The 55860-nt window shown below is 41.1% G+C and overlaps 1 protein-coding gene across 2 annotated transcripts; it reads left to right on the top strand.

The window, feature by feature from the left end:
* Window positions 1–20492: 20492 nt before the first annotated feature.
* Window positions 20493–39950, top strand: SPTY2D1 (SPT2 chromatin protein domain containing 1). 2 transcript variants are annotated; one of them, XM_061201523.1, is made up of 6 exons: window positions 20493–20547; window positions 31714–31828; window positions 33077–34714; window positions 36586–36757; window positions 38217–38294; window positions 39250–39950. In XM_061201523.1, the coding sequence occupies exons 3-6, from the start codon at window positions 33154–33156 to the stop codon at window positions 39341–39343; spliced, it is 1905 nt and encodes a 634-aa protein (XP_061057506.1). In that variant the 5' UTR covers window positions 20493–20547; window positions 31714–31828; window positions 33077–33153; the 3' UTR covers window positions 39344–39950. The 2 variants fall into 2 exon arrangements, with proteins under 2 accessions (XP_061057506.1, XP_061057505.1); XM_061201522.1 differs by lacking the exon at window positions 20493–20547 and adding an exon at window positions 20904–21060.
* The last annotated feature ends 15910 nt before the right edge of the window (window positions 39951–55860 follow it).

Genomic DNA, 55860 nt, shown 5'->3' with positions numbered 1-55860 from the left:
CAAGTAAGGGTGTTCCCGGTGAATCTGAGGTTCTTGATGTCTCCTCGCAGAAAGAATTCAGTGAGAGACAAAGTGATAGGTGAGAAGTGGATTTATTTAGAGAGAAACACACGCCACAGACAGAGTGTGGGCCATCTCAGAAGGTGAGAGCCATAAAATATGGTGTGGTTAGTTTTTATGGGCTGGGTAATTTCAAAGGCTAATGAGTAGGAAGATTATTCCAATTATTTCCAGGAAGGGGTGGGGATTTCCTGGAATTGGGCCACTGCCCACTTTTTGGCCTTTTGTGGTTAGCCTCAGAACTGTCATGGTCTATGGGTGTGTCATTTAGCATGCTGATGTATTACAGTGAGTGTATAATGAGGCTCAAGGTCTACTAGAAGTCTAATCTTCTGCCATCTTGGACCCAGTTGGTTCTAACCAGTTTTTGTCATGTCCCATGGCTATGTCATTCTTTTTTTTTTTTTTAAGATTTATTATTTATTTATTTATTTATTTATTTAATTTATTTTTGGCTGCATCGGGTCTTAGTTGTGGCACACAGGATCTTCGTTGAGGCATGTGGGATTTTTCGTTGCGGCACGCGGGCTCTTCGTTGTGGCGCGCAGGCTGCTCTCTAGTTGTGGTGTGTGGGTTTTCTCTTCTCTAGTTGTGGCGCGCAGGCTCCAGGGTGCGTGGGCTGTGTAGTTGTGGCACGCAGGTTCCAGGGTGCATGGGCCCTGTAGTTTGCAGCACGCAGGCTCCCTAGTTGAGGCGTGCAAACTCAGTAGTTGCGGCTCTCGGGCTTAGTTGCCCTGCGGCGTGTGGGATCTTATTTCCCTGACCAGGGATCGAACCCGCGTCCCCTGAATTGTAAGGTGGATTCTTTACCACTGGACCACCAGGGAAGTCCTGCTGTGTCATTCTTTTAAAAGTTGTGCGCTGTCCCCTTCCCTCCTGTTTCAAGGGTACTTGGCTTTGCATAGGAAAGAATTAAGCCATAGTAAAATGATAACATAGATACACATTCCATAGGCAGAACGTGGTCCATTTCAGAAGGTGAGAGCCGCCCCGAAACATGGGGTGGTAAGTTTTTATGGGCTGGGTAATTTCATAGGCTAACAAGTGGGAGGATTATTCCGACTATTTGGGGGAAGGGGCAGGGATTTCCAGGAACTGGGCCACTGCCCACTTTTTGGCCTTTTATGGTCAGTCTCGGAACTGTCACAGGCACCTGTGGGTGAGTTATTTAGCATGCTAATACATTACAATGAGCATATAATGAGGTTCAAGGTCTACTGGAAGTCAAATCTTCTGCCATCTTGGGCCTACTTGGTTCTAACCAGTTTATGTTGTATCCTCAACGGCTGTGTCACTCTTTTAATGGGTGTGCCCTGCCTGCTTCCCTCCTGAATCAACTGGATCTTTCTGAACTTCAATTTCCTTTGAAGTGAGGAAACCAGTAGTCTTCGTAGAGAGTTTTTGTGGGGATTCAACTTACATATAAGGCAGCTGATACTTATAAAGTACTCGGTAAATAGTGCTTTCCTTTGAGGAAACTTAAATTCAGAGTGGGCATTTATCTACCTGGTATGACTTAGGCACAGTCTTTTCTGAAGATAAGTGGGATTTTTGGAGCACATCAAAATCATTTGGGAAGCTTGCTAAACATACAGGTGTTAGCCCAGGTCATTCTGTCTCAGTAGCTTTAGAGTGTGGCCCTGGCATTTATTTTAACAAGCTCACCAAGTGATTCATATGCATATTGAAGTTTGAGAACTTCTGTACTAGATAACCCTTCATTCAGTAAGTATGAGCTAGATGCCAGGCAGAAACAAAGAAGAAAACAATGTATTTTTTGAAAGGCTACTGCCTAGCACAGACCTAGCACTGATGAGCACTTATTAAATAGTTATCAAATGAAAGCCTTCAAGGAGGTGCATCCTATTGGGGATATGAGCAAATAAATCAGTTAGTAGCCACAAGAACTTGTAAGGAAAGTGGGCACCAAAGAAAGGGTAGCCAAAGGGTAACTAATGCTGTCTGCAGAGGGAGGTGTCTGAAAAGGCTTCCTAGGGGAAGGGCATCTGACAGCTTGAAGAATAGGCTGGGATTACCAGCCAAATTAGGGGCTGTGTGCAAAGAGCGTGACTAGGTATGTCTGGAGCATAGGTACCAGGGGGAGTGCTGGGAAATGAAGCAGGAAGAGATGTGTGGAGACTAGACTGTGATGGATCTGCTCTACTAGGGAGTTTCAACTTTAGGACATTGGGGAGTCATGCAGGTGATGGGGGTGAACAAACAGATTTTCACTGTAGGAAGCTCATTTTAGCAGTCATCAGTATGGAGTACAGAATGGCACAGTCAATACTGGAGGCAAGAAGAGTGGTTAGGAAGCTGTTGCAGTAGTCTGTGAGAAATCTGGAAAAGATCCAAACTGCAGAAGTGACATTAGAGTGTAGACAGAGGCTTTTCATGTAGTCCTTTCCCATATTGGAATTCTGTCATCCCAGTGTGGTCTTTTACAAAGGTTAGGGAGAAAATCTGTCTATGAGGCTATTAAAAAGAACCTTCTTTGATTGTGAAAGTAACACATATTCATTACGAAAAATTTGGAAAATATAGAAAAGCATAAATAATAGGAGTCACCTATAATGCCACAGTCCAGAGATAATCACAGCTGAGTGTTTTGGTATATTTCCTTCCAATTGTTTTACATGCATATTTCAAGTTTTAAAATATAAATTCACCATAATTTATTTAATTTTCCCGTATTGTTGAATATGCACATTTTTTCCCTTCTATATATAATGCTATAATGAACATGCTCCACATAAATCTTTGCCTACATCTTTGATTATTTTCTTAGGAAAGATTTTTAGAAGTAGGATGATTAAACCAAAGGAAATTATTATATTTACGATTCACAAACATCATTCCAGATTAATTGCCAAATTACTCTCCAAAACAGCTTCTGCTTTTGTGACAGTTATGAACCACATTAGTTCATCTGGGAAATAAACTTGTAAATTCTTTACTTAAGCATGATATAAAGATCTGTTTCTATTAACTTCCTAGAAGCTCTACTTCCTGTATTAATAATAACAAATGTTTTCTAGTGTTTGCTATATACTAGACACTGTACTGGGTGCTGTGTGTATATATAAATATATATATATTTTTTAATAATTCAGTTTATTTATTTATTTGTTGTTTTGTTTTTTTTTTCCGGCTGCCCCGCATGGCTTGCGGGGTCTTAGTTCCCCAACGAGAGATGGAACCCATGCCCGTTGCAGTAGAAGTGTGGAGTCCTAACCACTGGACCACCAGGGAATTTCCTCCCTATATATTTTTTAATTCTTACAATATCTTTATGATACAGGCACTATTATTGTCTCCATGAGGAACTTGAGGCTCAGAGAGGCTAAGGGACTTGACCTAGGTCACATATGAGGAAACAGAAATGATAAACCCCCCAAAATTCTTTAATCAGCATTGGCCAGAAATTATATCTGAAGCCAGAAGCCACAAGCCTTAGTTCCCCATTTAATGAGGAATCTTGAAAAGAATAAGTTGACTGTTGACACAGTTGCTTGGAGACAAAGTTTTTAGCTGGCCTTACATCTTGGATAGATAATGAAAAGAATAGAGAATATTTACATATCAGTTATCATAAAATTTATGTTAAATCTATATTTACTTATAGCCTGTCATTATAAAGTTGAGCTTCTAAGTTTGTTTACTAAGAGGCAAAGAACTTCCTTGTGATATGACACATTGGTTTTCACGGTTTCCAGGGATTGCCGGCTAACAACCTTGAGACCATAAATATTTTTTATAGGAAATTACTTCTGTTTAAATGTTTTTTGCATGAAATTGGATTGTTTACTCAAGATTGTATACGGGGCTTATCATAAGACACTGTCCTCATTTGTCAACTTGTGATAATTAACTCCCTATGACTTCCTTGACTTAAGTAAATTTACTAGCAAAGGTAACTGAACTTGTTTGTTGGACAACACCGTGACGACTGCCTTTGATATTTGTTCTTTTAGAGATGTCACCTCGATTTACAATTATGAGCACAATTAATGAGACTATTTGATTATTTTTTCCCCTACCAGATAAGAAGTTGCATAAGAGATGAGACCATGCCTGTTTCTGGCCATTATTGTATCACCAGTGTTTAACACAGAGCCTGACACATAGTAGGCGCTCAATACATATTTGGCAAATAAATGAATGAATGTCTGATTAAACATGCCATATAGCCTGTAGGGATCTCACTGAGGGAGGAGAGCTAGAAATGATGAAGAGGGAGAACTAGAAGGACTGGATATTGTGGCCACAGGCAAAAAAAGTCCACTGGTAATGAGGCAGTTAAAGGGCTAACAAGAATGGAGATGATTGTACAGTAAAGCAATGGCTCTCAAACCGTATTCCTGCAGAACTTCAGTGGTTCCTTAATGTTCTGTGAGCTGGCCTGAACATGGCTTTGTACCACTTAAAAAAAAATAATCCTAGGGTTGTTCTCAATTTTAATTTTCTCAACCTTAAGTTTTAATTTCATGTATTTTTCTTAATTTTTTGATACCTGCTGTCCCTTATCTATATGAAGACCTAGTGTATTGTGGCATGTTATATAACATACAGTCAGCAAAAATTTAATATAAAATGCTTCATAAAGTCCACAAATAACAAGATGACAGCCTATTTGAAAATACCTGGGGAAAAGGGTTGCAGATGGCAGGATTTGTTTTGAGGTAGCAGGGGCTGGGAGACCCCACACTAAAGCTTCAAGGCACCTTAGAACTGTGTTGGGGAGGTTGCCCAGATATAATGTTGTCCCAGTAATGTCTGCATCTGACCAGAGGAGAAGAGCCAGCTCTTTTGGTGACCATCTTGTCCCACCAGCCTGGGCTAAGCTTCTAGTTAATTAAATCCAAAACATTTTCTTCCATCCTTTGACTTTGTAATTTTTTGCATCTAAATTTAGGACTTGGTATTTTTCCTATTATGTTTTATCTCTGTTGATTCTTGTCCATGGCAGCTTTGTGGATCCAGATTCTGGCAGTAAGTTCCATAGGTCCTGTCCATCCTCTCTGCTGTGGACTGAATTGTGCCCCTCCTCAAATATAAAAGCCCTAACACCCAATATGATGGTATTTGGAGATAGGGCTTTGGGGAGGTAATTAGGGTTAGAGGAGGTCACTGTGGGTGAGGCTCTCTTGATGGGATTAGTGCCCCTATAAGAAGAGACACCAGAGAGTGTGCCCTCGCCCTCGCCTTCTCCCTGTCTCTCTCTTTCTCCCCACCATTGATATCACAGCTAGAAGACAGCAGTCTGCAAGCCAGGAAGAGACTCCTCACCAGAACCTGACCATGCTGGCACCCTGATCTCAGACTTTCAGCCTCTAGAGCTATGAGAAAATAAATGTCTACTGTTTAAGCCCCACAGTCTATGGCATTTTGTTACAGTAGCCTAAGCTGATTAAGACACCCTGTTTACCCCATTATCTCATGACTCCATTATCCTCAACTCTCCCCTTCTTTGCCATCTAGTTGCATCACCAGGTTACATGATTACTCACCTTCCAGATGCCCTTGCATTTGCTCCACAAGCTACCCTAGGTCCCACCTGGCCTCTATCCCTGCCAACTCCAACAAAATTGAATATGCCCTCCTCTGGGTTCTCCCTCCTCTATTGATCAAAATATGGAAGGCAGAGAGAGCCACTAACATTTAGCAAATCAATTAAAAACATAGGCTCTGAGGCCAGAATGTTAGGGTTCAAGTCCGAATTCTGCCATGTTAACTTCCTGACCTTAGGCAAGTAATTCAACCTACCTGTGCCTCAGTTAGCTCATCTATAAAATGAGGTGATTACATGAATTAATAAATCTATAGTACTTGGAATGTTATCTAGCACATAGGAAATTGGTAATCGTTACCATTATTACTACTCTGTCCCAGGCACAGTGCTAAGTGCTTCACATGTTGTATCTTATGTAATCTTTATATCAATCCTGTGAAGTAGGGATTACCATCTCCTTCTTCATGTAAGCAGCACCCCTGCCCACTCTATCCCTCTACCCTATTTTATTGTCTTTATAGCATCTATTACCATTCCCATATGACATTATCTATTAGTTTTCTTGCCTGTTGTCTGTCTCCCCAACACCCCTTCACACCTGCTAAAATGAAAGCTCTTGGAGATAAGGGACTTTATCTTGTTCACCACGAAATTCTAGTACCTAGCAAGTTCTCAATAAATATTTTTGAATAAATGTCTGATTGTATGAATGAATGAATGAAAATAAGGAGCTCAGGCACAGAGACGCAAAGTTGCTAGGCCACGGTCACATAACAAGTAAGTGGCAGAGCCAGGATTTGACATCAGGTCTAGATGGTTCTAAAAATCCATACTGTCTCTGTTGCTCCCCAGAGCAGCAGAGATGAGCGCAGCTGGAGGAAGAAGTCAGGGGGAGAGAGTTAGATAACATTCAGCTCCCTAAGTCAGAGCTTCCCCTGTCTCCTCCCACTGGTCAAGTCACACTTCACAGCTGGTAAAGTCCATGTTGACATCCAGGGTGCCTTCAGGACTTGTGACCCAGCTCCACCTTGCATCTATGAGAGGAATGTCTGGGATTTCACAGAGAGAAAGCCTCAAGTATCGGAATGGCCCCAGTTCAGGAGTCCAGAGGCCAAGGCTACAATCCCAGGTTAGCAAGTCAACTACCCATTGAAGTAACACGCCAATTTTTTTTTGGCCTGCGCCGTGAGGCTTGCGGGATCTTTACTACACATGCCTCTCTCGGCTAAGATGAGTGACTGTTACTTGTCTTGTTTATCAATGACAGATTTATTATCCCTGTAGTCAGCTATCCCTGAAAATGAGATTTATTGAGATATTCTACCATAGAATTTCTATCACTTTCTCTTTTTATTTAATTAATTAATAATTATTACTATTATTTTTTTTGGCCACACCACGCAGCTTGAGGGGTCTTAGTTCCCCGACCAGGAATCAAACCCAAGCCCTCTGCAGTGAAAGCGCAGAGCCCTAACCACTGGACCACCAGGGAATTCCGAAGAACACTCCGCTTAAACTCTCTTAACCTTTCTTCTTCCTTTTTTTCATTTGTGCTGATGACATGATTTTATTGACACAAATTAATAAACAAACTCACCAGAAAGGGAACGTACTTTAGTACCAATTAATTGTCAGAAAGGCTGCCTTAGCATTAATTATGCCTAAATTTTAAAATGCTGTATTTGGCAGGAATTCTCCAAAATGTAAGTGAAAAATATATGCTGAATGGCCAACTAATTCGCTACTCTGGGTGCATTTGAGAGTACATTTTTGGGAAGAGATATAAAATGATTTTTTCTGATAATTACACCAAGGCTCAGTTTTAGTAAAAATTTTTATTCTTTGTTAAAGTAACTGGCTTGTAATATTTTCACTTAACATTTTAGATATTCTCTTATAACCTTTATATGCAAAATGGTGGTATTTCAGCACTTTCCTTGAATTTTAGTTTCTTCCCTTGTAAAAAGGGGACAATAATCCCTACCTCACATATATGTTAAGAAATTCACATGGATTAATGTGTGCTGAACACTTGGAAGAGAGTGTGATACATAGTAAGCTTTCAACAAATGGTACTTCTATTAGTTTTCTTTTTCTGCATAACACATTAACCCTAAACTTCATACAACAGGCATTTCTTATCTCATGGTTTCCAACGGCCAGGAATGCAGAAGTAGCTTAGCAGAGATGGTCTGACTCAGTCTCTCAAGAGGTTGCAGTCAAGTTGTCAGCTGCTGGCCTAGGGCTGCAATTATCTCGGGGCTCAAATGGGGCTGAAGAATCCTTTTCCAACCTCACTCACAATGTTGTTGACAAGCTTCAGTTCTCAGCTGCACAGAGGCTTCTACTCCTTGCCTCACAGGTCTCTCCAAAGAGCTGTTCACAATGTAGAAGCTTGCTTCTCCAGAGTGACAGATTGAAGAAAGACAGGGAAAGCGGGCACCCAAGGTGGAAGCCGAAAACATTTGTAACCTAATCTCGGAAGTGAAATCGCTTCATTTCTGCCAGATGCTAACCCAGGTACCATGCAGGAAGAAACTACACACGGGTGTGACTATCACAAGGCAGGAACCAATGGGGCCATCTTGGAGGCTGGCTACTATAGTATTTATTATTATTTCTTCTTCTGGTTAAAATTCAATTTCCTGACCCCACCTCTAGACCTTCCCATGTAGTAGTACTGAAGTAGCCATCAAAAAGCCAGGCAGTTTTGATCCTGGTAGTCTGCAGACAGTGGTGAATTATCCAGTACAGAGATAATTGGAGTTATCTAAACTCCAGCTATCTAAATCACAAGTTCCATGTATTAGCAAATAAAGGAAGCAGAAAGATGAGGAAAGGATTTTATGTTTGGTATTTAAAAGATCAAAACAGTCACAGTGGGAAAATTCAGAACTTATAGACATCCATACCTTTTTATTTTTTAATTACATATGTGTTAGGAGGTGGAGTCAGTGTTTTTCAATGTTTAGGGCCTTGTCTGGAGTACACACTTTGAGAGCCACTGTTCTCATTCTAAATGCTCTCTCCTGGACTAAACTTCTTCTTGTTTTTCCCGTTTAGCATCTGCCCCTGCTTCTGGCCTCTTTGCCTTTCTCTTCTTGCTACTGTTAATATTCTAGTCCTCTCCTATCAGTAGCATCAAAAACCCCAGTGACTAACATGACCACAGGCTCTTTGTCAAACCAAAAAAGTGATGTCTCAGACTGTGTTACTTGAAGTAAAGTACCCAGGTGAGGAGAGGCTTCAGGCCCTGCCTTGTGCTGGCCTTTCTCATCCACAGTTTGTATGAATGTCATCTTATGCTCCGGCTGCCTGAGAGGCAGCCAGTGGTCAGGGTCCCTCCACAGCAGCTCCTTAAGTACAGAGGTTGTGGGCACTTTTCTAGCTCACACCAAGGGAGGCCAGGCATCCTAGGAACCAGAGGTTTTTCCATGTGTTCTGGACAGACCTGCCCAGCTTGCTGCTGCCTCATGACACTCTCCGTTGCCCAGGGGCTGACCCATTTCCCTTTTCCCATCTCATTTTTGGACACATTGCTTTCTACCTCTTAGTCTGACTTAGACATTCTTTGTTTCTTCTAACTTCTACTTTATTTTAAATTGGTAAAGGTAATATCGACATGTGGTTTAAAAAAATTAACAGGTGGGCTTCCCTGGTGGCGCAGTGGTTAAGAATCCACCTGCCAATGCAGGGGACACGGGTTCGAGCCCTGGTCCGGGAAGATCCCACATGCCGCGGAGCAACTAAGCCCATGCGCCACAGATACTGAGCCTGCGCTCTAGAGCCTGCGAGCCACAACTACTGAGCCCGCGTGCCACAACTACTGAAGCCCGCGTGCCTAGAGCCCGTGCTCTGCAACAAGAGAAGCCACTGCAATGAGAAGCCCGCGCACCACAACAGAGAGTGGCCTCCGCTCGACGCAACTAGAGAAAGCCCAGGCGCAGCAACGAAGACCCAACACAGACAAAAATAAATAATAAATAAATAAATTTATTTTTTTAAAAAAATTTACAGGTAAAACCCATGCGGTGGGTAGTAAACTTCCTTCCCATCCCGGACCCCTACCTCCCTCCATCATGGAACTAGTGTGGACGGTTTCTTGGGTACCCCTCAGAACCGGTTTATGAATTCATAAATACATCTCATTCCCTCTCTGTTACACACAAATTGACAAATTTGTGTGTAACAGAGAGGGAAGGTCTGCACATTGAGAGACTTGTCTGCATATTGCTTTGTTCACTTGGCAAAATACCCTGGAATTTCTTACTGATCAACATATAGATCTATAGCATTCTTTAAATGGCTGCATTGTATTCCATTATCTGGATATGTTACCATTTATTAATTACGTCCCTTTGCATGGATGTTTAGGCTGTTTGTTTTTTTCGGTTTTGGCTAGTACAACAATGAACATCTTCATATGTTTCCACATATATGTGAAAGCAAATCTGTTTGATAGATCCCTAAATGTTAAATCACTGGTTAAAGGCCACATGCAATTTAAATTTTTATATTAATCCAAAGATGATATGCTAGTCTCCACCCACACAGTATTTCCTCACACTTTCACGACATTGAGTATTATTAATCCTTTTGATATTTTTATTTTTGCCAATTTGAGAGTTGGTAAATATCTCATTTTAATTCAGGTTTATTCATTTAATTATGAATGGAGCTGAGCTTCTTTTCATGTTTATTAGTCATGAATAAGCTGTTCTTTTTCGGTGAGCTGCCTGTTCCTTCCTTTGTGATTTGATTTGAAATTCTAGCCCTGATGGACAGCAGTCCCAAAGCCCTTTCCCAGGCCTGCTCTGCAGCCACCATCAGCCCCTCCCCCTGTCCTGCTCAGTCATCTACTGCCGCCTAGTGGCAGGGGTTGGATTTACCACTGGCCCTCACGGATGCTCTAAGTGCGGGCTCCTCGCTGGGGCTAACTCCCTGTGCTGAAATGATGCCCTTGCTTCCTAGGTACCTCTTTAAGCAAATTAAAATGCAAGACCTCCAGTTAATATGAATATCAGATAAACAACAAATAACTTTTTAGCTGGTACATAGTTGTACTAAAAAATTACTCATGGTTTATCTGAAATCCAAATTTAGGTGTTGTGTAATTTATCCGGCAACCCTATTCCAGGGCTTCACTAAATCCGGGTCCCCAGCCCCACCATGCCTTACCTCCTTTATTCTCAGCAAGTTCTGTTGTATCACGTTCCACCCCAGAGGTTTTCAAGATGGCGGTTGCAGGTGATACGTGAATTACTGTGGCTTTGGATTTAGAATCCTAGCTCCAGCCCCTTACAAGGTGTGAAAGCTCATGAGAGTAACATCCTCTCTGGCGCCTCTACTTCCTCATCAGAAGGGTAAAAATAATATTTTCCTCATTGCGTTACTTTGATGATTTTATAACATTAAAGCTACCATTTGTTGAGCACTAAACACTTTACATGTGTCCATTCCTGTTATCATTATTAGAGTAAAAAAGAAATGATAAAGATATTGCTTACGGGACTTCCCTGGTGGTCCAGCGGTTAAGACTCCACGCTCCCAATGCAGGGGGCCCCAATTCGATCCCTGGTCAGGGGACTAGGTCCCACATGCCGCAACTAAGAGCCCCCATGCTGCAACTAAAAAGATCCCATGTGCCACAACTAAGACCCGGTGCAGCCAAATACATAAAAAATAAAATAAAAAGAAACTTTTTAGACATATAAAAGTTAAATGCTAGGGAGGCATCCGGAAGAATTGAGGGTGGTGGCTATTGCGGGGGGCATCCTGGGGAGTACGGAGAGGAGTGGAATAAAATACTATTCTTATTAAAAATAAATTTACTGGGACTTCCCTGGTGGCACAGTGGTTAAGAATCCGCCTGCCAATGCAGGGGACATGGGTTTGAGCCCTGGTCCGGGAAGATCCCACATGCCGCGGAGCAACTAAGCCCGTGCGCCACAACTACTGAGCCTGCGTGCCACATCAATATATTATTGATGGGAATCTAAATTGGTACGTACAATTAAATAGTAGGGAAAACAATTAAATAGTAGCTATCAAAATTTTAATTGTGCATACACTTCACCCCAGCAATCCAGTTTCTAGGTATCTAAATATCTAACACAGGGGGCTTCCCTGGTGGCGCAGTGGTTAAGAATCCACCTGCCAATGCAGAGGACATGGGTTCGAGCCGTGGTCCAGGAAGATCCCACATGCTGAGGAGCAACTAAGCCCGGGAGCGACAACTACTGAGCCCGCGTGCCGCGACTACCAAAGCCCACGTGCCTAGAGCCCGTGCTCCACAACAAAAGAAGCCACCGCATTGAGAAGCCCACGCACTGCAACTAGAGAAAGACTGTGGGTAGCAACGAAGACCCAATGCAGCCATAAATAAATAAATAAATAGAATTTAACAACAACAAAAAAATTGAACACAGGAAAACATGAGGAATATTTTCACATTAAAATACGTACAAGGAGGAAATTCCCTGGCAGTCCAGGGGTTAGGACTCCGAATTTCCACTGCAGGGGGCACAAGTTCGATCCCTGGTCCGGGAAATAAGATCCCGCAAGCCGTGCGGCAGGGCCAAAAAAAAAAAAAGTAAAGCACGTAAAAGGATATTCATTGCAGCATTGTTCGTGATAGTAAAAATTTGTAAAAAGCCTTACAGTTCATCAATAGTAGTGTGGTTAAATAAACTCTGCTAAATACATACTATGGAATATGATGTGGCATCTATAAAAAATAAAGTAGATCAATATGTCCCGTTAAGGAGAAAAACCCAAAATGGCGTCATTCGTGCCCGTGATACTAAATCCAGATTTAATACCTAACCTAACTGTAGTTTCAACCTTCACCAGAAATTAAATCTTAACCATCTCTGGAATTTTCTGGTCAGCACACAGAGGTGATCTGTCATCTGTGCCCTCTTCGTTCCCATCCTCCTCCCCGAAGTAGAGACAGTTTGCATGATAAGGACCTTGCCCGTTTCCCACCCCAAAAGAAGACATCCTGGCCTTAAAAAATCTTTTATTTTCTTTTGCTAATAGCTCCCTTGCCCCACATTTCTTCCTATAAAAATCTTCCAGTTTATACAACGCCCCCTTAGAGCTCCCGTCTATTTACAAGATGGGATGCTGCGTGATGCATGAATCATTGATTAAAGCTAATTAGATCTTCAAACTTATTCGGTTGAATATTGGTTTTTAACAGTACTGACATGAAAAGAGCTCCACAATGTATTTTAAACTGAAAAAAAAAACTTTACATATACATATATTCACACATAGAATGATCTCATTTCTGTAAACAAACCAAATTATATGTTTCCAAATATACCTATTCTCTATTTGTATTAATATAAAATATTATATATTCTATGTATCAATAGAAATCTATATTGTATCCTATATATGTATATAACCTATATATTGTACCTTAGGCATAATGGTGCATATCAAAACACCTCAGAAAAACCCCAGCAGCATGATATGGTAGTTTCCTCTGGTAAAGGGGGTGAAATTAAGTGGGGCAGATGGGGGCTTTTATGTTATTTATATTGTTCGAAATGTTTTTACATCAAGCACTGTGTTCAAATACTGTGCAACACATATATACAATGCAATATTACTCAGCCATAAAAAGGAATGAAATTGAGTTATTTGTAATGAGGTGGATGGACCTAGAGTCTGTCATATAGAGTGAAGTAAGTCAGAAAGGGAAAAACAAATACCGTGTGCTAACGCATATATATGGAATCTAAAAAAAACGGTACTGATGAACCTAGTGGCAGGACAGGAATAAAGACGCAGACGTAGAGAATGGACTTGAGGACACGGGGAGGGGGAAGGGTAAGCTGGGACAAAGTGAGAGAGAGGCATGGACATATATACACCACCAAATGTAAACAGATAGCTAGTGGGAAGCAGCCGCATAGCACAGGGAGATCAGCTCGGTGCTTTGTGACCACCTAGAGGGGTGGGATAGGGAGGGCGGGAGGGAGACGCAAGAGGGAGGGGATACGGGGATATATGTATACATACAGCTGATTCACTTTGTTGTACAGCAGAAACTAACACACCATTGTAAAGCAATTATACTCCAATAAAGATGTTAAAAAAAAATACTGTGCAATACACACATTTAAAAAATAACAAAAAATAACCGGCCTAAGGACACATAGCCCTTCCAAGGCAGAGCTAAGACGACAGCCTAGACCTGCGATTGGCAAAGACAGCTCATTCCATTATTCCCTGTTCACACAACCTCTCTGAGTTTCCTTTCTCCCAGAAGCCCCCACCCTCTCCCCCTCATTCCTGCATGTATCTCACCTTTTCTTCATCACCAAATGTCTTCACCTCCCAAAGTCACCTGTTCTTCCTCCCACTCATTAAGCCCTGGTCACTCTGTTCCCCTCAGGTCACATGGATGAAACTGCTTATTAAAGCCCTACTGTCAGGTTGGGTTTGTATAATTACTGGAGGAACTCTGAGTGCTGAGACAGCTAAACACACAGGCTTGCACTGCTCAGGCCTCTGCCTCTCACCAATGACAATAAAAGCACCACTGCTGTAGCTCAGCGCTCCAGAGAGTCCATTCCAGATGGCGGTCTCTGATAGAGTATCTCATGTCTATAACATGACTCTCCAGAAAGGGGTCAATAAGGCTTTCCTCTAAGATCATTTGAGCATCAAAGAAACTCATGCGTGTGAGTGCACATTATAAAGTGGAGAGCGCTACAAAACCATTGGCTATTATAATCTCTTTTTTAAAGCCTGAAAAAAAATGGTGTATTTTGAAAAAACAGTACATGCACAAGGAGAAACATCCAAACAGCACCAAAGAGAATGAGATGGAAAGTAAACCTTCCTCCCTCCCACCTGTGACTGAGTTCTCTCCTCCACAGAAGCAATCATTTTCTAGCTCATATTCTTGGCAACCATCCCTTCAGAAGTAATCTTTGTATATACAAGTGTATGTGTGTATCACATCTATATTTGCTTTTTTTTTTTTTACCCCAGTAGGGGCACACTTCTATGTCTTGCTCTTTTCACCCAACACTATATCTCAGAGATCATTCCATATGCATACTTATAGATCTGCCTCATTGTTTCTAAGGGCTGCATAGTTTTCCACTCTAAGGCTGTACCAAAATGTGTTTAATTAGTCTCCTACTAATGAACATTCAGATTGTTTTTCAAACCATGCTGCAATAAATAACGTCGTTCAATTGTCTTTGCACACATGTGTGAATATTCTGGTAGATCATTTTCCTAGAAGGGAAATTTCTGTGTCAGAGTAGTTGCCTTTTAGATTTTTGACTGATAGGGCCAGGATATTGTAGTAGAGCACAGACTGGAGCCACGTGCTGGCTCGTCCTCTTACCAGTTGGATGAACTTGGACAAGTCCCTTAACCTCTTCATCTCTAATGCCACAGTTTCTCCATCTCTAATAGGACCTCCCCCACAAGGTTGCTGTGAAAATTCAATGAGTTAATATACAAAGGAAACTGCTTAGAAGAGCACCTGGTATTCAATAAACACATAGCATTAGCTTTTATTATATGATATTATTTTCTTACTTTGTCACATTGCCTTCAAGAGGTTAAAGTAACTTATATTCCCACCATAGTGTCTTATTTCCCTGACCCTCACCAACATTGCTCATTTTCAAACTTTTGAACTTGGTCAATCTGATGGGTGAAAAGCATATCTCATTATTATTTTAATTTCCTTTTCTTTTTTTAAATTTATTTTTTGGCATTTAAAAAAATTGAAGTATAGTTAATTTACAATGTTGTGTTAGTTTCAGGTGTACAGCAAAATAATTCAGATATATATATTACAGATTTTTTTCCATTATAGATTATTACGAGATATTGAATATAGTTCCTTGTGCTATACAGTAGGTCCTTGATGTTTATCTCTTTTATACGTAGCGGTGTGTATATGTTAATCCCAAACTCTTAATTTATCTCCCCCACCCCTGCTGGCCCCTTTGTTTTCTATGTCTGTGAGTCTATTTCTGTTTCGTAAATAAGTTCATTAGCATCTTTTTTTAGATTCCCCATATAACTGATATCATATGATTTTAATTTTCATATAAAAACTCAATTGCTGAATTCAGTGACCTTCTGAGTCTTATTCCTACTGAACCTCTTGGTAGCATATGACATTTGAAGCCTAGACCTATTAGATTGTCCTCTCCTGAACAAGTCTTCTCCAGGGCCTGCTGGAACACTGCACTCTACTCTTGGGGTTCTCCTCCTGCCTCTCTGATTGGTCTTATTTATTTATATAAATTTATTTATTTTATTTATTTATTTTTGGCTGCATTGGGTCTTCGTTGCTGTGTGCAAGCTTTCTCTAGTTGCGGCGAGCAGGGGCTACTCTTCGTTGCGGTGTGAGGGCTTCTCATTGCGGTGGCTTCTCTTGTTGCGGAGCACGGGCTCTAGGCGTGCGGGCTTCAGTAGTTGTGGCGCACGGGCTTAGTTGCTCCGCGGCACGTGGGATCTTCCCGGACCAGGGCTCGAACCCGTGTCCCCTGCATTGGCAGGAGGATTCTTAACCACTGCGCCACCAGGGAAGCCCCTGACTATTCTTTTTTACTGGTTCCTCTTCCTCCTTCTCTCCTGCCATGGCTCTCAAGACCTTCTCAACATGGGTTCACCTACTTCTCTGGCCTTATTTTCTTCTAAACACATCTACTTGCTCTCTGAACACTTATATATGTTTTCCTGCTTCTCTGTCTCTGCTCATGTTCTAAGTGGAATTCCAGCACTGTTAGGGTTGCCAGATAAAACACAGGACACCCAGTTAAACTTGAATTTCAGATAAACAACAAATTGTTTTTAGTGTTTATCTGAAATTCAGATAAACATCTTATTTTATTTGCTAAATCTGGCCACCCTACCCCCAGTACTTTGTACCCCTAATGCAGTTAACACTTTGTCTGACATCACTGTTACTAGTGTTCATACAAGAACTAAAGCCCTGGCCAGGCAAGGGCTGGGTCTTTGTATTGTACATAGGGCTGGGCACACAGTAGTTTCTCAGGAAATATTTGCAGAATTCAGTGATACAAATTTTCTTTGGGTACAGGAAAATTGCTCCTTTCCTCTTATTCCTTACCTCACTCCCACATTCAGCAGTTGTTCTTGATGATTTTGAGTAACCATATATTAGTTATCTAATCCAAGCTCTCTTAGATTATCTATAATTTCACGTGTATATGTTTACACCTGTTCATGGATTAATTGAAATATAAAGAGGCAGTCTAGCATGGTGGCCAGTCTCTCCCAGATTTAAGTCTTGGTTCTCTTATTAACCAGTTGTACAATATTAGCCCAGTTATTTCATCTCTTGAAACCTCAGTTTTTCCATCTATAAAATAGGAACAAGTGCCTTACTACAGGCACTTATGATTAAATCAGCTATTATGATATTGAATATTGAGGGCTTTCATTTGGCCAAATATGTGGGGTCTTTTTGGCCATGCCACGCAGCTTGCGGGATCTTAGTTCCCCAACCAGGGATTGAACCCAGGGCCCGGCTCCTAACCACTGGACCGCCAGGGAATTCCCCAAAAAATGCTTTCTTGTTTTTTTTAAATGGTAGATCTTTTCCTTTTTCATATTGAGGTAAATTGACATAAAATATTATATAAGTTTCAGGTGTACAACATAATGATTCAATATTTGTATATATTGTGAAGTGATCACTACTGTAAGTCTAATTGACATCCATCACCATACTTAGTTACAAAATTTTTTTCTTGTGGTGAGAACTATTAAAATCTACTCTTTTAGCAACTTTCAACTATGTATCCCAAAATGTTTATTGCAGCTTTTATGTGCATGAGCAGGAAACTGTGCTGGTGACAGGAATAGTAATGGATAAAATAGGTTTGGTCCCTGTTCTCATGGACCTTACAGTCTAACACTAGAGAGAGCCAGTAGTTAGAAAGAAAAAAACACAAATATGTAATTACAAATTGTGATAGGTTCTATGAAGCAAAATGCTGGGGGTTGTAAGAATTTACAAAACGGGTCCTGAGCTAGTTCAGAGAGAGCTTCCTTGAGAAATAATACCTGACATTTATTGAATACTCACCATATGCCAGTGTATTAGCTTGCTAGGGCTGCCATAACAAAGTACCACAGACTGGGTGGCATGAACAACAGAAATTTATTTTCTCACAATTTTTGAAGCTAGAAGTCTGAGATCAAGGTGTCAGCAGGGCTGATTTCTTCTGAGGCCTTTCTCCTTGGCTTATAGATGGCCATCTTCTCCCTGTGTCTTCTCTCTGTACCTGTGTCCATATTTCCTCTTCTTATAAAGACAACCATCATATTGGACTAGGGCCCACTCTAATGACCTCATTTTAACTTAGTTATCTCTTTAAAGACCCTATCTACAGGGAATTCCCTGGTGGTCCAGTGGTTAGGACTCTCGCTTCCATTGCAGGGGTCACAGGTTCCATCCCTGGTTATGGAACTAAGATCCCGCAAGCCGTGTGGTGCGGCTAAAGAAAAAAAGATTAAAAAAAAAAAAGACCCTATCTACAAATATGGTCATACTCTGGGATCCTGGGTGTTAGGATGGAAGAAATTTCCTCATATTGAGGTGTGGGGAAGTCATCCTGGCTTATACATGATTTAACTTTAAACTTTATGCTAACTAGAATAGCCTGTTTTGTGGCGTATTAAGCATACACTGTACATCTGCTCTAACCATTAAAGAAAAGGGTGCATTGTCCAGAAGTAAAGAATGTCTGTTTTGAAGATAGAGATAAATACCTCCCTTCCTGGAACATCAATGCTACACTCCTTTGATGATAAGACTCTCTTTGCAGGCGCCAAGGCCAGGCTGATTTGCTGTGTACGTGCTCATCTGTCTTTGAAATTTTGAAGGAATGTACCCTGTAATGTTTGATGTTCTTTGCTCTGACAAGATACAAAGCTGTGCTAAAAACCATGCTTCTTTGGAACAGTGCCTCAGAGCTATCTGAGAGACTGTCTCCTTGGCTATAGTCCTCAGTTTGGCTCAAATAAAACTCTTTTCTAGTCCCATTACAGATTGTTTATTGCTTATTTCTGTCAACAATATGAATTTGAGGGCACAACTCATCCCATAACAGCCAGATATTAATCTATAGCACTTACATGCATTATTTTACAGCAATCCTATCATTGCTACTTTACTATTATAGATTAAACTGAGGTACAGAGAGAGGTTACGCACTTGCCTAAGGTCATACAATACCTAGGAGTCATGAAAACTGGGGCTTGAACCCTGATAACAATCACCACAAGCTTACGGAGTGCTGAACGACGAGTTGGAGCTGGCCCAGCAAAGGCTAGAGGGCGCATACCAGGCAGATGGGATTATATGAAAAGGGCCTGGAGTAGAAGAGAGCTTGGCGCTTCTAACAGAGTGAAAGAGTCAAGTTGATGACGTTAAAGAAGAGTGCCAGAACCTAGGGGCAGGACGGCAATGAAGACGCAGACCTACTAGAGAATGGACTTGAGGACACGGGGAGGGGGAAGGGTAAGCTGGGACAAAGTGAGAGAGTGGCATGGACATATATACACTACCAAATGTAAAATAGGTAGCTAGTGGCAAGCAGCCGCATAGCACAGGGAGATCAGCTCGGTGCTTTGTGACCACCTAGAGGGGTGGGATAGGGAGGGTGGGAGGGAGGCGCAAGAGGGAGGAAATACGGGGATATATGTATATGTATAGCTGATTCACTTTGTTATAAAGCAGAAACTAACACACCATTGTAAATCAATTATACTCCAATAAAGATGTTAAAAAAGAAAAAAAGAAGGCGGCCAGGGTAACTCATAGCAGTCCTTTCAGGCCACGATAGGATTAAGATTTTGGTCTTCATCCTAAGAACAATGGGAAAACATTGACTCTACCTGCTGAATAGAGAACCACTTGAAGGAACTTTTAAAATCTTAATTTTAATTTTTAATAGATGAGGAACCTGACATCTGTTAGTTTTTTCAATATATTACACCCAAGATTCCATATAACTTACAATCCTGTGAGGGGGAAATATTTGTAGAGTTGGCCTCCGGCAAGTGTGAACTACTTAAAATAGATGGGTATGTATTTGAAAGGAACTATGGCATAAGTTACAGTATGCTATGCTGGGCTCCACAGAGGGCGTAAAAGCATTGAGAACTACAGTTCTGCCATTGGACAAAGACTTAATTTTGGTCTGTTGTTTGGGCAGCCTTAAATGGAGAAAGGTAGTTAGGGCCACACCTCAGCGTTAAACTTCGGTTGAAAAAGGAAGACAGAGAGGCTTTGCCTAATATTTTTAAACAGCTTTATTGAGATAATTTACATACTGCAAAATTCACCTGTTTTAAGTGCACGATGATGTGCCATCAGCACATCTAGTTTTGGAGCATTTCCATCACACCAGAAAGATCCCTACTGTTTGCAGTCGACCCGGCCTATTCTTACCCACAGCCCCAGGCCTGCCTAATTAGTGTATTTTACTGAGTAAAAATTACCCCAGATAACCTTAAGAGGAACCCTCGACTGGACTCCCAACGAATATGAATACGTACATATAAATATATGTACGTTTTGATCAGTGGGCCTAGTATATCCAGGCCGCGAGTGTATGTGAGAAATTCCTCCGTTTATCCACTGAGCAAAACACACAGTTCGCTGCCCTACATGGGGCTTATTATCTAAATGAGGCAAAAGCAGTAAGCGGGCGCCTCTATACACGGCACGCGTGCATGTGTGTAGGAGGTGAGCACACGCCCTGTGCCAAGACGCTTTGAGTAATGTGCACCCAAGACAGACGACCAGTCGGTGCGGTTTGCGCCTGCGCAGCTTGGCGAGTGCCTACAAACGGGTAACAAACCCCCTGCTCGAGACCTGTCGGTTCTGCTGTTGGGACGCCGCCGTCTCAAACCTGAGCGTCCACCCGTGACACCCAGCGAACCCAGGCCTGGTAGGTAACCCCTCACCCCCTCGCTTCCCCTACCCAGAGCTCACAAGCAGCACCAAAATTGCCAGGCCTCGCGCCAAGGCCCACAGGGTAGCGATTCTCCCCCTTGGCCACACCCCACAGTTTACTAGGCCGAGTCTCCTTGGTCGGTGAAGGGCTTAGTCCCGCCCCTTCGAGCCTACGCCAGCAGCCACGTACCACGTTTCTACGTGTCTCGAGCCTGAAAGCGGAAGTTACGCCAAAGACTCGCGAGGGAAGCGGCGGACCTGGAAGGGTACTGGCCGCTGGAGGAAAGGGGGTGGGCAGACGGCTTTGGAAGGCTCCGGAAGTGGTTGTGCAGGGGAGGGGTGGGAGAGGGGCTGGTCAGGCAGTTCATTCGGCTGTTGCTGGTCGCCTCGCTAAGGCGGAGATTCACTCTTCTCCGAGAGGCTGGCCCAGTCCTCCGCCTCGGCCAGAATGGACTTCAGGGAAGTGCTCCTGATAGCTTCCAAAGCACAAGGTGTCAACAACGTGCCGGTAAGTACCAGCCGGGGCGCGACTGTAGGAGATCCTGGTCTTCAAGTTCCGAATGTGTGGCCCGTGGAACTTCCAGGAATCCGTCTGTCGGCTCCGGGAGAGGAAAGACCTGGACGCCGTTTTTGTTGGTTGGTTGGTTGGTGGTTTTGTTTTTTTCTCTTGGACATGTACTTCTGAGTACTGGGGGTGAAGACGGGCTTGAGATGCGAGGCGGGAGCCTTCTGACGAGCGGCTTGTTTAGGCTGTTACCCCTGCAACTTTGCGCTGTTGAGTAGAGCCATGCCTGGCACATAGTGGAATCTAGCGCTAGTAGTTTCTAGCTTCGGCGTAAACTTCAACCCAGAGGTTGGGGAGTTCAGGAATTTTAGGGACTTGGCCTGATAGCTTTTGAGGCGATTTCCCGCTGATCTTTGGGTCAAACGTTTTGTGATTTCCCAAAAAAGTTCTTTGACTTGTGGCCCCACCCACTCAACCAACCAGGTGATTGAATTATCACCTCCCAAGGCGGGAGTTGAGTGGATTCCACGAAGTCCTTGGCCAACAGAATGAGTGAAATAGTTTCAGCTTCCATTTACTTGTGGTCTTCCAGATTTGTCTTTGTTTCAAATCTAGGTCCCATTTACTCAGTAAGGTTTGCTAATTCGCTAATATTCGCAGAGCGGTGTAAGACTTTAAATGAGGTAGTGGATGAGAGTGCCTGCTTTGCGGGGGTGTAGCTGTTTTGCATAAACTAATCATTTCTGTATCCTCAGATGGTACCACAGCCAGCTGTAAGCCGATAAATTGCATTGTGTTACCTGCGGTTTGAGAGATGAGATGTAGAGCTCAAATGGCTGTCTTTTAAAGTCAATTCAACTGGACCTTACTGAGCTCTCACTATACATTTCTTAGATTTTTGTATATTTGCAATATTTTTTTCCCTCCCCTGCGCTTTTCTTGTCTTTTGAGGCTGGCTCATTCTTTTTACTCTTTTGTGGCTCATTCTTTTTACTCTTTTGAAGATATTGATCTAAAAATAGTAAAATAACTGGTAAATAAAACTGATATTCATCAGATTATTATATATATTACCATCCCATCCCAAATACTCTGAATGATCTTGAAGTTATGAAACCTTGAATGACAGAATTACTTTCTGCATCTGTAAATTTACTAGACAAGTCGATATTGGATCTAGTAACATTCATATTTGCATAAATTAGGTCCATATTTCATGCTACATCTTACTCAATTTCAGTGGAGGTCAAAGATAGATAATACTAGCCCTGATGCCAAAGACTATTCTGTGGAAGAATCAGAACCAAGTTACTTGTTTCTTATTCTAAAGACCAATGGTTGGTGAGAGAAAAGTACATATTTCTAGAGCAGAAGTTTTCAAACTATGTCTGTATTTCAGAATATATATATTATCGATTTATCTATGATTGGAATAACAAAGATTGGAAACAAAAAGGAAAATGGGTAAATTGGCGGTCATTTAAAATTTAATAGATGAACATAGGCATGTACTTCATGAAAGCATGCTTTTCCCTCCCACCCACCCCAAAAGCTAGTAAGCCTGGAAGTTTGATTTAGTTATCAGCATTATAATCCTTATCTTTTTACTTCAGATGAAAGTAAGTCACAAAAGAAACTATTGAGGAATAGAGCAAGATTGTATTTAATTTAATCTATGATCTTGTTTTTACTCGATTCATCTAATTACTTTAAGTTATTGAATATTTGCTTTATCAGCTCAAAGTAAAGCCTTTTAGAGCACACTATCACTTGTGAAATCTAACACATATTGTACAGTGTAAGATTGTTACAAAGCAAGTATCCTTATAAACCACCATCCAAGTCAAGAAAAACATTTCTGCAAGTGCACGGACACACACACACACCCTGCTTGACAAAAACTTTATTGATTGAGTTATGGTCTGAGAACCACAGAGGCTTTGCAGTAATTGCAGATAACTCCATCCCTCTCTAGTGCTTGGTTCATATTTCTCTTTTAGCCATCTCTTCCCCCACCTTCCATTTGGATCCTATCGGAGCTGACTTTCGATTTCAGTCATCAAGTTCCTGTGTCACACCTTTGCTACAGAAAAGAAGTACACTAGCATTGATTAGACTAAAATCCAAGGGAGGCTAAAATCTGAAACACCTGTACAGCCATTTGGAACTCTTGGCATTTTTAAGAAGTGTCTACTATATCTGACTTGAAAAGCAATGAACAGTTCCCATTGGGACAGCTTTCTTTTACATTGTTTCTTTTTAAGAGAAATAGTTAGCTTTATAATGTTTTAGTTAAAATAAAAGGATTGCATCATGCCTATAAATATGAAGCATGCTATCATTTCGCAGTGGAAAACTGAATACAAAAAAACAGCTGATCAAGGTGATGTAACCAGTCACTGTTATTAGCTCTGTTTATTTTAAAGGAGGAAAGATATTTTTGGTAACCTTGCCCTTAATATTTTTCTCCCTGGGTTCCTCTAACAAAAACAAAGTGGTTGTCTGATTTAGTAGAATAGAAGAGCTTAGAATCTGGATTCTTACAGGTTACAAGTAACTATAATTGATGACTTGTAGTGCATGAGGCCAGTTAAATGGTCTTTCTCACAGTCAGTCTGAAAATCATCCCAGACAAGATACTGTAGCTCTGGTGTGACCCTCAGATCAAAACGTAAGGGGAAGCCTTCATGTGGTATCAGACATATAAGGATTTGGGGAGCTATAGAACCTTGAGGGTAAGAATATAGGTACTTTATAGTAGTTACATTTCCTTTTTTTTAAATTGAAGTATGGTTGACTTACAATATTGCATTAGTTTCAGGTGACAATATAGTCATTTGATATTTTTATAGATTATACTCCATATAAAATTATTATAAAATACTAGCTATATTCCTTGTGCTGGTTATATTTCCTTTTTTATTTTTTAAAAACTTAAAAATTAAAAAAAATTATTATTGGAGTATAGTTGATTTACAATGTTGTGTTAGTTTCCGGTGAACAGTAAAGTGAAGCAGTTATACATATACATATATCCACGCTTCTTTAGATTCTTTTCCCATATAGGTCATTGCAGAGTATTGAACAGAGTTCCCTGTGCTATACGCAGTCCTTATTATCTATTTTATTAGATAATAAAAGGTCCTTATTATCTATTTTATATATAGTAGTGTGTATATGTCAACCCCAATCTTCCGATTTATCCCTCCCCCCCATTCCTCTGGTAACCATAAGTTTGTTTTCTACATCTGTGACTCTATTGCTGTTTTGTAAATAAGTTCATTTGTACCATTTTTTTTAGAGTCCACGTATAAGTGATATCATATGATATTTGTCTTTCTCTGTCTGACTTCTCTCAGTATGACAATCTCTAGGTCCATCCATGTCACTGCAAATGGCATTATTTTGTTCTTTTTTATGGCTGAGTAATATTCCACTGTATATATGTACCACATTTTTATCCACTCCTATGTCAGTGGACATTTAGGTTGCTTCCATGTCTTGGCTATTGTAAATAGTGCTGCAGTGAACATAGGGGTGCATGTATCTTTTCGAATTATGGTTTTCTCCAGATATATGCCCAGGAGTGGGATTACTGGATCATATGGTCATTCTATATTTAGTTTTTTAAGGAAGCTTCATGCTGTCCTCCATAATGGTTGTACCAATTTACATTCCCATCAACAGTGAAGGAGGGTTCCCTTTTCTCCACACCCTCTCTAGCATTTATTGTTTGTAGATTTTTTGATGATGGCCATCCTGTAGTTTTGATTTGCATTTCTCTAATAATTAGTGATGTTGAGCCCCTTTTCGTGTGCTTTTTGTCCATCTATACTTCCTTTTAAAGAATAGTATAGGCCACCAAAAAGTTTCTGCAAGCAGTCACTTTGTAACCCTTGATGATAGTTGATTATAACTGGATTATTTCCCACTCTTAGATCTGGAGATGACTTTTCCAGTGCCTGGAGCAGCTTTAGATTTCTAGCCTGGAGCAGTACTTCTGAACTGGTGTTTTAGGGAAAGGGTCTTTTAGAAACTACTGCCCCACAGAGATTCTGTTATTTCTCTTCCCCATCACTACCTAGACAATCTCTTTATGAATAATAAGGATAATAGTAACAACAATTAACATTTATAGTGCTTCCTTTGTGCCAGGCACTGTTCTAGGCACTTTTTGTATATTAATTAATTTAATCATCATAATAACCATATACGGAAGCTTGTTTTACAGATCAGGAAACTGAAGTCCAGGGAGATGAAGAAACGTTCCCAGAGTCACACAGCTAATAAGTGACAGGGTTAGTCGTGGCAGAGCAGAGAATGTAGTCCAGGCAAACTGGCTTCAGAGTTCTTGCTCTTAATCACCACCCTGTGTTGAATGAGGAGAGTTTTTTGGAAATGGGGTGGTGAGGAAGGTTGTCTTCTATAAAGCCTGAATCCATCTAGCTCCCTATCCCCAACTCCAGCCTAATATAGCCTTGGGCAGTAACCCTATTGTTTTTTTGATGACACTTCTCAGTGTACAGTAAAGTCTGACAGGAGAGAAATTTAAAGACCAAACTAACAGCATATGGAAACTGGAGGATAGAGATTTACAGCCTGTTTGGGAGAGTGCCAGCATAGTTAACAGAAATAGAGTCTGAGGTTGAGGGAAAGTTCAGTGGTGGACCTGTTTGGGGTAATGGCACGATCTAAGAGGCAGGTAGAAATTAGGGAATGGCATTTAAGAATGAGGTTCGAGCTAGAGATGAAAGTGTTGGGATTAAGTTAGAAGTGAAGCATGTTGTAGTGGGAACACCTTTGCCCCTGAGTCAGGAGACCTAGATTCTAATTCAGACACTGCTACAAATTGTGTGAGTGATAGCCAGTAAATACATAGTTGTCTTTTGGGGGCCATTTCTAACGTGAGGTTGGACTAGAGGCTCTGAGGTATCTATCTGATACTATTAATACATTTTATATAATCTGGTATATTTTTTAAACACAGTAATAGTAAAATTTACATTTGACCCCATAGCAGTCTTGAATAGCATGCTTTTTGGTGGTTTTATTTTCACCCTCTTAGCTACCCAACTAAGCAAGCCTAATGCAAATCAGTGGTTTTCCAGGCCTGCATTCATTCCCTGAGTATGATGTTTTGAGAGGATTGTAGAAGTTGTGTAGTCATTATTAAAGTTAAGGATAAATTTTTTTTTTTTTTTGGCTGCGTTGGGTCTTCGTTGCTGCGCGCAGGCTTTCTCTAGTTGCAGCGAGTGGGGGCTATTCTTCATTGCAGTGGCTTCTCTTGCTGTGGAGCACGGGCTCTAGGTGCGCGGGCTTCAGTAGTTGTGGCTCACGGGCTCAGTAGTTGTGACTCGTGGGTTCTAGGGCGCAGGCTCAGTAGTTGTCACGCACGGGCTTAGTTGCTCCGTGGCATGTGGGATGTTCCCGGACCAGGGCTTGAACACGTGTCCCCTGCATTGGCAGGTGGATTCTTAACCACTGCGCCAACAGGGAAGTCCAGGATATATTCTTTTTTTTTTTTAATTAATTTATTTTATTTTTGGCCACGTTGCGTCTTCGTTGCTGCGCACGGGCTTTCTCTAGTTGCGGCGAGCGGGGGCTACTCTTCGTTGCGGTGCGCGGGCTTCTCCTTGCGGTGGCGTCTCTTGTTGAGGAGCAGGGGCTCTAGGCGCACGGCCTTCAGTAGTTGTGGCTCGTGGGCTCAGTAGTTGTGACTCGCGGGCTCTAGAGCGCAGGCTCAGTAGTTGTGGCGCACGGGCTTAGTTGCTCCGCGGCATGTGGATCTTCCCGGACCAGGGCTTGAACCTGGGTCCCCTGCATTGGCAGGCGGATTCTTAACCAGTGCGCCACCAGGGAAGCCCCTAGGATATATTCTTTGAATATTTCTAACTCCTATTTGTAACCAACGATAAACCTCTAATTTATATAAAACCATAAGGAAATTTATATTTTCTACAATTACAACAATATATTATCTCCTGAGTAAGGAACAGCTTTCAAGAAGGAATTGACTATTGATTCTAATATAACATATTTGGTGAACATATATTTCCAGACTGAAAGCTCCTTATTTTCTTAATCTGACCATGACAGTATAGTTTCAATGCAAGGAACACATGTGTTTAAAGTGACTTAATATTTTCTAGGTCTCTTGGCTTCAGAATTACAAATCTTGGCAAAATCTCTGATACTGTATTTCGATGGCATGAGCTTCACTGTTGTGGATCATTCACTGGGGCCCAGCAGAATGACTGAGTCGGCTTGCAGTATAATAAAATGGATACACTTAGGATAAAAGAAATTCTTGTCCATCTGCTTTTCATGAAGCTCAAACAATGAAGCAGCCTGGTGCCTTGAGTCAGATACAGAATTGGTGGATGCATCTTGATGTGTTGCTGCTAGAGCTAAATGTGACCATCTGATGTGGGAGAAAGTGCAGACAGTTCTCCTGCCTTATTAAATGGAATATAATGTAACCCCAGCCTGAAGCTTTCTTTTCAACACATGGTTCTCTGCTGGGCACCTCTGTGGGGGAAGGAGACTGTCTAATAAAATATTCTATTACAGCAAATCTTCTAATACCAGGGTCTGACTGCAACCCCTTTTTCAAAAGTCTAGCCAGCTCAATGTTAGGAACGTCTGTAGCGATAGACCCAAGAGAAAGGAAAATACACGTTCACAGAAAAACTTGTACACAGATGTTCACAGCAGCATTATTCATAATAGCCAAAAAGTGGAAACAATCTAAATATGCATTAACTGATGATTAGATAAATGTGGTATATCCATACAATGAAAAATTATTCATCCATAAAAGCAATGAAGTACTGACTATGTTACAACATGAACCTTGAAAACATTATGCTAAGTGAAAGTAGTAAGATACGAAAGACCACTGTAGCAGTCAGGGTTCTCCAGAAAAACAGAACCAGTAGGATCTGTCTTAAGGAATTGGCTCATGTGGTTGTGGGGGCTGGCAAGTCTGGAATGTGTTGGGCAGGCTGGCGCTCAGGCTGGAGTTAATGCTGTCGGAAGTGGGGTTTTGAGGTGTCATCTGTAAAGCTCGAATCCATCTAGCTCCCTACTCCAGCTCTCCAACTCCAGCCTGATAAAGCCATGGGCAGTAACCCTGTTGGTTTTTTGATGACACTTGTAAGTGTTCAGTAAAGTCTGATGAGAGAGAGTTTCACATAGAAATTCTGGAGCAGATGGGGAAAAAAAGTTTTTTTTAATTGAAAAATCTTACCTACTTTGTATAATCACTTATCTACATAATCATTTACCTACAGCTTCTAAATTTTACCTTATTTTATGATGCATCTCAGTCACTATGTAATGGTACACTGGGTGCATGATTTCATTTATATGAAATGTCCAGAACTGGCAAATCCATAGAAACAGAAAGTAGATTAGTGGCTGCCAGGGGCATAGGTGAAGGGGAAATGGGGAATGATTGCTGAAGGGTAAGGGGTTTCTTTTTGGGAAGGTGAAAATGTTCTGGAATCAGATAGTGGTGATGGTTGTACAACTCTATGAATATACTCATACATATTAAATGGGTGGATTTTATCGTATGTGAATTAAATCTCATTAAAAATGTTAAAAAAGATCATTATTATCTCTGGAAACCCAACCCTTTTTTTTTTCTCCCCAGATTTCTAGGTTTTGATCTAAACTTTGCCTAAGAGAATATTTTAATACTCTCCTGGTATCTGCTTTTGAGTGCATCAAGCTACAGAGGATGTAAGAAACTATTAATTATGACTCAGCTCGTGTCAGTAAATAAGATTAAGCCTCATCAAGTAGGACCTTGTGCTACTTAAATTGTTTCCCAGCAGGCCCGCAAAGTAAGACGTTTTATAGATTTATTGAATTCCTTCTCCATCATACAGACAGGACAAGGACAGCAAAATTGTTGGGTTAAATGTGAGGCCAGCTTAATAAGTATCCTCAAGGGTTAGCAGTGTTTAAAAAAAAAGCTGAATTTGAAATTGGCATGTGAATTGATGAAAATAGGTGTATACTTTGAAAAAAGCTCAAAGTAGTCTTTGGGATTCTTTTCTGAGTGAATCCGAGTTCCTGAACCCCCTCCCTTGTTTCTTTATTGTGTTCTGCCTTTCTTGTGCTTATGTTTCCCAGTCGGTGTTTCCCAAAGTGCAGTACACATAGCTTTGGCTGTACCATGATTTTCGGTGATACGCAAATACATTTTATTCTCATAGTTGCATTTTTTTAAGTTATATATTTTGATAGGATTTGGAAAAATATAACTAGCCCTTCAAGCCTGTCATTTTATGGGTATTATTGCTTGAGGTAAAGCTGTAGTAATAAGTCATGGTGTTTGATCTACATGTTTTCTTAAAATTAGTAAATAATAATACAAGTGGTATACTATAAAAGGGCAAAAATCATGAAGGTGATATGCGAATGATTGAAGCTTAGTAAACAAGGCATTAAACTGCCCCATTGACACTGTGGTTTACTCGTTCAGTGCCTGTATTCAGTCAAGAGTAGCTTTTCTGCTAGTCATATCCCATTACCTACCTCTTTAAGTCCCAGGTTAGGAAGAAAGATGTCTACCCTGAAATCAAATTAGGAAGTGCTCACTTGCTGCTGTACTACCTAGGTAACAAACCAATCCTATTTTAAATAATTAACACTAATGTGTATATTGGCATTTTGGGGTAGGGGGAGCCCTGTATAAGCTTTGATTTGGCAGGTGAATCTCTGGGCTGTATAGTTGGCAGGCACAGAAAAATCTTGAGCCTTGGCAACACAAATCCACCCTTCCTCTTCTCACATATCTACTTGATGGGATGGGGTAGAGTGAGTGTGTGCCTCTGCTTATGAGTCTATGTGTCTTATGCAACTTGAATCATCTTCATAGTAGCACTTCTATTAAGAAAATGTGAGTTTCCTGTGGATAAGGCCTATGTTTGAGGTTCTTGTAAACCATGACAAATTTTATATATCTAGTTAGGTAAGCAATATTTTTTTTAAATTTATTTATTTATTTATTTATTTTATTTTTGGCTGTGTTGGGTCTTCGTTTCTGTGCGAGGGCTTTCTCTAGTTGCAGCAAGCGGGGGCCACTCTTCATCGCTATCGTGGCCTCTCTTGTTGCGGAGCACAGGCTCCAGACACGCAGGCTCAGTAGTTGTGGCTCACGGGCCTAGTTGCTCTGCGGCATGTGGGATCTTCCCAGACCAGGGCTCGAACCCGTGTCCCCTGCATTGGCAGGCAGATTCTCAACCACTGCGCTACCAGGGAAGCCCCAGCAATATTCTTTTTCTCCTGTCTTCCTTTCCCTCTCCTTTCTCCTTTACATATTGGGTCGCAATCCACTATGGAAAGGATTGCAACTAAATTTGCAAAGATATGGACTTATTAAAGGATTTTATTATGACAGCCAAGGGGACTGGGAAAGGAATCTGGATGTTCTCTTTTGGAATTTCTCTCTATGTGGGATGTGTCAGGTCTCAAGCATTGCTATCACGCAGGATTTTCAGGTTGGATTAGGGCCTGCTTTCTTGGCCAGCTGCTTTGTTGGTAGACTAACTTAGCTGGAACTTCCAGCCTGTTTCAAGATGCCTTCTATTTGGCAGCTGTGTAGTAAGCATGAGTCCTTTGGCTTTCCTCCAGGAATTTCATACACACTTTGGGAGTCACTTCTTTGGTTCCTAAGTAGGTCAATCTGTTCTCATAGGTTAGTGTTTCTTAACTAGCACAGCAGCAGGTTGAGTGGATAAGAATGTCATCTGCCTAAGACAAAAGAAGGAGGGCATTAAAAAATTCTTATTTCCTAGCCCATAAATTTAATTTGGAATGCTCCTGGAGATTAATCATCCTGGTCTGAGTTTTTAGCTCTGTTTATCATACTTCTCTAATGATAAAATAAAAGGAAGTATTTTTCCTTTTATAGTTTAAATTAACATTATTCTAGTTTTAGTCATTTCCCAATGCAGTTAGATAAAAATCAAAGACCAGAGAAATACCATCTGTTCCAGGATAATGTTAGTACTTTTTGGGTGACATGGAAACCTGTCTAAAAGGGGTTGTGTGGCAAATTAATATTTAACGAACATAGATCTACACTTAAAGGTTACAGAGACTTGGGCCCCTCTTGCTGCTTAAATTTCTTTGAAATGCTTTTTGGCTATGGCTGGCCACCAGCTTTGCCCACGGTCAAAGTAGAATCTCAGTATTTCATGTTGAAAGCAAAGTAACCTATGAAGCAGCTATGAAAATCATCTGGAGTAGGGTACTCAGGAGGAAAACAGTTGTGATAGTAGTTTTTTCTGTTTGGAAAGTTCTGAAGAAGGCTAATCTTTTAAATCAGAATTCTAAAGCACTCAATCTGTTTTAGTGGTGATTTTTTTCAGTTCCCCCAGTCCAGGTATCTTTTTGGGAAAATAGCCTGAAAATAGTGTTTCTCTCAATTGTTCATTTATGTATTATTGAGGATGTTTAAAGAAACTCTGCAGCTAAAAATAGTCATGTATAATCATATTTAGCCTGAAATTTTATAGCTAAGTTTTCATGTGGGTTATGTGATCTCTTAATTATTCAGAATAGATTCTTCAGTCAACATTTAAACCTCTCTGTTGCTTCAAAGTTAATTGTGTATAACTTTTTCTCTGTTTTTATTTTTAGAAAAGATACAGTTTGGCAGTGGGTCCTCCCAAAAAAGACCCAAAAGTTAAGGGTGTCCAGTCGGCAGCTGTCCAGGCTTTTCTCAGAAGAAAAGAAGAAGAGCTCAGACGAAAAGGTATGAATCTATAGCCTTATTCTCAATTTTAGTCTTTTTTCTTCACAACTAGCTTGTACCTAACCAGTGGATGTTTGTAATATCATAACAGGCTAATGGATTTGTTGTGTATGTGTCTGAGTCCGCTGTATTTATAGCATTACATATATTCTTATGTTGATCATTTGTATGGATGTTATCTTTTATTTCCTCTTAAATTAAAAGCTTTTTGGGTATAGTGACCATATCTTCTAATTGGCCATGTTAGCTCTCCAGTAAGAAGTAAGAACTCCATTCTTTGACCTTGGTTCTTTTCCTGTTTGTTTTGTGTTTTTTTTTTTTTTTGGCCGTACCGCATGACTTGCGGGATCTTAGTTTCCTGACCAGGGATTGAACCCGGGACCACGGCCGTGAAAGCACTGAGTCCTAACCATTGGACAACCAGGGAACTCCCTCTTGACCTTGGTTCTGAATCTGCTTCTACCTATTTTGTATTTTAATTTTTAAAAATATATTATTAAGAGTGCTATCTAGGGACTTCCCTGGTGGCGCAGTGGTTGGGAGTCCGCCTGCCAGTGCGGGGGACACGGGTTCCAGCCCTGCTCCGGGAGGGTCCCACATGCCGCGGAGTGGCTAAGCCCGTGTGTCACAACTGCTGAGGCCCGCGCGCCTGGAGCCCGTGCTCTGCAACAAGAGAAGCCACCGCAATGAGAAGCCCGTGCACAGCACCGAAGAATGGCCCCCGCTCGCGGCAACTGGAGAGGGCCCGTGCACAGCAAAAAAGACCCAACGCAGCCGAAAAGATTAAAAAAATAAACAAATAAGAGTGCTACCTAAAAGGTTAAAATAGGGACACTTTTGTAAAATGAGTAAACTCAAGCAGTAGGTTTACTTCACGCAAATGACAAGGAAACTAATTCAATGAGTTTAAGTATCCACTGATTCATAATTAATAACAACTGTTAAGTGGGTACGAATATTCTCTTAACTTGGTATATTTATTTGGTATGAACTATTTTCTATATTTAAAGCTAAAAGCCAAGACTCTCCCTTGCTTAGTCATATAGAAAAACCCATATGTGACCCACTCATTATGTAAAGATGACTCAAATTGATACTTGTTTAATGACTTCCTCATTTGATTCCTAGATGTCATCGAACTTCTTCAAACTGTAACTTGAATGTTGCTTGGTTTTGGCCACATACTGATTTCAGATAAACATACTGTTATCGAGACCCTGAAATAATATGTTGTTTTGTCTCTTTTAGCTTTGGAAGAGAAAAGGAGAAAAGAAGAACTAGTGAAAAAGCGAATTGAGCTAAAACATGACAAGAAAGCAAGAGCTATGGCCAAGAGGACAAAGGATAATTTCCATGGTTACAATGGGATTCCTGTTGAGGAGAAGTCAAAGAAGAGGCAGGCAATGCAAACCCACACTAGCCAGGGAACAGACCAAGAGTTTGAGATGGAGGAAGAGGATGAATTCTTAGAATACAATCAAGCAGAGTCAGAGCAAGAGTATGAGGAAGAGCAAGAACCTCCCAAAGCTGAAAGCAAGCCAAAGGTCCCCCTTAAAAGTGCCCCACCACTCATGAACTTCAATGATCTACTCAGGCTGGCCGAGAAAAAGCAGTACGAACCGGTGGAGATAAAGGTAGTGAAGAAGACAGAAGAGCGGCCTATGACTGCAGAAGAACTTAGGGAGCGAGAATTCCTTGAACAAAAGCAGAGGAAAAGGAAACCTGAGACAGATGCAAGATTACCACCAACCAGAAAAGTACCCTCTCAGAAAGAAAGTGTGGGCACAAAACTTAGCAAAGGTTCTGGAGACACGCATCCTTCTTCCAAGGGTACTCCCCTTCCTTATGCTGAGAAGAAATCCAGACCCAGCACAGCTAATGAGAAACACTTGCGTTTATCTTCATCCAAATCCATGCCAGGAGAAAGGACCAAAGTAGTATCTGGCAATTGCGCCCAACCCTTGCCTTGTGAGGGCCGTGACAGACCTGTTTTCAATGGGGCTGGAAAGCCCCACTCCAGCACCTGTTCACCAAGTATCCCAAAGACTTCTGCTAAAGGGACTCCAAAATCTGCTACTGAGCACAAAGCCAAAAAATCTCCTCATCCTAGCTGTTCCAGGCCTGGACCCATGGTCACCCCACACGATAAGGCCAGGAGTCCAGGTGTCAGGCAGCCAGGCAGCAGCTCCAGCTCAGCCCCTGGGAGGCCTAGCACAGGGACTGCTCGGCCCACGGTTAGTTCTGGCCCCGTGCCCAGGCGCCAGAATGGCAGCTCCAACTCAGGACCCGAGCGATCAGTCAGTGGGACCAAGAAGCCAACCAGTGACTTAAATCCCCCAGGACGGACAGTCAGTGGTACAAGTGGCCTTGGTCGACCTGCAGGCAGCTCAGGTTGCCCTGGGCGACCTACCAGTGGCTCCGGTGGTTCTGGGCGGCCTGTGGGTAGCTCTGGTGGCCCTGGGCGGCCTATGGGCAGCTCTGGTGGCCCTGCGCGGCCTATGGGCAGCTCTGGTGGCCCTGGGCGGCCTGTGGGCAGCTCTGGTGGCTCTGGGCGGCCTGTGGGCAGCTCTGGTGGCCCTGGGCGGCCTGTGAGCAGTCCACATGACCTTCGACGACCAGTGAGTGGCTCAGGGGCCCCTAGACGGTCAGTCAATGGCCCTGGCCGATCAGTAGTTCCAGCTGGACGAACTGTCAGCAGTTCAGGCCCTGGTAGACCAGTGAGCAGCTTTGTACCTGGGCGGACAGTTAGTACCTCAGGTCCCTCTCTGAAGCCCAAATGCACTGTTGTCTCAGAAACGATTTCTTCCAAGAATATAATCAGCCGATCCAGCAATGGACAGATGAATGGAATGAAGCCTTCCTTATCTGGCTACAGATCTGCCCAAGGTAGAATTTCCCCTCACCCTAAACGTATTTATTTGTCACTAGGAAATTGGAAAGAATACTTTATTTTATATAACCAAAGACCCTCTGAACTCTTCTATGTGCTTTCAAATGTATTCTTGTGTTGATAGAATCCTGATGTTTTGTCTGTCCTATGCCAGAGAGTTCCTTTAGTAACCATGGCTTGGAAAAGTCTTTAGAAAGAGACTTATCTAGGGCCCTCTGTGTTCACTCCTGTAATGTCTCCAAGTGCAATAAACTTAGCTATGGGGTTTGTAAGACAGGATGAGTGTATATGCCTTTTGTGGTTCAATGAATGAATTCATCTTTACCTCTTCATGAAGACTATAGACACCTGTCTTCAAGGACTGGAGAGTATTTGTAAGCTTGAAGCCTTTTGTTGCATTATTTGTCCATTAAATATTTGTTGAGCACCCACGATGTGCCAGGAACTATTTTAGATTGCCCTTGTGTTTCTGCTTCTTATAGTGGCCCTAGCTACCAGTCCTTTAGGATTCTACCATCCCAAGGTATGGGATCATTGGTGGCACCTACTAACTGCTAGGTCATAGTTTCTACACAGTATTAAGGATTTGTTGAAGCACTTGTTAGGCACCATGGAGACTATAAAAAGAAACAAAAGATGAGATTCCACGCTTTAAACTTCCTAATTCAGTCAAAACATTGGTTCTTAACCAAGGACAATTTTGATCCCCAGTGAACATCTGGCAATGTCTGGAGACATTTTTGATTGACACAACTGGGGATGGGATGCTACTGGCATCTAGTAGATGGAGGCCAGGCTATTATCCTACACTGCACAGGACAGCTTCCTGACAACCAAGAAATATCTGGCCCAAAATGTCAGAGTGCTAAAGTTAAAGAAACTCCGAGCTAAGGAGACAAGCCACGCATATTAAAAACAACTGTAGAACAACAGAGGGAGTGTCTGTAATCAAGGACTAGAAAGCAGTTGTTCCCAGATACTGGTCTGTTGATCAGTGCCTGTCTTTTGCAGAATTTTTAATCAGTCTTTTGGCAAAATAACAAAAATTAGGATGATGCAGTGAGTTTTTCCTTAAAGTCAGACTTGCTCAGTTTGAACAATTATCCATATCTGGGAATCTGTCATACTTCATTGGACTTTTTAAAACTTTAATGGAATTATGGTGATAATAGATGGTAGATTGTTACCTTTGGCATCTTTTCTTGGCATGAGTAAAATTAGTGATCCTTTAGTGATTTGTAATTTTTTTTAAAAGAAATTGTACTAGTCTTTTAAATCCAAAAGAGTAGGAACTACTAAGCTAGAAAATGTAACAGTTCTAGCAAGCCCTGGGATAGACAGGAATTCTATTCCTTGTGGGTACCATGAAGCAACAGGGATGATGTAGTAATGAGTTCATGCTGGGGGCCAGTTGCTGGCTCTGGTTGGTTGGTTGGTTGGTTTGTTTATGGCTGCGTTGGGTCTTTGTTGCTGTGTGCGGGCTTTCTCTCGTTGTGGTGAGCAGGGACTACTCTTTGTTGCGGCGTGCGGGCTTCTCATTGTGGTGGCTTCTCTTGTTGCTGAGCACAGGCTCTAGGCGCGCGGGCTTCAGTAGTTGTGGCTCGCAGGCTCTAGAGCGCAGGTTCAGCAGTTGTGGTGCACGGGCTTAGTTGATCCGTGGCATGTGGGATCTTCCCAGACCAGGGCTTGAACCCGTGTCCCCTGCATTGGCAGGCGGATTCTTAACCACTGTGCCACCAGGGAAGACCCTGGCTCTGGTTTTTGAGGCTGCCATCTTAATGAGTTCTTAAAATCTCAGCTTACATAGGACTTTGTTGGGACTACTAAGTTTTAATGATCTTATAAATAATGGCTTTTCTATTCTTAGGTCCTCAAAGGCTTCCCTCCCCTGGTAGTTACAAAAGGCAGCGAGAATATGAAGAGGAGGAAGATGATGATGAATATGACTCTGAAATGGAAGATTTTATTGAAGATGAAGGAGAACCTCAGGAAGAAATATCCAAGCACATTCGAGAAATCTTTGGCTATGACCGAAAAAAGTAAGGCTAAAGAAGATTTAGATATATATACTTTTTAATTTGAATAATCCATGCTATGGGGAAAAAAAATAAACATTAATAGTAGAGGCATTGAATACAATTCTTACTTAGGAATCCTTGGATGATTGTTTAGATTTACTTTTTTGGCACTTAATATTTAAGAATTAATGCAGAATTATTTGTGTAGTTACTTGCATGAGGGCCAAAAAATATCCCTTTTTAACTGTTCTCCTTATATATATTTAATGAGAGTGAAGCAGCTTGGTGTAGTAGAAATGGATTGGCTTTGAAATCAGAAAGCCATCCACAGAGCTATGTTGAAAGCCAGTTTGATCTGACACCTGCTTTTCTTTGATGTAAAAAGCTTTGCTACTCAAAAGTGTGTTCCGTGAACAGCAAGCAGTATGGGACCAACAACATTGACGTCACCCGGGAACTTGTTAGAAATTCAGGCTTTCAGGCCCCACCTTAGATCTGAATCCAGATCAGCTTTATAAGGTTCCCAAGTGATTCACATGCATATTAAAGTTTGAGAAGCACTGATGTAGAGCAAAGCTCGGGGTTTGAATGGAAGTTCCACAGCTTACTAGCTGGGTAAACTTGAGTAAGTTATTTTTTAAATGACATTTGGGAGGATTAAATGAGGTAGTATACAATTGACCTGTGAACAATATGGGGGTTAGGTAAAATCCATATGTAACTTATAGTCAGCCCTCCGTATATATGGTTCCTCTGTGTACCAGTTCCTCCCTATCTGTGGTACCTCATGTGTAGATTCAACCAATCATGGACTGTGTAGCACTGTAGTATGAAAAAAAAATTCTCATGTAAGAGAACCCATGCAGTTCAAACCCATGTTGTTCAAGGGCCAACTGTATAAGTAAATCCGTCAGCACTTGCCCTCTCCTTTGAAGTCATGGATATTAGAAATTAGAAGGCAATAGTAAGAAAAGGTCTTTAAAAAAATTTAGCAGAAGAAAGAACTGGATTAAAAATCAGATCTAAAAACCTAATCTTAGTAGTGTCATAAGCTAGCTATATGCTTTTGGTCAAGCTGTTATCTGTCTCTGTTCTGAATCCATGAAACTCAAATGAGATTAATATATATATAATAATTTTCATATATATTGTGCTTTCATGATTTTAATATAAACTGTCATGTAAATAGAGGTGAGTGAGTTGAGCAAACGTTGTTGGATTGGTACTTTGATCAAAATTAGATTCAGGAATAGTTGCCTTCTGGAAATATTAAGGGGTCATTTAATTTATCTTTACTTTAGAATCTCCCCTTTACCCCAACCTCTGCCCACCTCACTGTCTGCCAAACAAGGAGGAATAATCCTAAATGTATGTTTGATTTAGTTATAAAGATGTTGATTTTAAAAACAGGAGGATGTAGTTCCTTTAGAAAATCGGGTTTTTCTTTTTTTTTTTAACAACTTTGATTTTCTCTTATCAGATACAAAGATGAAAGCGATTATGCCTTACGTTACATGGAGAGTAGTTGGAAAGAGCAGCAGAAGGAAGAAGCAAAGAGGTAAGCACAGATGTAACACGTTTGTGCAGAAATGTCCTAAAAATTCTTTTCTGTCCCCTCCTTCAGTTGCATCATTGGGAGCAGGGGCTTTGGGCCATGCTGTTTGAATTCCAATCCTGCTTGCTTGCTGTGGGGCTTTAGACAAATTCCTTAGCCTTTTAAATCTGTTTTCCCATTTGTAAAATGAGAATATACTGTTTTTATTCATTGAGGTTTTGTGAGGGTTAAGATAATGTGTACAAGTTGCCCAGTGCAGTGACTCACCCATGTAGGCACACAATAAATGCTAGAGGCCTCCCCTGATCCCACTGTAGCATGTTCTTATTTTTCTTTCCCCATCCTTAATTCCCTTTCCACATCAGATACATCTCAGTCTTGCTAACCTGTACCACCGCTGGCCTCAAGGACCTGTTGAGGAATATGAAATTCCCTATGTCTGATTCCTGTTTGGCCACCTGATATCAAATAAATGATCACTTCTTGGGTAGGGGTAACAAATGATTACTTTGTTTATAATGTTAACTTGGTGAAATAATTCACCTCATTCTCAACCCAGAATATTAAACCTCTTTCTCCCTCTTGCCGTCCCTCCTCTAACTAGATGAAATATCAAACTAAAGTGTTGGGAAGGGACAAGAAAAGAATGTTATTTATTGAATAAATGTTTCTTGTTCTTTAAAGCTGATGAGATAATTTATATTTATTACTGTCATGGGAATATTAAGGTGTTGAGGTTATATGTAAGGTCTTTTTTCCACTATAACTTGAGGCAGTGGCAGTGGCTCCTGGTAAAAAGTATTCCTGCTTAGTCTGTTTTCAGTGGTAAAGGCTTGAGGCATTTTGAGTGCATCAGCACATTCCATGTAAGCTCCCAGCTGAAATTTCAATTTTGCTTTTTTAAAGAGAGTGGTAATTTCATGTATATTGATAAATACCCCCTTTTTTTTCCTGACAGTTTAAGACTAGGTATGCAAGAAGATTTAGATGAAATGAGACGTGAAGAAGAAGAAATGAAACGTCGAAAGGCCAAGAAGCTGAAGAAGCATTAGCTGCTGCTTTTATTTATTTTTGTGAAATTCTGAAAACAGTCTGCTGCAAGGAAGTCCTGCCTTCAGACTGAAGAAGCCCCTTATCATTTTAGAATTCTACTTGGGTACTCAAGGAGAAGGAATGCATACTGTCTATCTGCAGGCTGTCGTTAGAGCATAAAGTATTTTCAGATACTTTCCAGGGTGAAATCTGTAATGCAGATGACGTAACACCCAGTGAGTGCTCTTACGAAGCTAACTGTTCACAGGTGCCACCCTTGATCCTGATGAGCTATGCACTCTCATGTGGGGCCGCTCACAAGTCAGCCAATCTTATGTTATTCCTTTGCTACTCTAAAAGGAAAAAAAAAAGGATTGCTCCTTTACTTCCGTAATTCTGCTGATGTGTGAGTACGGCACTGCCTGGCTCCCAATCAAATTTATTTTGTCTTTTGATGAGGAAACTGGCCCTTCCATTAATGCTGCCAGCAATAAAGTGACCTGTCCTAACCTAAATGTTTGGATTGAGAACTTGAAAATGTAGAGTAGCTGTTATAATTATATGGATGTCATTTATGTGACTTTGAAGTAAAAAGTAGAATAAATTGTATTCTGCATTATTCATGGATTGGATGCTGAGCATTCTTATTCACTAATTTAGGTGATTAGGCGATTAACAAAAATTTTTCCAAGTTAAAATACAAGTTATGCCATTTTATATAAGAATATTCTTTTCCAAGGTTTACTTTCAGATTTACTGTTATGTTGGCTTTAGTGTAAAATAGACAAGGTCACTGTGCTGTTTGATTTTTATCTAAAAATTTCATTTTTATATTGAAGAAAAAATACTTATTTTATTCAAACATTAGATTTGGAAGAGTAATAATAGTTTAAAAAATAAGGAAGTGACATGTGAGGCTCCCCTCCTCCCCATTCCACTCCCCCATTATAGAGCTATTTTGGAATCCAAGGTGCCCTGGACCTTTTCATGTTAATGACTTTGTATTTTTATCTTAAATTCTTTAGTGATTAACGGTAAAAAACCAAAAACTAAATTCATGTGTATCAAGACCACCACCTTCTCTCTTTGCCCATATTGCACTTTTATTTCAAACTATGCACTGTGAAGAGATTTTTTTCCCAGGTGGAAAGGATGTTCCCTGTTACTGGTATTTACTAGGCTGTGGAACTTCTTCATTCTCACCTTTCTTCAAGTCATATCTATAGACTTGTTATATCTCTTAAGCCTCAAGTCCAAGCAATTCCAATCGGGCTGACCTAGGTTCTGGCTGGAGAGAAGCCAAGTCTCAAGGAAAGTCAGCAACAGAAAATGAGGTATGATGATGCCAGAGAGCATTTGTCCTTGACTCTGAGGGTTGGGGACAGTGGGACATAAGCTTGTAGAACAATTCTGTAATAAACATTGTGGCAATCTTAAGCCATTGACTGGTGGGGATTAGGAAGTAGGTGAGGTTATCCTACAAGAATCCTTACTCTTCAACAGGTCTAAAAGTTGTTTTTGTATATTCTTTTTTATCCGTAAAGCTTTCTTTATTCTCAAGTTTGGGTGTTATAGATTATCACTATTAGCCTTCCTTAATGGGATGACCCATCCTTAATGGGAATACCAGTCCTTTTAAGACTTTTGACTCATCTTGAATTGAGTTTCAAACTTTAAAAATGCAGGAACTTATTTTTGAAGTTGAATCCTATGAAAGGTGTCTTCATCACTAGGAATAACACCCTTCTAATGATCACATAGAACTGTTAAACACTGGTGGCAGAAAAGCCTATTGACTGCCTCTCACCAATCTCAAATACCTTCAGTGAAATTGATTCAAGGGTAGTGTGATATTCCATGTAATAAAACAGGTTTGGAACATTATTTCCTTTGCTGTCACTTAATGTGATTTTTTTTTTCCCCCTTCAAAAGTTTGCTTGAATATATTTTTTTCACTATTCAGACTCGTTGAAATCTGTAGTTACAATCAAGTGCTTGTCATAGCTGAAAGATTTCTGGTGGCTTAAAGCTTACTAGCACTTTACTCAATGATATTGTGCAGTTATTTGTACAGAAAGGCACCATTGTGCTAGCTAAAAGTTCCAGAACTTGGTAGAAAAAGTCAGGTTGTGTCCTTATGTGTCATCACTTCTGGGTGCATTTCTTCTTCTATAATACAGATGTTGATTTCAGTTTTCTTCAGCATCAGCATTATAAAAGGGCACTCCTGTAGCTCATTAAAAAAAAAAAAAAAAAAAAGGTTCTGAATCTTTTAATCTTGGCCTTGTTTCCAAATCCTGTCTTCCATTTTGTTCTGCATCTCCTGACCACTCTTACAAAAAGCTCACAAACCTTTGAAGAAACTGGAATAGGCTGTTATTTTATCAAGTTTACAAATTAAGTGCTTGATTTTTAATGTGTCCTCTACTGTTTTGATTTTCAGATTTTATTAATATTTGAAGATGTGCCTTTTATTGGATAATGTTAAGTCACGAATGTAGTAATGTTATTTCAGTATTGTAATAATGTTACATGATCATGGATGCGGCATTCTCAAACACGATGTGAAGGGAAAGTAGTTTTCATAAAACTCATATAGCTCTGATTGCACAGTCCCACTTGCTTTAGGTATTGCTATGTCAAAGCAGGGGGGACTTTCTTTAAAGGCTACTTTCAGAACTTGTCTTTGTATTTTCTCTAAACTGTAAATGCAATTATGTCCATTTGGAGGCCAGGGTACCACATGTCACAGGCAGCCTTACATGTGTGCCGTGAGAAGGTTCAAAGACTGTTAACAAGAAAGTCTATGGGAACTCGAAATTTCATTTTTTAATGTAATCCCCAAGATCTTTTCCAAGAAATAAATTACTGTTTTGTATTTTATAACTTAAAAGCAGCTGTTAGTACATTTCTGAGATATAGCAGGAGACCAAAACATGTTTGGAAAGAGAATAAATATATGACGAGAGACTGGTTGTTTTATTTTCAATGTGCTGAATATATTAGACTACTATTTATTTTGTGAGTGGATGTGATGAAATAAATATTCAGGTGTTTAGTGTATGATTAAGAGTGGAATATAGATGTCTTTGGAGTTATTAAATCCATGTCTTTTACATAATGGACAAATCAAGTTTAAAGAAACATTTACATAGCATAGCTTGTTTTCTGGTGCTGTTGACCTGCAAGAGAATCTACTTTTGCATATACAGATAAAAGTTTTGCAATTTATGTATAAAAGACATTGTAGGCATTAAAAATATTTTATTGATATTTTCACTGGTTTGCATTTATTTACTAAAACTCATATTCCTTATTTCATCACCCTGAACATTATTCCAGCTAGAAACCCCAGTAGACTCATCAGACTTCAGAGATGGGGTTTACCTCCTTACACACACCTCTGTTCCTTCTCCTTTACACATTCCCGTCTGCTCAGCCCCTGCCTCTGACACCTCTCCCCTCTTGCACCACCAGCTTAGAGAACTATTCTGGTATCAGACACCCAAGTTAGGAGAACTGTTTGGAGGTATAGTCAGGGAACAAGGGAAGAAGAAGAACTGGGTATATAGTTCCTCTTTTCAAGAAATTGAGTGGTTCTGATCCCCTATAATACAAAGAGCCTGAGATGGCTGGGAAGATGAGTCCTTAGGAATATATGAGGCAAGTGGGCACAGCCATGCAGCCAGAGAATGTAGGCACTTAACTCAATGGAATGTGTTGAGTCTAGGTCATACAAGGATCATAAAAGATGCTGGTATCCTAGATTTAGAAATTATAAATTTTTTGCTTATGAATTTTGAATTCACTTTTTCTATTAAAATAATCCATACAGTGCATAGAGGCACTTAAAAATACTTTAGCAAACAAATACCAAATAGTCATCAACAATATGCTGTCTGTGTAACCAAAAGATCTACTTTGTTGGTAAGTGTGTACTTTTGAACAATGAAACCATTGGTCATCCCAAACCAACCACAGAATGGGAGCAGTTCCATATAATTTATTTTAAAAGTATTTGCTCCTGTTAGGTTTTCTTTCTTTCTTTTAGGGTCAGAAAGCTCAAACCACTTTTAGAGGGCTTGTTAGGAATATCCTAGGGCTCGGACACCCAGATTAATTGCATGGGTCTTATACTTAGGTTCCCATTCTCGGTCTCGTGAACTCAAACTGCATCATATTGAGGACTGGGCAGTTAGCTTTTGTTTCTACACATGCTGCCTAGATCAGCAGCAGTCACTGCTAAAAGAAAAGGCAACTTCTTGTTTATTCAGGTGAGGAAGACTTGAACCAAGAGGTAGTCAAGATCTTGGATAACCCAGCCTCTCTTGCTTGGCTCCTTTCCTTGGCATGTAAAAGCACACCAAAGAGAAGACCTGGACCTTAATTTTGACTCTGCTACCGAGAACTGTGTGGGTTGGTAAGGTACTTAAGCCTCTCGACTTCATTTTTGCCATTTTGTAAAATGAGGCTGAGGTTACTCTAAGGATTAAAATACTGTATAGTTTAGCATCTAGCACCCAATATGAAAATGCCCTTTCCCCACATGGTGTAAGCTTTGGGCTTAATGATAGCTGTGAAAAGGCCACAGAGAAATACCCCCAGAGAATAGGCTTAAAGTTGCTGCAATCTCTAACTCCTTCTGTAACATTTACATTTTTCACCCCTGCCTGGACCCTGGACCTTGGACCCAGGAGAAAGGTATTATGTGGGAAATAGGTCTAAAGAGCTCTAGAGGATTTCTATGTTCAAGGGTACAGAATAGGGGACAAATTGAAGTAGGTATCTTAGTCTTAATGCCACTCTTACAGACTATGAAACAGAGGGGACCCAATCACTCCAATCCACCCAACTACCTCCCGACCCTCCATCTCCCTGTTTTGAGCTAACAGAATACCAAGTCTTCATTCATCTTTAAAAGTGTGGTAACTTGTTACATAAAATGTGACAACATGGTATGCAATTACTTTATGTGAAACCAACAGGAACAGTACAGCTGGTCAGGAACGCTTCAGAGCTGCATTACTTCACCAGGATCATCTTTGCTTATTTCCACCGGGGTCTGGGGGGAAAAAAGTATGTCAGGTGGGTCTTGCCTAGTGCTTGCTAGGGTGTGGGGCTGAGATAACTGCCCTCAAGGGCAGGTAGGGGTAGCTGTGTCCCATTCTGTCTCACCTAATGCCTCCGATCCCAGTTGCCACAGGGGCTTAGCAGTGTGGGAGCTGACAAGAGGCAAAGAAAAGATAAACATCCAAGGTCTAACAGGAGGAGAGAGGAAAGAGACATCTGCCACCAGAACCGTTTTACAGACCAGTGTTTACCTGATGAGGGACAGTTAAGTGTGGGTTGCTGGTGTGGGCTAAGTGGTATAGGAGGCTGAACATATACAGTGTCCCATGAGCATGAGACTAGGTCAGCACTGTCTGACAGCTTTGAGTCTGGGCCTGAAATATCTTTATACCTCCAGTTTTTTTGAAAGACACTGAAGAACTTAAAAAAAGTAAAGACTCTTAGGAAAAGATGTATAAAAGATCACATGAAAGAGGGAACTCTCTCAACTCTAAGTAGATAGTGAATAACAATAGAAGTAGGTATGCTATAATAACTTTTTTAATAAAGAAGAGAGTATTTGTTTCAAAAGTTGGATTTTGATGCTTAGTTCATTTATCCCGGGGAATACATTTCAAAGTAGGAAGAGAGAACAAAGTTGAAGGCACACTTACCCCTCCTGGGGGATACTTATATCCCTTCCACATTGTTCCTGCAATGAGAAGCATCCATAAGACAACGATCATTGTGGGGCTTCTTGCTTAACTGGTGGTGTGTGCAGGGGGAAACAGGCGGTTCTGAAAGGTGTGGTGTTCTATTCCCTGAGTCCTGGAAACTGGGCTGTCCTCATTCAAGACCAGATGATGGATGGTCCAGCATGATAGCTCCTGGCTGAGGAGCTTCGTGGTCTAGTCTGACCTGAAGTGGCTCGCCATGGCTATTTGGTGGTCAGAGCTCAGACACCAATTGTGACATCAGCTCCTGTGACCTTGGGGATCAGAGTGAGTAGCTATGGGACGGCTGGCCAGGATGCCAGGTGTGTAGAGGCTAAAGAGCCCTTAGCAGGAGGGCCCCATTCTTTAGTGACTCTGTGTGGTTAGGATCTAGCTGATATCTTATCTTTATTAACTCATCACCTGCCAAAATTTTGACTACTTGCTTTATGCAGTCAGATGCAAAAAAACCATTGCTGTGAACAAAGCCAAATAAAACACACCCTGGGGCTTCCCTGGTGGCGCAGTGGTTGAGAATCTGCCTGCCAATGCAGAGGACACAGGTTCAAGTCCTGGTTTGGGAAGATCCCACATGCCGCGGAGCAACTAGGCCCGTGAGCTACAATTACTGAGCCTGCGCGTCTGGAGCCTGTGCTCCGCAACAAGAGAGGCCGCGATAGTGAGAGGCCCGCGCACCGTGATGAAGAGTGGCCCCCGCTCGCCGCAACTAGAGAAAGCCCTCGCACAGAAACGAAGACCCAACACAGCCAAAAACAAATAAACAAATAAAAAAAATAAAAAAAAAATTAAAAACACACCCTGGATTAACTGGGAGGAGTGACTGGCTATGTACGCTATAAGCAATTACTTAAATACTATTGTTAGGCTATTCAAAGAAGAAAAATCTTGCACTTTGCAAAATGGCACAGTTAAACCCTCATCATGCAGGGGAAGCCTCCTATCAACTTCCCTGAGAAGGGAAGAGAAGGAAGATGGGCTATTATGCCCATTTCATAGCTGGAGAAACTGAGGCACAGAATAGTTTCAGTGGTTTGGTCAGGATCACACTGTGGCAGTGGCTCAAGCTGAACAAGTGCCCAGTGCCTCCACCTGCATCCCCACCCCACACAGGTCTGACTGTTGGGCCAATACTCTCATAGAAATTCTGGGGCAGATGGAGAAAACAAACAAACAAAAGAACCACCATCATGCCTTGCTCCTAGTATACCTGGGCCTGGGACTTGATAGATACCCATGCCTTCTGGAGAAGCTTCCCAGAAAACCTGCTCCTGTAATCGGCATATTACTAAGACTCTTAAGAGTTAAGTTTAACAATGGGAACATCTTTGAAAAAACTGGTCTGAATGAAACGGGGTGGGATTTGAGAAACCCAGGAAATGGTTTGCTAAAAAGGACACGGCTACTAATGTTTCCTATCGGCAGGCTGGTCTAGTGGAATGAGTGAGAGAGGTATTAAGTCCCGAGATCTATGCTTGTACCCCAGCTTCACAAATGGGTTGGTTTGTGTGGCCCTAGGTAAGTATAGTCACCAGTAACTCTTTGTTGACTGGTTCATTATTTTGCCTAGTTGTTAAGTTAGCATTTACTAAATGCTAATTGTCAAGCTTTGCAATAAATGCTTTACATGAATTCCCAAATGTAATCCTCACAAAAACAGAAAGATACTGGAACATCTCCATTATACAGATGAAGAAACTTGAGGTTCAGAGAGATTGAACTTTCTCAAGGTCACATGGCTAGGAAGTTGCAAGGTTAGGACTTGAACTCAAATTTACACTAACTCCAGTTTCAGGGTCTGCCAAAGGGGGCATTAAAAATGCTGGTCTAATTTATTACAGAGTTTGCATGGAGAAAATAAGTTAATAGATGGAACAGTCTTTGAAAAGAATACCCATGAGGTATGGTTATTAACAAATCTTTGAACCAGGGCTTTCTGTCCTCAGCAGTACTCCCCAAATTCTTTCCCCTTTCACAGTCTATTTTATTTTCCAGAGGAATGTAAACTTCCCATTGAGATTTCAGGGTGCCACCAAGTTCTCTTGAAAGGGAAGAATCCAGCCCAACAGACCGTCACGTCCACTCACAGCTGCAGATCTTCATCCACAGTCCGGCTCCTCAGGTGTGTCTTGCTCTCCTGAACAGCCTACCTCTCTTTCCACTTCAGAGTTGGAGGCTGAGGAAGAAAGAAACTCAAAGGCAGAGCTGGCCCTACTCGTTGGCACAGTAGGTGACTGCCTCTGTATGTGACTGGAAGGGCTGCTGACAAGGTCCCACCAACGTCCACATTCCCTTTCCTCCCAGCAACCACTGATCCACTTGGCCTGAAATCCAGAAGTCAGGCACTGTCTCCACTAGACCCCTTATAAATTACATAGTGCTTTGAAATAAGTGATGTTAAGTACCCAGGTGGAGGGGGAAAGGCTTAAAGATGTCCCAATGGGATGGGAAGTAGCCTGCGAAATTAACTTTGTTCCCACCACATCCTGACCTCTTATTAGTGGTGAGACCCCAACTATCTTTCCTGTTTGGTCAGAAACCCCAGCTGGGAGGGTTAGCCAGAGCCAGGACTGACTATGAGGGATTAACAGGCAAGGTCACTACTTACTACGAACTCTGGAAATGTGCCCATGTAACATGCAAATCCAACAAAAAGCATCCAGCCAAGCACGATCATGATAATAAGTAAAACAATTTCTAAGACACGATTGCACAGCAAAAGACTATTCACCAAGATCGTGACAAAGGAGTATGCTCATGAAACCCTCAGTTGGTAGAGGTCTCGCATGTAAGTTCCAGTCCTTAGCACCAAAGGATCTGCAACTCCCTAGTAGAGAAGCTGGAGTCTAGTAGGGCATTGTGACATCACTGATTATATGGCCCAGGCCACAACAGGTCAGAGAGACTGCCCCCAGACCAGCAGTTGAGCAGCAAACTAAGATCTTTGAATGCGTTATCTCACAACAACAATATGAGGTAGGTACTATTATTTATCCCATTTTACTAATGAGAAAACTGAGGTTTACAGAGCCTGAGTGACCTGCACTACTAGGTCACACAGGTGATGCTCCAGATCAGGGCCCAGTTGCCTGTTAGGAAGTTGGGCTCTTTAGACTAGAGACAGGGATTGGGAAAGGTGTGTTCCTAGGTCTATGACAGCTGTGAATGAAACAAAACTGAATTCTAAGGAAATGAGAACTCTTTATTTCTGTCCTTGCAATCCCTCCCCTCCCATCTCAAGGGCTCTCTCACCACCATTTTATACCATTCTTCAATTCCTTTGGTCAGCTCCTGTCCACTGGTTCTCTTTTCTTTTCTTTTTATTATTTTTAAATAAATTTATTTATTTATTATTATTATTTTTTTGGCTGCGTTGGGTCTTCATTGCTGTGCTTGGGCTTTCTCTAGTTGCAGTGAGCGGGCGCTACTCTTTGTTGCGGTGTGCAAGCTTCTCATTGCAGTGGCTTCTCTTGTTGCGGAGCACGGGTTCTAGGCACGCGGACTTCAGTAGTTGTGGCTCACGGGCTCTAGAGCGCAGGCTCAGTAGCTGTGGCACATGGGCTTAGTTGCTCCGCGGCATGTGGGATTTTCCCGGACCAGGACTCAAACCTGTGTCCCCTGCACTGGCAGGTGGATTCTTAACCACTGAGCCACCGGGGAAGTCCTGGTTCTCTTTTCTTGGCCTTCAAGAAGCCACAAGTATCCTTGTCCTCTACTCACAAAAACCTCCAACTGTTGCTGTGGCTCCCTTCTTAACTGTCCTGTTTCTTAACTGCCTTTTACGACCAAACTTCCTAAACAAGTGGTCCATACCCAAAGCCTTTCTTTCCAGTCCACGCTTTTCTTCCATGCATCACATCCTGACTTCTGCCCCCACCCCACTACTTAGATGCTCTCTCGGAGGTTACCAAAGATCTCCTTTTTGTCACGTTTAATGACCTTATCTCGATCCCTTTGACCTCCCTGCACTGGTACAGTGGACCTCTCCCTCCACCAGAGTTCTTCCTACATACACATCTCCCTATTATTTTGATATTCCCTTTATTTTCATGATAAATCATTGTAAAACATGAAACTATCCAAAGACGTATAAAGAAAAACATAATACTCTCCCCCTCTTTCTTAGCCACATGATGTAACCAGTGTTACCAGCTTAGTGTGTGTTCTTCTGCCAAAGACTTCTCTACGAGCTTGCAAATATCACTACACATATAGAGGGATACAGAGGGGTTTTCTCAGTGTTGTTTTATTTAACGTGATCACACTACATATGCTACTATGTAACTTGCTTTTCTCCTATAACAATACATCATGGACATCCTCCTGGGTCAATTAATAAAAAATCTAAATCCATTCCTTTATTGTTTCTAATAATAAGCTTTATTGAGGTATAAATCACATATGATAAAGCACACTCATTTTTAGTGTACAGTTGATATGTTTTTTAAAATGTGTCAATCTTGTAACTACCACCACAATCAGGATAGAAAAAATTGTGATCATCTCAAAAAGCTCCCCATGCCCCTTTGCAGTCAATCCCTTCCCCCTAAATCCCTTGGCCCCTGGCAACCACTGATCTGCTTTTGCATTTTCTAGAACTTCATATAAATGGAATCATAACCTTCTTCCACTTCCTTCTTCCAATCATAAGGCTTCTTTCACTTAGCATTAATGCTTTTGAGATTCATTCATGTTGTACAAGAGTTAGTTCTTTTTTATGGAATATTATTCCATTGTATGGATGTATCGGTTTATCGGTTTACCTGTCAAAGAACATTAAGGTTGTTTCTAGTTTGGGGCTATTTTGAATAGAGATTTTGTTTTTTGAATAGAGATGTTATAAATATTTGTGTACAGTTTTTTAAGGGAATATAAGTTTTAACTTTTTAGGGTAAATCCCAGGAGGAGGATTGCTGGATCATATGAAAAGTGCCTGTTTACAAAAGACCCCGAATAGCCAAAGCAATCTTGAGAAAGAGAAACGGAGCTGGAGGAATCAGGCTCCCTGACTTCAGATTATACTACAAAGCTACAGTAATCAAGACAGTATGGTACTGGAACAAAAACAGAAATATAGATCAGTGGAACAGGATACAAAGCCCAGAGATAAACCCACACACATATGGTCATCTTATCTTTGATAAAGGAGGCAAGAATATACAATGGAGAAAAGACAGCCTATTCAATAAGTGGTGCTGGGAAAACTGGACAGCTACATGTAAAAGAATGAAATTAGAACACTTCCTACACTATACACAAAAATAAACTCAAAATGGATTAAAGACCTAAATGTAAGGCCAGACACCATCAAACTCTTAGAGGAAAACATAGGCAGAACACTCTATGACATAAATCACAGCAAGATCCTTTTTGACCCACCTCCTAGAGAAATGGAAATAAAAATAAACAAATGGGACCTAATGAAACTTCAAAGCTTTTGCACAGCAAAGGAAACCATAAACAAGACGAAAAGACAACCCTCAGAATGGGAGAAAATATTTGCAAACGAAGCAACTGACAAAGGATTAATCTCCAAAATTTACAAGCAGCTCATGCAGCTCAATATCAAAAAAACAAACAACCCAATCCCAAAATGGGTAGAAGACCTAAATAGACATTTCTTCAAAGAAGATATACAGATTGCCAACAAACACATGAAAGGATGCTCAACATCACTGATCATTACAGAAACGCAAATCAAAACTGCAATGAGGTATCATCTCACACCGGTCAGAATGGCCATCATCAAAAATCAAGAATAAATGCTGGAGAGGGTGTGGAGAAAAGGGAACCCTCTTGCACTGTTGGTGGGAATGTAAATTGATACAGCCACTATGGAGAACAGTATGGAGGTTCCTTAAAAAACTAAAAATAGAACTACCATATGACCCAGCAATCCCATTACTGGGCATATACCCTGAGAAAACCTTAATTCAAAAAGAGTCATGTACCACAATGTTCATTGCAGCACTATTTACAATAGCCAGGACACTGAAGCAACCTAAGTGTCCATCGACAGATGAATGGGTAAAGAAGATGTGGCACATATATACAATGGAATATTACTCAGCCATAAAAAGAAACGAAATTGAGTTATTTGTAATGAGGTGGATGGACCTAGAGTCTGTCATACAGAGTGAAGTAAGTCAGAAAGAGAAAAACAAATATTGTATGCTAATGCATATATATGGAATCTAAAAGAAAAAAAAAACGGTTCTGATGAACCTAGGGTAAGGACAGGAATAAAGACACAGACATAGAGAATGGACTTGAGGACACGGGGAGGGGGAAGGGTAAGCTGAGATGAGGTGAGAGAGTAGCACTGACATATATACACTACAAAATGTAAAATAGATAGCTAGTCGGAAGCAGCTGCATTGCACGGGGAGATCAGCTTGGTGCTTTGTGACCACCTATGGGGTGGGATAGGGAGGGTGGGAGGGAGACCTAAGAGGGAGGGGATATGGGGATGTATGTATACATATAGCTGATTCACTTTGTTATACAGCAGAAACTAACACAACATTGTAAAGCAATTATACTCCAATAAAGATGTTAAAAAAAATAAGAAAGAAAAGTGCCTGTTTAAAAATTTCTCTATCACTAATTTTCAGCAATTTTATTTTCAGGTTGCTTTGTGTAACTTTCTGCATGTTTCTTCTACCAGGGGTTTGGTGAACTTCTTGAATCTGTGAGTTTATGGTTTTCACCAAATTGGAAAAATATTTGGCTACTGTTCCTTCAAACACTTTTTCTGTCCCCCCCTTTCCCCTTCTGTGACCTCCACTACTTGTGTATTAGACCAATAACCAGTGTGATTCTGTCCCACAGCTTGCTGGTACTCTGTTCATTTTTCTTCTCTTTGTGTTTCATTTTGGATAGTTTCCATTGCTGTCTTTTTCAAGTTCACTCATCTTTCCCCCTAATCTTCTAAACTTCTGTTAATCCCATACAGTGTATTTTTAATTTGATTTTGTATTTTTCATCTCTAGAAGTTCAATTTCTTTTTTTTTTTAATTCTACCTTTCATTTTTCTCCACATGGTGTTCATGTTTTCCTTTACATCCTTGAGTATATTTATGAGATTGATAATAAGCATTTTAAGGAAGCTGTCTGCAAATCTATCATCTCTATCATTTCTGGGGCTGTTTCAATGGTTGATTTTTCTCTTTGCTGTGGATGATATTTTTCTGTTTCTTTGAATGCCTGGTAACTTTTCGTTGGATGTTCAACATGGTGAATTTTACAGTGTTGAGGGCTGTTGTATTCTTTCTTTCTTTCTTTCCTTCCTTCCCTCCTTCCTTCCTTCCTTCCTTCCTTTCTTTCTGGCAGCGTTGGGTCTTTGTTGCTGCACACAGGCTTTCTCTAGTTGTGGCAAGTGGGGGCTACTCTTCGTAGCAGTGCATGGGCTTCTCATTGTGGTGGCTTCTCTTGTTGCGGAGCACAGGCTCTAGGCGCCTGGGCTTCAGTAGTTGTGGCACGCGGGCTCAGTAGCTGTGGCTCGCGGGCTCTAGAGTGCAGGCTCAGTAGTTGTGGCACACGGGCTTAGTTGCTCCGCGGCATGTGGGATCTTCCCGGACCAGGGCTCAAACCCATGTCCCCTGCATTGGCAGGTGGATTCCTAACCACTGCGCCACCAGGGAAGCCCTGTTGTATTCTTTTTGATAGTGTTGGGTTTTCTTCTGGGATGCAATTAAGTTACCTGCAATCAGTTTGAGTGTTCTGAGGCAAGTTTTAAGCTTTGTTATGGTGGGCCAGGAGCAGCCTTTACTCTAGAGATAATCATCCCCACTACTGAGCTATGACCCTTTTAAGCACGCTCTCTGATGCCAATGGTATTAGGTCTTTCCGATCTGTGGAATTTCCCACAACTCCCAGCCCTTCTGGGAGCTCCAAGAAATGTTTGGCCTACTGTTTCTGGGTGGTTCTTTTCCCGGCCTCATGGAATTTTACCCCATGTGTGCACAGACAGAACTCAGCTAAAGACTCACAAGGGTCCCTGTGGAGATGTCCAGAGTTCTTTCTCTGTGGAATTGCCTCTTTTCAGTACTCCATCCTGCAAATTCCTGGCACTTTGGCCTCCTTAGTACGCCACTATCTTTCTTTTCAATTCAGCTTCGTTTGGGTAACCCCTCTCCGTGCTGCAGTCTGAAAACTGCCTCTGGGCAGTAGGCAGGGGCTTTTAAAGCTCATCTCTTTTGTTTCCTTTCTTTCAAAGTTCACAGTCTGGTGCTGGCCCTTGTGCAAGATCTGAAAATAATTATTTCATATATTTTATGCAATTTTCTATTTGTTTATGGAGAGAAGACAACTCCTGTAGCAGTTGATTCTTCATAGACAGAAGCAGAAGTCTAACTTATTTTTTTTAAATTCCTGTATAATATTCCACGTGTATTTCTTCTTTCTCTCTCTCTCTTTTTTTGGCCGAGCCGCATGGCTTGTGGGATCTTAGTTCCCCGACCAGGGATTGAACCCAGGCCCCAGCAGTGAAGGCGCCGAGTCCTAACCACTGGACCATCAGGGAATTCCCTCATCTTTCTCCTAATAATGGATATATCAGTCAAGATCTAGTCAGGAGATAGAAACCACACAATAATTTGAACAGAGAAAGTTCGATAAAAAGAATTATTAACTAGGAACAGGAGATTAATGGAAGAGGTAGAAAGCTCTACATGTCACAGGAATAGCATATATAGGGAGCAGCCACCACCACTAGAGCTGAGGCAAAGCATCCAAGGAAGGAATAAACTTGAAAGAGTCTCTGACCTTCCAGGGTTGAGATCCAAAACTTGCACAAGTGGTGGTCATGACCAACTGGATGGTAGGGAAATCCAATGAGCTGCTGTAGGCCGAACCTGGTACGTAGGGCGCCACCCTCTGAGATGCTGGTGGAATCTGCTGGGAAGTCTCCATGGGGGGTGTCTGTCAAGCTTACTGATCACTGCAGAGAATCTATCCTCTGGGGATATGCCAGTAGAATGTACTGGGAAGCCACCTTGTTGGGGGTGGTAGAACTCATTGAGCGCCACTGAAACTCAATGGAAAGCACCCTACAGAGGGGCCACTGAAACTCGACAGAGGTGAGCACTACTGGATATCCTGACTCATGCCACTGGCAGCCACATGGTAGGACCAAGAACAAAAGCACACTGGAAGGAGGAAGTCTCTTCCTCCTGCAGTATCACCCCCAGGCCCTCTACTGACAAAACTTAATATTGTGCCCACTAGCAAGGGAGAAATGCTTAAAAGGTCCAGCTCCACAATAGCAGAGCAAGCAATAAATGGTGTATTTGGAACTGAAAGGTAATAAATTAGTAACAGGCACAATGTGCATTTAGATTTTTTTCCCAACTTTTTATCACCGTAAACAATGCTGTGATTGTCATAAACAAAATTTCTTGGACACATTTCTCCTGCACGTTGCCAATTTTTTACTTAACCAGAGAAGCAGCAAAATGACCAAAAAAAAATATGCCAGTTCAGACAGAGCATGAAAATTGAGAGGCGATATAAAATCCTTAGAAAAAAGAACTAGTTTAAGAAAAGAAAGATTGCAGTTTCATTTCACAAAGTCAAAGGACATTTGTGGAAGGATGGCCTGAGATGCAGCATATGCTGTCAGTCAATGAATAACAATATAAGCTCCACACATCTAAAGAGTAAATGATACTGTCTTGTTTTTTCGGTTTGTTTGTTTTTTTTTGGCCGCACTGCACATAGCCTGTGGGACCTTAGTTTTCTGATCAGGGATTGAACCTGGGCCATGGCAGTGAAAGCACTGAGTCCCAACCACTGGACCGCCAGGGAATTCCCAATACTGTCTTCTGATGAACAAAATTTCTAAATTTTCATGAGGTCCAATCTCTCTATTTTTTTCTTTTGTTGCCTATGTCTTTGGTGTCATATCCAAGAAATCACTGCCAAATCCAATGTCATAACGCTTTTGTCCTACATTTTTTTCTAAGAGTTTTATTGTTTTAGGGCTTACATTTAGGTCATTGATCCATTTTGAGTTAATATTTGTATATGGTATTGGATAAGGATCTAACTTCATTTTTGCATATGGATATTCAGTTTTCCCAACACCATTTGCTGAGAAGACTGTCCTTTTCCCACTGAATGGTCTTGGCACTTTGGTCAAAAATAATTGACCATATATGTGAGGGTCTGTTTCTGGACTCTCTACTCCACTGGTGACATACTTAGAGTAGTCAAAATCACAAAGGCAGAAAGCAGAATGGTGCCTGCCAGGGGCTGGAGGGAGGGAAGAATGGGAAGTTATTGTTTAAAGGGTACAGAGTTTGTTTTACAAGATGAAAAGAGTTATGGGGACAGATGGTAGTGATGGCTGTAAAACGTTGTGAATGTAATTAATACCACTGAACTGTATACTTAAAAATGGTTAAGATGGTAAATTGTACATTATGTGTATTTTACAATTAAAAATTTTTTTAAAGAAGTAAATGATAAGGATACATTTGTCTGATATTCAGAATACCAAGGTTTTACCCCTAAACAATGTGTCTGATAGGACCCATAACTATGAAACCAAAGAGTGTAAACAGAGATCAGAAGCAGAGGACCAAGAAAAGCCATTCTTGTATTTTTTCTCAAACTATAAACAAAGGTCCAGAATATACACTTTGCCCATTTCTTAGCCTGGGGACTTTTTTTCCCTTTTAATATAATTAACATCTTTGTATAATACATACATCCTGGGTACTTTTATTTCTCTAAGACAAATTCCCAAAAGTGGG

Source organism: Eubalaena glacialis, chromosome 10, assembly GCF_028564815.1.
Source record: "Eubalaena glacialis isolate mEubGla1 chromosome 10, mEubGla1.1.hap2.+ XY, whole genome shotgun sequence".
Classification (NCBI taxonomy): Eukaryota; Metazoa; Chordata; class Mammalia; order Artiodactyla; family Balaenidae; genus Eubalaena; species Eubalaena glacialis.
This window is presented reverse-complemented; position numbering and strand designations above follow the sequence as displayed.

What these genes read in the sequence shown, in the direction of transcription:
- SPTY2D1 (XM_061201522.1), top strand. Translation starts at nt 21,001, where the DNA reads ATGGACTTCAGGGAAGTGCTCCTGATAGCTTCCAAAGCACAAGGTGTC. An exon ending in AGAAGAGCTCAGACGAAAAG is followed by an intron (nt 31,829 to 33,076) that starts GTATGAATCTAT and finishes TGTCTCTTTTAG; the next exon opens with CTTTGGAAGAGAAAAGGAGA. An exon ending in TTTGGCTATGACCGAAAAAA is followed by an intron (nt 36,758 to 38,216) that starts GTAAGGCTAAAG and finishes TTCTCTTATCAG; the next exon opens with ATACAAAGATGAAAGCGATT.